Here is a 60,116-nt window from a genome sequence, read left to right on the forward strand (position 1 = left end):
CTTTAAATGCTCTCTGCTTTTGTGAAGCTCAGCTTGTGGCATATTTTTGGGGAGGTTACGGAAATATCATGGGGTTCCAGAGTCCTTGGTTTTGAATGAGAACAAGAAGCATCAAAAAATCAGGGCAGATATCAGGGATCTCCCAGATCTCATGTGTACATTTCATATTGTTACCCTCTGCCTGGAGAGCTGCTAGGAGTTGGTGCTTTGACTACAGAGACAATATTTTCGTATTATAATCTGCAACTCCAGCTGATAAAGGGAGGGCATTCCTTCCATATCAGCCTCAAAAAGCAGAGGGTGATGCAATCTCACTTCTGAAGACGCATTAAGAGATAAATGAATGAGATTTCTTGCTGGGCTCTGTGGTCTCCAGTGTTAACATCTCTGTATTCATACCCTGCAGGCTTGTTCTTCTACCATCCATCAAAAATTTCTCCTTTGTCCCTAATAATAACAAAGCCTGGACTTAATTCAGCCTACAAAACAGCAGCCACAATAGACACTCCCCTGCTTAACCTATTTATATCAACCTTCCATTGTGTTTCCAAACAAAGAATATGTATAAGGTAATGAAAGCTCTCTGAGCTGTAAGTGACTCTTTTTGTTTCTGTTTCTGTTTTAATCCAAGAGGTTGGACTAAGTGGGTGCTGTTGTCACTGGGCTCCAAAGGACGGTGATTCTGTGTTGCTATGGGGATGAGGTTATGTGACTCACACGCACAGCATGTTCTGTTGCTAAGGTAATTACACGCATCTTCACCTTCTCTATCAGGGTTGTCACCAATTTTAGCCATGGAGAAACTGAGCTTGGGGTTTCAGGGAACAAGAAAGAGAAGGAAAAAGAGCTTTGTGGAAAGTTTAGAAGTGAAACAGTCCACTTGCCTCTTGTCCCTGGGTGACTTCATGGTGACAACCAAAAAAATGGATGGCACAGTTACTCACTCACATCTTCAGGCAACTGGCTCCAGTGGAGCCAGTGACTGCCATTTCTTGGGGGCCCAAAGGTATGATGGATAAATGGTTTGCTCAGAGTCACTGGTGGGGAGAGTCCCAGAAGGCTTTGGTGTTTCAGAAGGTGACAGGACTTTTCACACTGTAGTCAAGGGAGGGTGAGGAGGTAACGAAGGAGTCATGAAGGAAATTTCTGAAATGATGGGCAAGTCTACATGCTGACTGGGCTTTAGTTACATGGATGCATGTGTTAGCCAAAATCCATCAGACCCCACACTCATCTGTGCATTGACATGAAATGTAAATTTATCTATTAAAAGTCAATTGTCACCTTGAACAGGAAGAAAACAGCCTTGAAGAACCACAGAACAGCTCTAGAATGTTTCTGAAAGTTTAACATTGGCTGAGCCATGTCTTATCTGCTTTCTCAAGTTAGGGTGTGGAGTTTGGGCTTCTGTTTCCTGGGCACTATTTTACTCAGCCTCTGAAGGCAAGAGTGTCATCCTCAATCTAGGACATCTGAGTGTCCCCAAAGTTTCTTGTCATTCTTCGTTGTCCTCCTCCAAGACTGAGATAAGGTATGCAGAGGAAATAGTGCAGGAATAGAAGTTCTAGTCCCCATCTGGTCACAAACCTACAGAATAAGCTAAACTCTCTTTCCCCAGGTACAAAAGTTAGAAGTTCTTGGGTCTACTCTGAGGGGACAAAGTGTATGGAGGTGTGATTTACAGAAGAGAGAAAGGTGCTCTCCAGAGGAGGAGACTGGAGCTGCCTTATGAGGTAAGAACTTGGTGGAATACAATATACTGGCAGCCAGTAGGCCCTGGGGCCTCCATAGCTTCTATTTTGGGGGAAATCAAGACATGAATCTGAATATTTCAGAACAGGATGATCAAGTCAAGTTCCAGCTGCGACTTCCAATCTGAAAGATTGGAACAAGTTGCCTCTTTGAGTTTCTCCTACATCTCAGGATCTGCTTAGGCTTAGTGCTTAGGCTCTCTGAGCCTCAGTTTATGCACTTGTAAAATGAGAATGACATTATAATAGCTATTCCGCTGACTGTTGAAATAATTTATTTGAATCATATATGTGATAGTACTTAGCATACAGTAAGTGCTAAGTAAATTCTGATTCTCCTTCTCATGTCTTTGACTTTACCTTTGTTGTTGTTATGCCCACAAAACCAGCTCTCTTTTCTCATTTTGTGGTACTTCCTTCACAGACTCACAGTTTATACTGGGGTTTCTCAGGAGTCTTATTGTTCCTTTTTTAATAAAATGAACCTTGGTATAGATTATAGACCTATCTAAAGAAGGTGAAAACCCACAGGGAGAGAAGGGAAGTGGAGATGCCAATTTAAATGGAAGACCTTCTTCAGTAAACAGCCATAATCCTTTTTCTGTTTGAAATGAAAATGAATTTGGATGAGCAGTGATGAGGTGATGGGTCAAGGAAGTTGGATTTTCAGAGGGAACAACTGTGTACCCTCAACTCCACAAGGGAAAAACAAAGGAAGGAGATTTAGGAGGCCTCAGGAACATTCTAGATCTCCCGGGTTGGAGAAGGCCACCTTTCTCCCCCCCCCCCCCCCCCCCCCCCCCCCCCCGCTCAGTGCAGGAGTAGTGGTACAGTTGCTTGAACCACACAACGCTGCCTCTACCTGTCTAACAGAGACTAAGGAAGAGGACAAGGGCCAGGGGCATTGTTCTGCCATCTTGGAGCCAGTACTGTCAAAGGTCAAAGGCGGGGTCTTATTCTGAATATAACTTTAAAGGTCTTCCCAGGACATAGTTCCTGATAAAATGCAAGTATTTCTCTATTTTTGCCCAGAGGAGACCCAGAAACAGAGCTTGGCTCAAACGACACACAGTATGTCTGGGAGTATGGTTCAGTGGTAGAACATGTGCTTAGCACAGACAAGGCCCTGGGTTTCATTGAAAGAGGGATCCGGGAGTGGGAGAGGGAGAAAGCATAAGCGTGTGAGCAAGCACAGTTAGACAAAAGAAAGCACATGAACTGGAAACGGAGCAATATTAATTGTATATCTAGAGAACACATGTAAAGCTAATGATTATTATGGTCCTTAATTCTCTTTTAATGAAGAAGTCTGTTCTCTATCTCTTTCCTCCCTGATCTCTGTTTTTATTTGTTGGAGAAACTGCTTAAATCCCCACAGCCTGGATTTTGCACAGGTCTCATTGTCGGATCATTTGATGTATTTTTCTGGTGCTCGTTGTATTTCCTGTAATTTAGGAATCTCATCCAGAGACTTAGTCAGACTTCAGTTGTTTTTCCAAGGTGGCTTGTAGGTAATGTCATAGATAGCCTTATAGATGGACAGAATGTCTAGTTTTCTTATTAGAAAGATGTCAGGAGTCATTGGTGATCTTTGCCTAATGGTTCACTAAGAATTGCAAATGATAAATATTCTATTTATATCAAGCCTCAATTTATTGGTTCCCCTTATTTGTTATTTGGTTACTTGGAAGTATCATTTATGTAAGAAGAGATAAGTATTTTTTCCCTTTTATATACTAGTTTTCAGAATAATATATACCTGATCTCCCAGTGACATTTTTTTTGTGTGTATGCTGTTAAGTATTATATTTCTTAAATTGAATGAGAGTGAGCAACTTTTTATTCATTTAAGGGAATTTGCTTTTCTTTTTAAGTGAACTGTCCATATCTAGGGTTCATTTTTCTACAAAGTATTCATCTTTTTCTTCTCCAATTTTAGGAGGTCTTTATGTATTAGGCATTATTATCCTTTGTCTATGACATATATCACAAATATTTTCCCAAATAAGGAAAATGGTCTTGTAATCTTACACTTGTAAATGTTTTGTTTTCCACTTTTATGTAGGCAAATTTATTAATCTCCTCCCCATTGTGTGTGAATTCTGAGTCATCATTAGGAAAGTTTTCCCCATTCCCAGTTGTGGAGGAATTTTTCCATGTTCTCTTCTAACATTTGTGTGGTTTCATTTTTAAAAATTTTACATTTAAATTCATTGGTTCATTTAAAATATAGTAGATGTATGGCATGGACAATGGATTTAATTTGATCTGTTTCCATGAGGCCAGCCAGTTTTCCCAGGATCCTATATTAGAAACTCCTTTATCTCACTAGTTTGAGATGCTATCTTTATTATATAGTTGCTTTGCATCTGCAGTTGGTTCTGTGTCTGTTTCTGGATTTCCCCCACCTCCTGCTTTGCTGTGATATGTGCCAACCAACAAGTCAGTGTCTTCTTTTAGTGATAGAGGCGTAGATATGTTCCAGTATATGCAAAGCTGCTCTTTCAAGAGTTATATGACTATTCTTATTTTTTCCAAATTATAATCAACTTATTTCATACTTGAGGGGTTAAAAAAAAAAGCTAATAGTATTTTTATTGAGCTCATGCTAAATTTATTGATTATCCTAGAGAGGAAAGATGCCTTCAAGATATTAAATCATCTATTCAAGAATATGGCGGGTCTCCCTTTTGGTCATTCAGATGTTTTTATCATTTCAGTCTGGCTGGGCACACAATCACGAGCCACCACACAGCTTGTAGATTCAAACAGCAACTCTTTATTCCCGAACTCACACCAGCCGTCTACAATCACGTTCTGGGGAAATCCACGTTCTCTGCCCAAATCCACATCCACTGGGCTTCTGTCTCCCCAAAAATACTGTCTGAATCCCGTGAGAACTCAAGGGGAACACAGGCAGCAGGATACGCTCTATTCCCAGCAGGAATAATCTTAAACCTGGAACGCCCTAAACCCAATTATCCTAAACCGGGAACACCCTAATCCCGGATCCGCCCTGGTCCTTGAGCAAGGTCACCTAACTGCAATGTCACTGCAAAATGTCCTATTTCCATGAGTCCTTCCACTAAGCAACATGGGGTATGCCGGCAAGGAAATTGTCATACCTACTTGGCTAATGGCTCCCAGCAATTTTCCTCCTATGAATTTTGAACATTTCTTTTCTGTTTAATTTTTAGAGTTAGGGATTGAACCCAGGCCTTATATATACCAGACAAACACTCTACCACTCAGCTGCACCCCCAGTCCCTTTTAGTTCTTATTTTGAGACCGGGTCTGGATAAGTTACCCAGGCTGGCCTCAACCTTGCAATCCTCTTGACTCAGCCTCCTGGGTAGTTGGGATTACTGGAATGTGCAGTTGTGCCTGTATCAGTTTTATTTTTAAAGTCATGAACAAACTGAGTGTGGTGGTACCCGTTTATAGTCCTAGATACTCCGAAGGCTGGGCATTAACTTATACCCACTGCAGAGTGCTACCATAATTTGGAGCAGAGCAATAGGCAAAACTTAATCCATGTTAAAAGAATCTCCTGACAAAGCTTAGCCAGCTTTCTTTCTTTCTTCTTCTTCTTCTTCTTTTTTTTTTTAAAAAGCATGATTCATTTTCTCCATCTTCCCAGTGGACTGTGGTTTCCAGGACAAATGCAGCTAGTTCCCCGGTTATTTATAAAGCTTTACTCACCCTCTGGGTGACCTTGTAAACAAATGACATCCCATTATCACTTTGAATAGAGCTCAGCTGTCCAAACCTGGGAATAATTTCCTCAAGCAAGAATTAAATTATGTCAGTTGTTTTCTCAGTTCTAGTAGGCGAACTTTTTCCCAGCATAAGAAAGTGTCTGCAAATACTGATACAAATTTTAAATCACCTGTTTTTTGGCATCCAGGTAAAACCTATTTGCCAGTCTTTAAAGGTACAATTATATTATAAACCTTTTTTATTGCCAATATTTCAGGTAGGTTCTGTTCAGTTTTGGATTCTTTTAAGCATACAAATAGAATCCTTGTAGAAGCCTTTGAAGAGTCTTTTGAAGGCATGGTCTTTCAGGTAAGGCAGTATAAAATCTGCCAGTGCATCTCTGCCAACACGCAGGTGCTTTAAAAATTGGATACATCAGGGCTTCAGGGAGTAAAATCACCCTATGTTCACAAAGTTTTGTCAGTCTGTATCACTGAAACTCTTTTCTTAATGATAGGTTTTTTGGGGGGCGGGGTACCTGGGATTGAACTCAGGGGGACTCAACGACTAAGCCACATCCCCAGCCCTATTTTTTATTTTATTTAAAGACAGGGTCTCATCGAGCTGCTTAGTACCTCCCCTTTGCTGAGGCTGGCTTTGAACTTTCGATCTTCCTGCCTCAGCCTCCTGACCCTCTGGGATTACAGGTGTGCACCACCATGCCTGGCTGAAACCCTATCCTTTGGCTCATTCCACATCCTGTGTAATGATGCTTGAATTTAGACAAGTTAAATGAGGTATCAAATCCCCAGTAAGCTGCTTCTCTAGCAGCTTGTCTAGAGGCTTACTCAGCTTTCTGGTTTCCTTTCTCTGGGTGTTAGTCTTGGTGCCCTGGGCAGAGTATAACAGAACAGGCAAAGCAACTGCCTCAAATAGGGCCAGTGTTTCCCTAGGATGTTTGATGTCCTTGTTTCCTGAAGTTAATAATCTTTCTTTCCAAATATTTCCATGTGCATGCACTATCATCAAAGGGTATTTGAAATCAGTGTAGATATTTGTTTCTCTTGTGACAGCTGTAAAGCCCCAGTGAGTGTGATCAGTTCAGCCCTTTGTGCAGAGGTGCTGGCTGGAGGGTAGGGGCGTCTATAACCATGTCTAGTGTCACTACAGCACACACAGCTCAGCAGCAGCTGCTCCATCCATGTATAGCTACCAGTCACCAACTCCAACAGTTGATCTGACAAGTTCAGTCTGTGGCAATTAGACTGCACAGAGAATTTCTATGCAGTAACTTTCCAGATCAGAGTCAGTTTTCATTATGAGGCTGGATTTAGGGCAGTGTTGGTTTGCAAGGCAATATTTGGATTGTCCAGCAAAATAGCCTGATATTTGTCCATTGGACCTGCCATTAGCCAATGATCTTTTTTTCTTAATGAAGTTTATGCTCGGTGAGGCACAAACACTAAATGACTATGCTGAAGTGACCTCTTCTGCCTTTTTAAGATATCACAAGTGGATGCGAATGCTTGAAGGCAGGATGGCCAACCTTTGGCTGTCTGTTCCAATTATTTAGAGAAATTAGCTATAGGCTGAGGGGTTTCTCTGAGAATCTGAAGGAGACTTATGTTCTGCTTTGCATGGACGAAAACTTGAAAGGCTTTTGAGGGTTAGGTAACTCCAAGGATGGTGCTGACAATTTTTCTTTAAAAGTGTTAAATGCTCATCGACATGTTCAGCTGTTCAAAATAAGGGTCCTGAATATAACCCTTTTAGGACTTCATAAAGAGGTTTGACTATGAGTCCAAACTTGGGAACCCTAATTCAGCAGAACCCTTGTCAAACTTAGAAACACTCACAGTTGTCCCCAGTTACAGGGGCTTGAATATTGGCAATGACTTCTTTCCAGTTGGACTGTTTTCCCTTTTGTTTTGTTTTTGGCACTAGAGATTGAACCCAGGGACACTTTTACCATTGAGCCCCATCCCCAGCCCTTTAAATTTCTTTCTTTCTTTTTTTTAATTTTGAAACAGGATCTCACTAAGTTGCTTAGGATCTCCCTAAGTTGCTTCGGTTGTCCTTGAACTTTCGATCCTCCTGCCTCAGCCTCTTTGTGTCCCAGATTCCAGACCCGTGCCACTGTACCTGGCTATGTTTTCCTGTTTTAATTGAAACCTGAGGGAATTGACTCTCTGCTTACAAATCTGAGCGTTATGGGGTGGCACTTTATATCTACAGTGTGCCAGGTGATGTAGTATCAAAGTGGTGTTAGACTGATTTTTTTATAATTGGGGCTTGAAATCAGCAAATCATTGACATGTTGAGGCAAGATCCCTTCTTCCAATTGCTGAACTCTCAAGTTGTTGGCTAAAATCTTACAAAAGATGGTGGGAGAATTTTTGAAACCCTGATGAAATACAGTCCAGCACTATTGGAAGGTAGTTTTCAACAATGGATCTCACCATCCAAAAGTAAATAGTAATTGGGCTTTTTCTGCCAGTGGGATACAAAAGAAAGCATATTTAAAGTCCAATACTGAAAACCATCCATGATCCATGGGGATGACAGTAAGTAAAGTATAAGGATTTAGCACAGCAGGATGAACATTCTGAAGGAGAAATGAAGGCTCTCAAGTCCTGAACAAATCTATGCTCATTTCTATGAATAAAAATATTATTTTTTCAGAGATGAAGTTATTTGAGCATCCAGTTTGTTAAGTCGCATCTCAAATGGAATTGGGTGCTTTGGTGTGTAAAGGAAACTATGTTGAATTTTCAGTCTCCAAGCTGACACTCCATAGTTAGATTAAGGGGTTTTTCTGCATTTCTCCTCTTACTCTTGTAATAGACATGGTCCTTTTGCTGAATTGAGTTACCTTAGTGTTAATAACAGGAAAGGTAATGCCTGTGTCCAAGAAAAATTTTGTAATTTGACTCCCCACTGTCAAAAATTTACCTGGGGCTCCTGTGGGGCAATCTTGATTGGCTCTCAGAGATTAAGGGGACTCTTTGGGCCTCCTTATTCCTCATTTGAATCACAGTCCTGTTTAATCATCTCTATGTGTTTTTCCTTCTCTTCCCCCATTCCCTTTCTTGAATTGTGGACAGTCATGTTTCCAATGTCCCTCTTCCCTGCAGTATGCACAGAGGTCCTCCTACAGGTTCACGTTTCCATGTTTACCTAATCTATCGCTCCTTCCTTTTCTTATGTCTCTTCCTATTGTGCCACAAAACTGTAGCCTGCTCATCCTTTTTCTGTTTCTCTTACATTATATATTTAAAAAGCAATATCCACCAATTGGGATGGATTCATTCCTATACCCTTCCCAGCTTTTGAAGTTTTTTTTTTTTTTTTTTTTTTTGTGTGTGTGTGTATATGTTTTTGTTTTTTTGGTACTCAGGTGCACTTGACCACTGAGCCACATCCCCAGCCCTATTTTGTATTTTATATGGAGACAGGGTCTCACTGAGTTGCTTAGTGTCTTGCTTTTGCTGAGGCTGGCTTTGAACTCACATTCTTCCTGCCTCAACCTCCCAAGCTTCTGGGATTACAGGTGTGCCCCACCGTGCCTGGTTTAAAGTGGTTTTTAAAAAATATTTATTTTTAGTTGTAGATGGACATAATACCTTTATTTATTTATTTATATGTGGTGCTGCTGAGGATTGAACCCAGTGCCTCACACTTGCAAGGCAAGCTCTCTACCACTGAACCCCCAATCCCAACCCCTGAAGTTGTTTTTTTTTTTTTTATGAATATTGAGGATATTTTGCCCTATAATGTCATGTTAACCATCCTCATATTCTCTGGGGATTCTGGATCAGTGTCCATGCACTTTCATTATGCTTGATAAATTTTAAGCATTCTGAAAGGTCCTCATTTGCCTTTTACTGGATTCTCTGTATTCTGTTCAAAATTCTCTGCTTAGGCACCCCCTTCTTTAATCCTGCCAAGATGAACCACTTATAAGGATCTAATTGACCCATCATTTCCACATGATTTGGGTTCCAATTAGTTGTCAATAATGGAACAGCAGGAGCAAGGGACTCTGTAGGATCTTCTTGATGGAGATGCCATTCCTTGTCTATTATTAGCATTTTATCATCTGTAGCAGAATATTCAAAAGAGCTTAGATGTCTGCCCAAGTAGAACAGTGTATAGCAAAATCAGGGACAAACAGGTCATTTTCTGTGGATCCTCTCTCTATAGTGAATGACAGCTTTTCCAGCTCAGGAAATCTGATATTGAGAATGGACCATAAGTCCAGTAATGTCCTCTTGGCGGACCACCCTGATCTACACCTCCAAGTAGACACTGCCTTAGGGAATATTGTCTTGCTCCCAGGAAGCTCCCTGGCCAAACTGAGTGCCTGGTTGGATCTTACAGAGAGAAACTGGTCTTGCCTTATTTGCTTATGATGGAGGAGGCCCAGCTCCAATGGCTCCTTTATCCTCCTTGATGGTACAATAGCGTCTACACTAGCTGGGGGTAGATTTGGAAAATCCAAAATATTAATTTTTTAATTTTCCCTCTCATCCCGAGTTTTTTTTTTTTTTTTTTTTGCTTTGTCCAGGAGGGGAATAAAGTTTCCCCCTCCATTCTGTGCTATCAACTTATTTCATCCTTTCTTAGACTTTTCATTATACAATAGCATGAAAACTTGTATGTAAGGGATTCCATCCCATTTATTTGATCTTTTATAAAATGACCCCAAATGTAAAATTGTATGATAATAAGTAATTGTTAAGAGACCATCTATCACTGGAGTCTAACATATGTGCAGGCCATGCTGTGTTACAATAGCACATTGACCCCTTCTTAGTCATGGAATAATATTCGTTAGTCATCTAGCCACCTAGTATATGTCTCAGAAGACCCTCAGATGATGTGAATATAAGAAGAGGGAAATCAAAACACAAACAATCTAGACCAAGCAAATGAGCATTCTCCAAACAGACAATATCTGGGAACTTTGTCTCTCTGAATCTTATCCCACACTGACTGGTTCCCTGAAAAGAAAGAAGAGAAAATTAATCTAACCAATGAGGTAAAATAGCTAAGCAAACTCCCAAATGGCTGAGATATTTTTACCCCATGCTACAAAATGACCCACACCAGGTTAAAAAAAAAAAAAAGCATTTTAGCCCCAAATAGTGGAGATATGAAGACATTCATTGCCCCACCACACATGATACATGACATTATAAGGAATATCTATTTTAGCCCCAAACAATCATATTTGTTTAAACTCTACAGGTAATGCTGTTATAGGGTTGGGCCCTTCTGGAAAACTAAGATAGTACAAAAGTCCCCCTATGAACCCTGGATCTTGAGATCAAGTCAGACAGATTTCAGACATGTTGCTTAGAGTAATAGACATGAAACCTCATGTCTGGAAAAAGGAAAGGGGACACTCTCAAGGGAGAGATTGGGTCCTCTCAGGAGAGGGACAGTTTTATTGGGGAATCCCAGTTCCATTTCCAGACAGTCATCAAGTTTATTACTTGAGTTTTGATAAGGGACAGCAGGATAACTTCAGGCTTTCAAGTCCCCACTGCCATGACAACTCTAGATCACTTTGGTCCATGTTGACTGGTTCTAGTTGGATTCTTAACCATAAAGTCTTGACAGATTTTATGGTTATGAGGAATTATCTTTAGCTCCCTGAAATCTAGGATCTAGCATCACAAAAGTATCCTTCTTCAGGCTAATCTGTGGTCCTTTTAATGACATTTCAGGCCTGCATTACTCCTACAAATAACAGGTAGTTTGCTGAGGAATGTGACATATCCTGTCCACTTAAGCTGGCAGGGACGCAGGTAAATTGCTTCTTGGAAAAGAAAGCATGTGGGAGGCAGCAAAATGGTCCCATTTTATAGAATTATTTCCTTAACCTCACATTCCCATAACTCACACCTGTCCCTTATCAATCCTAGTAACATTGTAAAACAAGAACTCCAACTTACTGGCACTGTTGTGTAATGCAGGAAATACCAAAGTTTTAAGATTTAATAATTTCAGAGGTATATATGGACAAGCATAAAAAAAGCGTTATTTTAAACTTCAAATTTCTTTTACCATCACTATGTGAATCTTGAATAATTTTCATAGAAAATGATAGGAAAACTGCACAAAGGTAGTAGCTAATAAGCTGGCCATAACAATATCTACATACAATATCCTTAATTTTATCTGTGGAAATAAACCAAGATCACCCAAAGTAGAACAGGCAAAGGCTACTTTTTTCAAAGCTTGCCATAGCAAGGGAATCATAGTGTTTTGGCAGACTCAAAGGCAGGAGGAAAGCTTCAAGTATGCTCTGATTTCAGGCACTGGCCCAGGGAAGCTGGAGGAGGCTAATTAGAAGCAGGCCATACAAACAATAGAAATCATCTTTAAATAAATGTTCAAAAACGGGTTAAAAAAATGATGGCTGGTTAGGGCTGCATATTTGGCTTTCTCTGGTTGGTTCCTCAAGGAAGTTGTTACTTATTGTTCAACTCCTGGTAGTTCAGGGCTGACGGTTGCAAAAATCATACATAAGAAGTTATAAAAGTTAGTTTCCTGGGTCATTAGAAGGGAGGGCAGCTGTGCTTTGTGGGCTGCTTACTGTAAATAAGAACTTCCCCGAGTTTTCTGGGCCAACTGCAGCTGTAGTCGGCCAGAGTAATTTTCACGCACACTCTGGCTAGTCCTTTCCTACCTCCAGTCTCTCCTACGTCCTAACTCAGGATCACCTTACGAGTTACAAGTTACGGCCATAGTTTTTACAGGAGGATCCCCTGAAACCTGACACTTTTTTCAAGCATTCCTTCACGGTGCTTATGGAGTTAGGCTGCCTCCGATTCCTCATCCATGCGATGGAGCTCAGGACACCCATTTTGGTGTTGTCACGAGGACTGAGGAGAGGTCGAATATTCTTTGGGTGCGTGGCCTGGCACTAGTCCCTGGCCGGGCTTTGGAGTTCGGTGGGCAGCCATCGCTCACTCCACAAGATGGCGCAGGGCCGAGGTCAGATCCACGAGGGAGCCACGAGAGGGACGACAGGCTAGAGGAGAACATGGGAGGGGGTGCGTTCACCTACAGCCTTAGGGTCCACGGGTGCCACGGAAGCATCTTCCAGTCAGGACACAGTGCCACGTCTGGCCCGTCCATGCCGCTCTGCACCGTGGCCGGAAGTGCATCACCGGGGTGTGGGGGGGCCCCCGGAAGCACCCAGCCGCGGAGCCTTCTGGGAGTTGTAGTCCAGTTCCCCCTCGTGGTTGGGGGCTCTTACATGATATTTGACGGGTCGGGCTCGGATGTGCGCATTTCCGGACCTTAAGTTGTATCTACTGCTCCGGGGACTGGGTGCTCCCATACCTCGCCAAGGTGCGCCTTCGGTCCGGGACTGTGTGGAGTACCAGGGTGGCCGGCACCCACTTGCTGCAGAGGCAGTTGGGCACCAGGCAGGGGTAGTGTGGGTCCCTTGCGACTCAGTCGGACATCAAAGTGTCGGGGTGCTGTCCGACTCGGCTAGGGGACGCCACAGGTAGTGGGTCCGGCAGTCACAGGCAAGTCTGTTTTCTCACTTACTCTGTCTCCTCCCGCAGCTCGCCTCCTCGGAGCCCACCGTCCCCTGGAGGTGCGTGCACGGACCACTTGGACTCCGGTGAGCTGCCTAAAGGTCACCCTTCTTTCCCTAGAGTGGATTTCCTTCCGACCCTTGCCCTGGAGCTTGTCTGCACACCCAGGTCTCTGAACTCCACTCCTGCCGGGTTCAGTGTCTGAGTCTCTAGGGGAGTGGGGACTCACGGAGGAAAGCCCCCTGTCCCAGTAGGGGATGTCCCCTTCCTCTCTAACCTTCTCTCACTCCTGCTGACCCCACGCTATAGCCAGAAGTAGGCAGAGAGAGATGAGGAAAATGAAGAAATTTTCGGGAAGTGGTTTTATTTCAGGGCTCTGGGTTCATTCAAAAAACATTTGCTGAGACCCTGGGTCCGATTGCAGGGGAGCAAAGAAGTGGGTTCCGTCCTTAGCTTGAGTCTTGTGGAGCTGTTGGTCACTTTAACCAATTATCCAGACTGGACGAATGGATACCCAGCGGTACCAGTTCCGACTTGAGAAGGGTGACCGCAGGTGGGACTTGAAAATAGGGTCTGCGCCGGTGAAACGGGACAAAAGGATATTCCAGGCTGAACAGCATTTGTAAGGATGAGAAGTACAGGACCCGGTGTCTTGCCCGACTTCGCGTGGCAGAGAAGGTTGGAGACTCGGGAGCTGGTGGAGGAGACTTGCGGGCTCGGTCGAGGGGTGTGGTCTTCCTAGGCTCCATCCTGGTGCCGGTGCATGCGTCTTGGCACCGGTGGATTTGGGTTTGGGTCACCATATACTTGCAACAAGTGTAGCTGATAAGGGCAGGATTGAGGCAGTGAGAACTGGATAGGCAGAAAAGTTTCAGATATATAAAGGTGGTGGAGATGGGACCCACTGTGATCAGGACAAGAGCACCTTGCCTCCTTTTGCAAAGTAGGTGGAGTAAGCAGGTGGGAGCCAGCTTAGCGGTTTAGCAGAGACCATTATTTTAAGTCACTTGGTGAAGAGAGGTGAGCAATGACCTGTTGGGATGTAATGCAGAGTTGAAGGAGAATCAATCTTTCTTTGATGCTTTTTTAGGACAAACAGGTTTGAGCTGGGGCGGGATGTGGAGGCGGGGAGAGGGGAAAGAAGAGGAACTATGTATGATTCTAGATTGAGCAAGTGTCTATTTGCTTTAGATATTCTAAGGAATTAAAATCTTATAAACACTATTGGAGCATTTTGGCATTCTTCCACTCACTCAAAGATGACCAGTCCTAAAATTTCAATGTATCCTTCTATGTTTTTGTTTACATCCTAGGTATGAATGTAGCCAGAAACAATACATAGGATTATTTTGTGTGTTGAACCCTTTTGCCTATATTGGTTGTCTTTTTCTTATTTGATTTTAGTATTTCTTCATGTGTTTTAGGCATAAATCCATTTTGGCTCATACACTTTGTAAAAATCTTGAATAGAATTTGATAAAACTTCTGACGTTTCTCGGTGTAGTTTTGAGTAAGTATAAATCCATTTCATTTAATGTTTAGTAGTTTATTCTGGTTTCCTGATTCTTCATCAGTTGATTTGAGTAATTTTCATTTTTCTAGACTATTGCCTGACTTAATTTTAATCTATGGTGCTAAATTTTTATGGTAATTTCTTATAATTAAAAAATTACTATTTATGAAATTGTTTCTTTTTTGTGGTTTTCTTCTTCTTTTGATCGGTTGTGTCTGAACTTTGTACATTTTATTAGTTTTTAATTTTTTTGATTCTTTTTAGTTACACATGACAGTAGAATGTATTCTGACATATTGTATATACATGGAGTATAACTTCCCATTCTTCTGGTTGTATGTGATGTGGAGTTACACTGGTCATGCATTCATATATGAATATAGGAGAGTAATGAATGAAAAAACATACACTTTTTTTGATACCAGGGATTGAACCAGGGGGTGCTTAACCACTGAACCACATCCTCAGCCCATAGTTTTAAATTAAAACCAATTATTTTATTAATTTTCATAAAATTTCCAAATAATTGGGGCTGGAGTTGTGGTTCAGTAGTACAGCACTCACCTAGCATATGCAAGACCCTGGGTTTAATCCTCAGCATCACATAAAAGTAAATAAAATAAAGGTATTGTGTCCAACTACAACTAAAAAAATTTTTTAAAAATTTTCCCAATAATTTAATTTATTACTTTTCTTTTTAACTTCTTATGGTCCTAAGATATACATTAAATAAAAAGACTGAGAGAAACCGGGTATGGTAATGCCCTTCTGTAATCCCAGCTAACTGAGAGACCAAGGAAGGAAGATCACAAGTTCAGAACAGCCTCAGCAACTTAGCAAAGACCCTCAACATTAAACAAACAAACAAGCAAACAAACAAACAAACAAAACCAGAAAAGAAAAAAGGCTGTGGATGTAGCTCAGAGATGTAGTGCTTGCCTAGCATGTACAAGGTCTTGGTTCTATCCCCAGCATTGCAAAAAATTAAATTAAATAAATAGACTGAAAATTAATGGCACTCAACTCAGGAGGCTTGCATAGAAAAAGAGTAAACCCCAAAAGAGTAAAAGAAAAAAGCATAAGCCGATTTTTTCCCTCTTCTTTCTGGTACCCCATAACATTAGGGATTGAATAGGACCTCGCTGTGCTAGGCAAGAGCTCTACCACTGAGCTACATCTCCAGACCTTTTTATTTATTTTCGAGATGGGGTGTCACTAAGTTGCCCAGGCAGGTCTCAAACTTGTGATCCTCCTGTTTCAACCTCTGGAGCAACTGGGATTACAGGAATGTACCACCACACCCAACAGAATTTTTCAAAGAAAGAATCAAAGAAATAATAGAGCTGGTACAAAAAAAAAAAAAAAAAGTTCATGCTTTCAACATATTACCTGAATCAAATCATGATGAAACATTTAAAAAAATATAAATTGAAGAACAATATAATTATAAAATAACTGGTTTATAACTCTTAAAAATGTCAGTGTTCTGAAAGAGATTGAGGAAATTGTTCTGGACTCTAGGAGAGGCATGAAAAAGAAAGCAGTGAAGTATATGAAATACAGAAAGGATATTACTGGGACAAGTATAATGTAAATAAAGGCTGTGGACTTGACCATGGTTTTGGATTCCTGATTTTCCTGATTTCTTATTACAATACTGTGGTGTGTGACAAAATATCCTTGATTTTGTGGAATTTCACATTTACTTACACCCTTCTCCATTTATAAAAAACCTAAATCAAAGAACAATATCATTATAAGGTAACTGGTTTGTAACTCTTAAAAATGTCAAGTGTTCTGAAAGATAGAGATTGTTAGATAGATAAAGGAAATTAGAGGAAATCGCTAATTGTTAGATAGAGATTTCCTCTACCTAACATCTAGATTTCCTCTACCTATTTCAGATAGAGATTTCCTCTATCTGAAAGATAGAGGAAAGAGGAAAAGAAGGATGAAGTAAATTGTTATGTGAATGAGTCCAAGATGGCGTCCATGTAGTGACCCCTTCATTATTCATTTCTTCTCAGGAGGCTGAGATATCTTAACTCAATGGCAGTCAACATCTGTTATCAGTAGTTATGTAAAACCACCTGGTTATCAAGACCCCAAGTGGCTGTGACTCAGAGATACCCAGGAGTAGCCTTACCCTATCCCCATGCCAGAGACCTGGAAGGGCTCAGTGTGAGGTGGCAGAGCCTCACTTATCTAATGTGTGCTCTGCCACCTCATGGTGGAATCTTCTTCCTCCATCAGCCCTGAAAAAAATTTATTCACCCACTATACAAATGTGGTAAGATGTTAATATTGGAACATCTAGATGAAGGGATTCAGGGATTCTTGATGTGATTCTCAAGATTTAAAGTGAAAACGTTGTGTCCAAATAAAAAATTTTTTTAAAGAGGTCAGTTCTTGGAAAGGATTTGCTAAAATTCATAAAATAATTAGCTTCTATTTAAAACTAATAATTTAGAGGAGTTGGGGGCTCAGTTGATCAAAGGAAGGCAAAAATAAACCATTTCTGGATATGAAAAAGACCATCTCAGAAACATTTTTTTCTAATTTTAAGAGATTAATTTTTTTCTTAAAGAGAGAGAGAGAGGGAGAGGGAGAGAGAGAGAGAGAGAGAGAGAGAGAGAGAGAGAGAATTTTAATATTTATTTATTTTTTTTAGTTTTCGGTGGACACAACATCTTTGTATGTGGTGCTGAGGATGGAACCCGGGCCGCACGCATGCCAGGCGAGTGCGCTACCGCTTGAGCCACATCTCCAGCCCTTAAGAGATTACTTTTAATTATTTAATACTATAAATTCAAAAGTAAGTGGGACAATAGTCTAGAAAAATGTAAATTACTAAAATTGACAAACACCTCAAATGAACTACATATGCATATTACAGAGATTTTAAGTAGAATTTGATAAAATTTAAAAAAATGCGGACCTGGTGTTTCTTTCAATGGGTATATTTAAAAAAATTTTTTTTGTAGTTGTAGATGGACAGAATGCGTTTTTTTAAAAAAAATTTTATGTGGTGCTAGAATGGAAACCAGTGCCTCACACATGCTAGCAAGCACTCTACCACTGAGCCACAGCCTCAGCCCCATAATGGGTATATTTTTGACAATGGATCCATTTCACTTGATGTTTAACAATTTAAATAGTTTTTTGCATTTTTTTTCTAATTTTATAGATCTCTGCATCAGATCTATGTAATATTGAGTTTCTTTTGATATTTGTTGAGGCTTGTTTTTTTAGCTTGTTAGTTTTTATAAATATTCCACATACATTCCACATGTGTCTAACAGAATGTGTATTCTCTAATATTGAGTACATTTTTCTGTCTATATGCAATAGATTGGGTTTCTAAATTGTTATCAATGTCTTCTGTATGCTATTTTTCCTATTTTTTTTTTCATTCTAGATCTTATTTTCCAAAACTGGGTGTTAAGATCCTTTGCTGTGGGCTGGGGTTGTGGCTCAGCAGTAGAGCACTTGCCTAGCATGTGTGAGGCGCTGGGTTCGATCCTTAGCACCACATAAAAATAAACAAATAAAGTAAAGGTATTGTGCTCAACTATAACTAAAAAAAATCCTTTGCTGTGATGGTTTGTCAGTTTCCCTGGTCTTTTTTTTTGTTGTTTTATGTGACCTTTGCCATGCACTTCCATTATATATATATCTCTCGCTGCTTACAGCTGTAAGATGGAGTTAGCATCTGTTCATTACTCTCTCTCTCTACAGGGTATTGTTTTTTTCTCACTCTTTGCACATCTCGTCTTTTTCTCTTGAAGGCTTGCTTAGATGTTGGGTGGGACAGAAGAGACTGGACATAGGCCAGTTCTGTTGGGCTGTCGTTGCATGTGGAGCTGGGAAGTCAGGACGATGATTGAGCCCCATCCAGTTAGCATTGGAGTAGGTGGTAGGTTTGTTGTTGCTATAGTTACCTGCATTGGACCACTTATCTCATAATTCTGTAGCATCACTTTGTGCTTCAAGCGGAGTCATCCCCTCTTGACTGGATCCTGCTATTGATGGCTGTTGTTTACTTCTCAGAGCCTCCCAACCTGGTGGGGAAGGGCAGAGGTGCTCTTTGTTACCCCAGTTTTAGGTGGGTCCTGGAGTCTCAGGGATCCTCCTCCTCTTCTAGTGGTAGGAGACCCCTAAGCTTGAGCCCAGAACACATTTCTGCCTCTCTGCCATAGCAAAATGCCGTAGGCTTTACCATGCTCTGGGATCATAAGGGTTTATGGCCCTCCCCTAGCAGCTTCCAGCTTCTGTTCCCCAGAAAATTCTGGATGGCTTCCTGAAGTTCTTTCCTGGGCAGCCATGCCTTACCCCCAGACCCTCACTCTCAAGGGGTGTGTCTGGTCTTTCTCTCAACCCTAAGCTTTCTTGTGAGCACCCAGTAGAGGCGAGGCAAGTGTTAGTTGTCTATTACTGTGGAACACATTTCCACCGATGGAGTGATCAATACCTGTCTGCGAGCCCACAGTTCTGCAGGTGGGAAGTTCAGGTGCGTCTGGCTGGGCTCTACACCCAGTGCCACAAGGCCAAAAGCAAGGTGTTGGTGGGCTATTATCTAGAGGCTCTGGGGAAGAATCTGCCTCCCAGTACATTCAGGTGGTTGGCAGGGTTGGGTTTTAGGACTCAGGTCCCCAGTTCCTTGCTGGAAGACAGCAGGGCCCTCTTTTAGCTCCTTCGAGCCACCTGCCTTCTCTCTTATGTGGCCCCTCCATTTGCAAAACCAGAAAAGGAGCTCAGACTCCTCTGTGTGCCCAGTCTTTCTGGCATCTCCTTCTGCCTGCAGCTGGGATGGAAAGGGCCCTGCTGATGTTCTCACAGGAGCCTCATTGTGTCGTTTTCTTTCCTTTAGTGTCTTGGCCAAGGCTTAGGGCCAGACTCTGTAACTGAGGTGGCTCCCTCCTTCCTGCACCGACCAGCTTTCTTCTCCTCCAGAGAGGTTCAGAGGCCGAAGCTGATCCTCCCCCTGAAGGTGAGTGCTCGTCCAGCAAGCAGAGCTCTGGCAACCGAGTGCCCTTGCATCCTAGGGACAAAATAATTCTCAGGAAAGAAGATGACTGGAGAGCAGGAATCCTCTTTCAAAAGCAAGATCCCAGGGCTGGGGTTGTAGCTGGTAGAGCACTTGCCTGGCATGTGTGAGGCCCTGGGTTCAATTCTGAGCACCACGTATAAATAAATGAATAAAATAAAGGTCCATCAACATAAAAAATTTTTTAAAAAAGCAAGGTCCCTATTCTGAGGCATCTCTGTGTAGCTCAGGGCTGCAGGTGGAGGGTGTCAGTGGAAGGCAGCATCTATCTGTGTCTGAAACAACCCTGATCCTTGGGGACAGAGTCATTGGGATGACACCCTCACATCAAAGGGCCTTCAAGGATTTAGTGGAGTGAACAGGGGGATCTCCTGACACTTGGAGGAAGACCTCCAGTCACAGCCATCTTTAAACTCCCATGAGGTGACCTTCACTTCTTCCTTTTGTGTAGTGAGACTTCAGTTCTGCCCATGTTACTGTCACCTCCATGTATGTCCCCCTCTTAAGCTGTGGTCATGGCATATTGGTTGTTTTTTTTTTGTGGGTACTGGGGATTGAACTCAGGGGCACTCAACCACTGAGCCACATCCCCAGCCCTATTTTGTCTCTTATTTAAAAATAGGGTATTGCTGAGTTGCTTAGTGCCATGCTTTTACTGAGGCTGGCTTTGACCTTGTGATCCTCCTGCCTCAGCCTCCCTAGCCGCTGGGATTACAGGAGTGTGCCACCTCACTTGGCTATTAACCAGAGAATATTTTTGTTTTTCCTTCTCATGTTAAAGACGAGAGGAAGTGGGTGGGAGAGATGTTCAGAGCCCATGCGCTCTCTAGTAGTTGAGCCAGCCCTGGTGACCAGGGCTCCTGTGGCCATGCAGGGGCTGCTTCCATATTCCCGCTACTCATTGATAAAACTTTCCCCTTCATCCCTTCTTGTATGTTCCTTTCCTCCTGGGGAAGGGCTGTGGTAGGCTCATGGGAAGAAAATGCAGTAATATGATGAATGTATGATATGAAATATTTAAATATTAAACAATGAGCATGTGCTTATTGTTTAAAAAATTAGAAAATGCCACTGCTTAAGAAAAAGAAAATCTCACCATGCAAAGATAGGGGCTGGGGTTGTGGCTCAGTGGTACAGTGCTCACCTAGCATGCATGAGGCACTGGGTTCGATCCTCAGCGCCACATAAAAATAAAATAAAGATATTGTGTCCACCTAAAACTAAAAAATAAATATTCAAAAAAAGATAACCATAGTGAGCATTTTCATCAGACTTTTTCTTTTATGTTTAATGTGTTGAAGTTGATATATACAAACAGGAAACAGGACAGGCTACTGGTTTTGACCCACATCAGTTGGGTCTGCCTTTCTGTATCAGTTTTCTAGGGTAGTGATAAGAAAGTACCATAAACTGGGTTGATAAACCAACAGAAACATGTTGTGTCACGGTTGTGGAGGTTGAAGTTCAAGATCAGGGTGTTGGCAGGAGGCCAGCTGGTGGTACTTTTTGGGGTGCTCTCAGAGTTCTGTGCACTGCCCTGAAGCTCCTGCCTCAGTGTTTCCCACCCCTCTGGGTGGCTGTCCTCACTCTGGCTTCTGTGCTATAAATCTCAAGCCCACTCAGTTTCCCTGGGTCCTCTTGGTGCCCAGGAGACCCTGACATTCCTATTTTAGCAAATGTTGGGAGTGCAGGTGACCCCCTTCCACCACCCACTAACTACTCACCAGGTTGCTGCCAGTGGCCGTGGCCGGCTTCTGGCTTCTGAATCCTTCACCTCTGAAGCTGGTTTCTGATCTCGGGTTTACCCAGGCCCCAGGCTTGCACAAGAGCCCTCTAGTGACCCACAGTGTGCCTTTCTCTCAGGCACCGTCAGGGACTCCTTGCCTGCTTCTCTTGGAGCTCCCATTCTGAGCTTGGGAGGGGTGGACACTTCTTTTGTTATGTCCCTCTCCTAAAGGTAGGAATTTGTTAGGGTATATCTAGCAGCTCCCCAGAATTTGGGGTGTTTAGGATTTAGCTAAAATTCCAAAGCATCTGGGAAAATTCCACCCACCTCCTGTTACCCTCTGTGGATCACACTCATAGATCCTGCTTTTTTCACCTTACTAGTATTGCTGGAAGATCTTTCCATGTTAAATTCATTTTCTATAATATTTTAAATTGATTCATAACATGGCATGCTTTAACTGTATCATAATTATTAACCAATCTCTATTTTCAAGATGGTAGATAGTCTCTAATTTTTGAAAAATACTTTCAGGATTATTTATAGAGTTACCATAATTCTGCAGGGTTTTAGTGTTTCTCCTGAATTCCTGGATCAACTCAGGAACTGAGCCCCCAGGTGAGCTTGCTGACTCTGGAGAGACACTTCTAAGACCAAGGCCAAGTTTGCTCAGGGGAGTGATGGGGGAAGTCAGGCCAGTGCTTCCAACAAAGGTGCATTTGTTCCCCAGCCTTTATGCTCCTGATTTCTGGGAAACAAGGAGACAAGCGGGAGGATGCAGGGGCCAGTAAAATTCACCCCAAGTGAATTGTAGGTGTCAGAGCCGGACCAGGGCAAACAAACCAAATTTAGCAGGGATTGAGTGGTGCAGTTCATAAGCTCCCTTTAATGAACTCTGCCTCCAGAAGCCCATTTTTATATTTTCCTGTGGATTTCCTCAACTCTGAGGGCAGAACTGATGATAGAAGCTTTGGATTAGAAGATTAATAGCCTACAGATATTTAGAAAATAACACCAGGGGGCTGGAAGTGTGCAGAGGCCTCCTTAGCATGGGGGGTGGTGGTGTTTCTGGGTTTGATCCCCAGTACTGCAAAACAAAACACAATCTTTTAAAAAACATCATATCTGAAATGCCTATTTGTCGTAGAAAAGCTTAGAAAAGTCACCTAAGTACAAAGAAACAAATGTTAAAGTGATCATTATCTAGCCAAATGTTGTAGTAAATGCCCATAATCCCCCAGAATCAGGAGGCTGGGAGCCGGGAGAATCACAAATTCACCACCAGCCTCTGCAATTTAGCAGGGCCCTAAGCAACTTAGCAAGACCTTGTCTCATAATTAAAAGGGCTCAGTGGTTAAGCACCCCTGGGTTCAATCCCTAGTACAAAAACAAACAAAAAAAATCATCTATTCCCCAAAGCTAATGACTACTACCATTTTATCTTTTATCTAAGGTCATTTCAGAGATTGAATCCTGTGTGTGATTTCTGGTTCAAATAGTTTTCAACCTCATTTTTCAGTTATCAGCATGTTACTGATAGTTTTTTTTTTTTGTGATTTTGTTTTTATTAGGTATATAATAAATGTAGTATATTTAGCAAGTCTTCTATATTTGGATGTTATTTTCTTCGGAGTTTTACCAAATTGTAATCTCAGCAGCTAAATCTTTGCCTAAACTCCTGAGTGGTCCTTCAGAAAAATTTCTGTTAAGAGAATTTCTGGGGAGTAGAGGGTTATAGTAAATTGCACATCAATTACTGAGACACAAATGTATATATATATTCATTGAAAAACTAAGCCTTGCCGGGTGTGGTGGTGCATACCTGTAATCCCAATGACTCTGAAGGCTGAGGCAGGAGCATTGCTAGTTTGAGGCTAGCCTGAGTGATTTAAGCAAGACCCTGTCTCAGAATAAATAATAAAAAGAGTTGGGGTATAGCTCAGTGGTAGAGCAATCCCTGGTTCAATCCCCAGTACTGCAAAATAAAGCAAAACTAAGCTTTACAAGATTGGTTCCTTTTCTAAGGCAAGGGTTTTGCTGTGAGTATGGGGCTGCTTCACAGAAGCCTGGGGTGAACACACAGGTAAGTGGAGGCCCCGAGGCCAACCTGGCTCCTCATGTCATCTTCTCCCCACCCCAATGTCTGCCCCACAGGTGTCTGCTTGCCTAGGACTTCAGGGAAGGATCATGTCCCAGGTGAGTGTGGCATTTCTTGGGACTGGGCTTCATTTCACCAGGGATTTCAGGATCTTGAAGAACGCACCCAATCAAAAAATAACGCAGCAGAAGCCAGGATCTGTAAGAATAGGAAGCGAATGACCGCTCAAGGCCCTGGGGAGAGCAGGGGAGATACACTGCAGAGGTTGCCAGAGTTACATGGCGTCCTGTCAATGTACATAGACATTTCTGTAACATTAAAAAGGCTGACTTCGTTCAATACAGGATTCGTGTTGTCTGTTTGGGATAAGCATGTCATCTTCTCAGGGGAAATAAAGTTTAGGCATTTATTTTGATGTATCTGATGGATCTGCATATGTGAGATGTATCAGAAAGTTTCCTAAGTCACAACCTTGAAATGAACATGACGGCAGAGCTGTGTGTGTGCTGAGGCAGACATTTGCGATCACAGCTGTTCAGGGAATCTGAACACGTGGGTCCACAGAAGCAGCCTCATTCAGCTCATGCTGACCTGGACAGACACCCCATTAGCTAGAGGAATGGGCGCAGAAATCATCTGTTCTTCAAATTATTTTCCATAATAACTTTTGACAGATGGAGAGGGAATGGCTCAAAGTTCCAGTCTTGGACAGAGACGTGACAGAGACGTGGAAGGAGGACAATATGAGATCTAGCTTTTATTCCTTGAGTCTGAGGAGGAGGCCTCCTCTCTCTCCTCGGGACTCAGTCCTCATCATCTGTCCTTGGCCTCCTCTGAGTCCTTTTCCTCTTGGTTGTTAGGGTCTCCTGACGATAGTGATATTGTTTAGCAGTTTGTCAGCGTCCTCAGACGTGTATCTTCTTCAAAGGCCTCTAGGAGTTCATGAATGTGAAAAGTACCAGTCAGAGTCCTTGAAGTTGCAGGAGCTGGAGCCCACCTAGAACACACCTGAATCCACAGGCAGCCCCTGAGCTGCAGAGGGTCTGTAGCAGGGGCCCACAAACCACTGCTTCAGGAACCCACATACTGTCAGGAGGTTTTCTTGTTCCTTGGCCTTGCTTCTTTGATTTTCTGCTCCCATACTGACTTCATCCATGCAGCCAGACACTGTGGCCACAGTGTCCCCACCTCCTGTAGACAAGCTGCCACAGAGAAGGGCTAAGTCTCCTGCATGGGGTGGGGAGGATAAGGCGAGCCCCTGAGAAAGACAAAGTCCCAAGAACAAAGGATGCAGCCATCCACTCCAGGGAGTAAAGCCTTCCCAGGGTCTTGGTTTCTGTGTCTGTGCCGAAGCTTGGGGCTGTTTGAAGCCAGAAGCATTGAGAACAGGGAAGTAGGGCTGCAGATCTTCCTAGGAGAGAGCCAACTCCAGCTGTATGGGAAGCCTGGGGGGTGGCGTGGGCTGTGTGTCTTGGAAGCTAATGTTTGTGGGAAACCAAGTCTCACTGGGAGTGTCTCCTGTTGAGAGAATCTATAGTGAAGGTGGTAACAATAAAATCTATAAAACTTATCCTATGTATGAGTGGCCCACCTCTCATCCCAGATACTTGGGAGGCTGAGGCGGGAAGATCCCCTGAGCCCAGGAATTTGGGGCCATCCTGGGCAACATAGTCAGACCCCATCTCAAAATTTTAAAAAAGTTATAAAACTGTCAGTTGAGCACATATGTTCCATTCTACTATTTTCATATAATTTCATGAATAAATGTATGAGAGAGATACTTCATGTAGCCCCTCTTCCCATCTTACAGATGAGCAGACTGAGGCCGGAAATAGTTAAACAAGTTGCCTGAAGTCTGGTGTCTTTTAGGTGGTGGGGATGGAGTCTGAATGCAGACAGACTGTAGAACTGGGCCCTCAGTAGTTTCATCTACGGGTACCATGTGTCCAGCAAAGGAATTCAATAGTATCCACTAGTCCAGACCATACTGTCCTGCCTGGTGGCCACTAGCCATGAGGGACTACTGAGCAACTGCATTTTTAACTTACATTTAAATTTTAAAAATAGACAAGAGGAAAATATTTTTCTGTTAAACACAGCAGCATCAATTTGACAGTATTGTATTTTATCTTAACCATTTAATGGTGGCTTAATTGGGACGTGCTATAGGTGTAAAATACACACTAGACTTTTGAAGATGTGTGTGAAAAACAATGAAAAATGTCTCAGTGACTTTTAAATGATTGTGTAATACATGATTATATCTTGGACATATTGAGTTAAATAACAGTTTCACCCATTTCTTGTTACTTTTTAGGCAAATGACTACTAGAAAATTTTCAACTTGTGATATTTCTGTCAGGCAGTACAGGTTTAGTGTGTGATAAGTGAGTATTATTTCTAAGGTCACCGGCTTCAGCAGTTCACCCTTGGTTGTAAGTTTTCTAGAGATCAGGGCATTGTCACAAGACCATGGTGGCTTTCTGTGTGGTCTGGGCTCCACTCTCCTTTCTGGGTCACTCTCCCCTCATCTCTTTCTGCTCCTGCTTGGCCCACTATGGGGGATACCTCAGGCCCCCCCATTTGCCTACATAAGCCTGCACATCCTTCATCTCTGCACAGGAGCAGCACATGTTCAGGGGGCTCCTCAGCTCTCTCTTGCCAACATCCTCCCACTTGCCATCATGAGGAAAGCCTCAAACTCACTCTTCTTCATAGGTGTTATCAGTGTAAAGTCCCATTCGTCATGTGACAATATCAGAATCCCCTGAGCAATATAATTGTGCCATTTCATCTTTTTGACATCTAAATCTTTTTAAAAAATATTTAGTTTTTAGTTGTAGTTGGACATAATACCTTTATTTTGTTTATTTGTTTTTATGTGGTGCTGAGAATTGAACCCAGGGCCTCTCACATGCTAGGCAAGCACTTTACCGCTGAGCCACAACCATAGCCCCTATTGACATTCTAAATCTTAGATTTCTTTTAGCCAAGACTGGACACCTAACTTGATTTTTCCTGGATGCCCAGGGCCGGAGCATAAGACTGAACACCTGCAATTAAAAAAAAAAATTTAGTTTTATTTATATGCTGTGTTGAGAACTGAATCCAGTGCCTCACTCATGCTAGGCAAGTGCTCTACCACTGAGCTACAACCCCAGCCCCAAGCACCTGCATTTTTAACTTACATTTAAAATTTAAATGAATTCTCTGTCACTTGTTAAATTCCCACAGAGCTCTTGGTCTGTTTCTGCAGTTACTCTTTGTCGGATTTGTCTATCCTGTCCCAAATACAGGGACAGGATAGTTCCTGAAACTTCCTGTGGTCTTTTGTGTACTGGAGGAGGGCTCCTTTAGTATTCTGTTTTTTAAAAATAGGTTTGCTGTTTTTAAGCATTTTTTGCAGGGAGGGAAGCTAAAGCAGTGGTTGAGCAGAGATATTTTTTAATCTTGAAAAATTAAGAAAAAAATGTAAGGTTAATATATGAAGAGACCCAGGCTGAGGGTATGGCTCAGTGGTAGAGCACTTACCTCCTATATGATGGGTGAGGCCCTAGGGTTCAATCCCCAGCACTTAAAACAAAACAAACAAACAAACAAACAAAAAAACCAAGAGACGTTATTCCTGTTACTCACAATGAATAAATGTTAAGTAAATGTTAACATTTTGTCATGTTGCTTTCAGATCTTTTGACAACATGAATAATACCACGGAAGACCTCCGCAATAAGTATTTTGTGTGTTTTGACTCAGTAGCATTCTAAGAGGTAGAATACTCCCAGGGTTCCCATTTTGCAAATTAAGAAATTAAGGCTCAGAGAGGGAATGTAATTTGCATAAGGTCACAAAGCTGGCATGTGCCAGGGCTGGGATTCAAACCCTAGCATGCTGCCTCAGGAGCTGTACACTTAGCCCACACTAGTCCCCTCAATGGACATACACCATGTTTTCTTTTCCTTTCCACATTCTCCTTCTTTCCCAGAGACACATCTGCGAATTTGATATTTTCCTGCCCATGTTTTTAATATTTTAATTGCATTTGTACATATCTATAAGCCATCTGTAGAAATGGTAAAGATCGGGTCCATTCATCCCAGCCCCTATAGACAGGGTGACTGTCTTTATCTTTTTGTTGTCATAAACAATGACGCCACTGTCATCTTTTTGTTCAGTCTGCTCTGGGCAACGAGTGTCCTGTTTGCTGGTGGATTTGCACAGAAGCAGAGATGGCCCAGTGCCACTCCACGCTCCCACCTGCTTCTTTTTTCTCTGCATCCTGGTCTTTCAATGTGAAACGCCTTGAAACCTTTGTGACACGTTTAAGCAAGCGTTCACTGATGAGATGGCTGTGCATAGAGGTTTTGGTGTTGTTTTTTTTTTTTAACTTAAAAAAATTGTTTAGTTTAGTTGGACACAATACCTTTATCTTATTTATTTATTTATTTTTTACATGGTGCTGAGAATCGAACCAAGGACCTCGCACGTGCTAGGTGAGCACCCTGCCACTGAGCACAACCCCAGCTGTTGGTGTTTATGTTTCAATTTTCATTTTTTCTGATTAGTTCCTATGAGCCCATTTCAGTTTACTTTCTTCTCGCTCCTGTGAATGGCTGTCCCATCCTCCAGGTTGCTGTCCATGGAGTGCTCTGTTTGTTTCTTATTGCTGTCCAGGAGTTCACAGCAGGGTCAGTTACGCTCTTGAAAATTTATCTGGGCTTTTTGCTTTTAATTTTCATGAAAGTGGCATCTGTATGAATGAAAATATAGGTAAAATTGCCCACCTTTTCCTTTTCAAAATTTGTTCTTTTTATTTTTGGGGACTGGGGACTGAAGTCAGAGGCACTTGACCACTGAGCCACATCCCAGCCCTATTTTGTATTTTATTTAGAGACAGGGTCTCACTGAGTTGCTGAGCACCTCTCTTTTGCTGAGGGTGGCTTTGAACTCTTGATTCTCCTGCCTCAGCCTCCTTAGCACTGGGATTACAGGTGTGTACCATTGCACCTGATCAAATTTGTTCCTTTTCTTTTTATTTATTTATTGGTACCAGGGATTGAACTCAGGGGCACTCAATTATTGAGACATATCCCCAGCCCTATTTTTGTATTTTATTTAGAGATATGGTCTCACTGAGTTGCTAAGTACCTTGCCATTGCTGAGGCTAGCTTTAAACTTGTGATCCTCCTGTCTCAGCCTCCTGAGTCATGTGGATTACAGGTGTGCACCACCATACCCAGCTTAAATTTGTTCTTTTTAGATATACATGACAACAGAGTGTATTTTGACATCTTATACATACATGGAGTATGACTTCCCATTCTTGTAGTTGTCCACGATGTGGAGTTACACTGGTCGTGTTTTCTAGGAGGCTTAGCACACCTTTCACCTTGTACTACCCTTTGTGGGGGAGAGAAAAGATCATTTTAAAAATCCTCACTACAGACCTTTTCCTTTTTGATCTTTGCCTTTTGTGACTTAAACCCTTATTTCCATTCCACAAATCTATCCTCTTACCCTTTCTTCTAATTAGTAAAAATTAAAAATTTTAAATTCAGGTTTTTATTCATGGTGATGGGGGGGGGTGGTGAGTCCCATTCAGCATCTGTGGGTCCTTCTTCTGTTTCCTCTTGCTGCAGCTTTAATTTTTACCTCTCATTATATATATTGATGATTAGAATTGTGCTCTCATTTATTTCCTCATTCTTCTTCCCAGTGCCTCTTTATTTTGTTCCAATTTTTTTTTTTTTGTGGTTCCTCTCCTTAAATAGGAGTCTCCATTGCCTCAAGGTGGGGGAGACCTTAATTTGTCCTGCGAATAGCTTGTGCAGCACACACACACTCTCTGTCATCAACTCTTTGTGGTCCCTGCCAGACTTTCCTGTGACCCCTTTGCTGGTGCCAGTCCTCTCGACAGGAATATCCTTCAGATACCAGAGCCCCTTTGACTTTCATGACTACTCAGATGTGATTTCTTGTGCAGCTGAATCTGATATCAGTTCATCAAATTTCATTGCTGGCTCAGAAATAATGAAAGCATATTTTTCATTGTAATCTTCTCTGCTGCTGTCTTTGTGGTTCATCTCATCCCAGCACACTCTGGGCACCTTTAGATCACGGCAGTGCTGTGTTCCACCTCTCAGCGCCAAACTCCAGTGGAACACCATAGCTTATCAGGACCACTGGAGGAGGGAATGGAGACCCTTTTTTGGGGGGGTGATACTGGGGTTGACTCAGGGGCACCCAACCATTGAGCCACACCCCCAGCCCTATTTTGCATTTTATTTAGAGACAGGGTCTCACCGAGTTGCTTAGCACTTCGTTTTTGCTGAGGCTGGTTTTGAATTTGCGATCCTCCTGCCTCAGCCTCCTGAGCCTTTGGGATTACAGGCATGTGCCACCACGCCCAGCCCATAGTGAGAACTTTTTAAATGATCTTTTCTCTCCCCCACAAAGGGTAGTTCAAGGTGAGGGGTGTGCTAAGCCTCCTAGATAAGGTAACCTGGGGAAACTTGGCCTGTGACCAAGTGAGATCAACCTCCCTCGCCTTTGCAGCCTATACTCAGTGCTGACCACTCCATGTTAACCGGGCACATGCTGTTCCAGGGGTCACTGTCGTTTGGGGATGTGGCTGTGGGCTTCACACGGAAGGAGTGGCAGTGGTTGGACCCTGCGCAGAGGATCCTGTACCGGGAGGTGATGCTGGAGACCTACAGCCACCTGGTCTCTGTGGGTGAGGAAGGCTTTCCCTGGTCTTCACATTATGTCTGAGCACCTTTCCTTTCCCAGTTATGTGAAACAGTAAACCCCCTGAGTGCTTGGCCTTGGGCTTTGGTAGAGTGTCTTGACCTTACTGTGTGTCCAGTCAGCCTGCTGTATCTGCAGAGTCAAGCAACCATGGATGTTGAAGGGGTACAGACTTTTCCGCTTGTCATTATTCCCTAAATAATACAACAGCTACTTATGTGGCATTAGGTATTATAAGTCACCTAGCAATGATTCAAAGTACATAGGATGTAAGTTATATGTAAATGCTATGCCATTTTATATAAGGGACTGGAAAATCAGGGATTTGGGTATCTCAAGGGGATGTCCTGAGCCAATTTCTTGCAGCTAGACACCAAGGGATGACTGTGATTTGAAGTCACCTCCCAAGTGGAATGTCTATTCTTTGGCTGAGAAGTCAGTGTTTAGTGGGTGGCCCGAACCGTTTGCTTGCTGAGTAGCTCCACGTAACTCAGCACAGATCCTGTAACTATGTCTCTTAAGCAGGGTGTCAAGTCAACAAACCAGCTGTGATCTCCAGGCTGGAGCAGGGGACAGAGCCATGGGCGGGGAAGGAGGAGATGCGCAGGTGGAAATCTCCAGGTGAGGAGACAGCCTGCAGGGGGACCCTGGGAGTTGGGCTCCAGGCGGTTACAAAGCAGAGCCTTTGTTTTCTTTTCCCAGGTAAATGTTCTTACAAGTCTTGGGTCATTGCAAGCAGTGGACATTTGACCTGAGACCTCAAGATGCCCAAATGATCCCTGCTACCTGCACCCCACTGCATGACTCCTTTGCTTTCCCTAGATTTTAAAGAGACACCACCTCTGTTTTTGTGCATCCTTTTATTCTGCCATGAAAACTCGCTTGCTCAGTCTTTCTCTGGAATCTTCAGTCTTGTGCTTTCCCCTGAGGTTATAAAATAAACTTTCTCATGTGTTTAGGGATTCAGGTAGGCTCTGTATTAAAATAACTATTGTCGTGTGCCACGCTTCTGTGAATCTTTCTGTGAAATGCTTCAAAACTTATTTGCTGCATCTGTATTTGTTCCCACCCTGTCCTTAATACCTGCAAGCAGGTGAAAGCCGTTCCTGTGCTTCAGGGTAAACTGATGACTCTGTCACCACCGTCTCCCTCAGTGTTCACCTGTATGAGGCATATGTTCATGTTTATTACCTGTTTCTGCAATAGAAAATTAAGTGACAGGGCTATTCAGAGCTATTGTTCTAATGCCTTACACTTCTTTGGGGGAAGTGGGGCTTTTCCTACTCTGCTTCTAGCTCATAACTTGGTACCAAGGAGTTTCTGAGTCTTAGTTTGCTGGTTTTCTGTTTTTGATCCTTTAAGTCCTGCCCCCACCACATGATCTCCTTCCATCTTTTCTATTTCTTCTCACACCATTCTCAAACATCATAAGCTTGCACTGTCTAATTACTAGTTGGCTTTTCTGATTCCATTTCTGGTTTGAGTTGACCTTAGAAGTTAATGCCACTCTTTGTTAATGTGCCTAGTTACTCTGGTACCCTTTTTGAGATGATGCTTACATTCCTCTTCCTTCAAAACTGTGTGACATGGCCCCATTCTACCTAAGAAATTATAATTGCAGCTTTTCCTGGACACCTCAGTCTTATCCTTTGGGGACAAGAGCCTTTATTTGTCCTTATTTCTATAGGAAGCTGGTGGTGGATAGTTGTGGAATCCCTCATTCTTTTAGGAAAGGAATTTTGTCAAAGATTTGTTCAGAGAAGTTGTTATTAATCTGGAATCCACACGGGAATCCTCTTGGAAGCTTTAAAAACACCCCTGGTTGTGCCCTACCCTGGAAACTTCTCATGGGGACATCAGCAATCCATGATCTTTACCTCTTAGGGATTCAGCAGCTGGGCTCTGAAACTTCACGACCTCCGAACAGAAGAGTGACATCTTTGCAGTGCACATTGGTGCCGGGGTGAAGCGGCAGGTAGAGTCTGTGGTTTAAACAGGTAAAAGAAAAAACAAGCTTGTAAGGGTTTAAACACAGGATGAAGAACCTGACACTGAAGATTCTTAAAGCCCTTCTTTAAACACCTCCTCTCTCCATTCCCCAGGTACCCTAGTGTGCCTTTCATCTTGCCTTATATTTCCTAGTACCCTTATCTCCTTGGGCCCCCCTCACCTGGGGGAAGCTAAAGCCTGGGGGCATTGGCTTGTCATAGCGCATCATGACTAAATCTCAGCTCCTCATTTGGTGATGTCCTCAGGACATGCTGGAAACACTCTCCCACAAGGCCAGTTTCTAACCATGGAAATGGGTGGACGCTACAGATCCTGTTTCCCTGTGGCACCCGTCAGTCAGCACCTCAAGCCTGCAGTGTTTCTCTCTTGCTCACTCTTGTGTCTGCATCCTCTTGCCAATCTGCCAAGTCAGACTCATTCAGAGCAAAGTATTGTGGCCATTTCATACCTATTTTACAGTATCTCGCTTTTTCTTTTCAAAAGCCAAGGGACTAGAAAGTGTTTATAGATTTATTTTTTTTAGTCTAGGCAACTAGGCTTAAAACCACAAAATTTGACCTGAGACCTCGAAATGCCCAAATGATCCCAGACGTTGCTGCAATAACTATGATACCTGGACAGATGAGAAGTTTTTTGTTTTGCCTTTCCTAGAACTTTGGCAAGTTGACGCCCAAGCAGACAGACGACAGGAACACCAAAACAGACGTTTGGGGCAAGTTGCCGTCCCAGATGGGAAAAAGTTAATCACCAAAGGGCTCCATGAATGTATTGAACTTGGAAAAAAACACTCCCCGAACTCACCCCTGGTCCCCTCAAGACAGCAGCCCCACACGTGTGACTCATGTGGAAAGAGACTTCAGCAAAGCGTGGAGTTCAGTCCCAGTGCGTACCTGGCACGGAGGAGGTTTGAGTGCGATGGTCAAGGGAACTTGTTTCTCTACTCCAAGCTGGAGACTCCGCACCCTGCGGAGAGTCCGTGGGCTTGCACCCAGTGTCGAAAAGCCTTAAGCCGGGACGCAGCCGTGGGTGCAGATCAGGGGACCCACGGTGAGAAGCCCCATGAATGCACCAGGTGCGGGAAAGCCTTCTCCCGCAGGGCGCAGCTCATCGTCCATCACCGGGTGCACCGAGGGGAGAGATCCCACAGGGACAGTGGCTCAGGGAGTGGTTTCAAGGAGAGGGCTGTCTTTTGCAAGGGGGAACAGCACACCAAAGAGAAACCGAGAGGAGATCGCCGTCGTCGTGGCCCAAGGGTGTCCCGGAAAGGAGGTCTCTTCGCGCCCCATATGGCGCATTCTGAGGAGAGGCCATACAAATGCTCGGATTGTGAGAAAACCTTCTCGCACAAGTCCCGCCTGGTGGAGCACCACCGCTCCCACACCGGGGAGAAGCCCTACGGCTGCAGCGAGTGCGGCAAGACCTTCTCCCGCAAGTCCTGCCTCATCATCCACCATCGCATCCACACCGGGGAGAAGCCCTACGGCTGCGGCGAGTGTGGCAAGGCCTTCTTCCAGAAGTCGCACCTCATCCTGCATCTGAGGACACACACCGGGGAGAAGCCCTACAGTTGCAGCGACTGCGGCAAGGCCTTCTCGCAGAACTCCTGCCTCATCATCCACAAGCGCACGCACCTGGGCAAGAAGCCCTACCAGTGCCCGGAGTGCGGCAAGAGCTTCTCCCAGAAGGCCAACCTCCTCCGCCACCACAGGATCCACACCAGGGAGAAACTGCACGGGTGATAGGGTGACAGGGTGACACGAGAGCAGCCCCTCTGGGGAGGGGCTGTGTGGGTGTGGAGCAGCTCTGGAGCTGCAGGGACCCAGGCAACTCAGGTCTGCGGCTCTGCTGAGTCAGGAGGGACACAGAGGAAGGGCTGAGAGGCCTTAGAGTGAGATATATATATCTGCATATATATATATATCTGCATATATATATATATATATCTGCATATATATATATATATATATATATATATATATATATATATATATATATATATATATATATTATAGGATAAGCATAATGATAATGGGCATCTATGTTAACTAGGGATATTAAGCATTATAATATGGAAACAAGTTAAATCACTAAAACAGCAAATCTCAAAAGTGTCCGAACAATTCTAGAGCTTCATGGGGTTATGTGCCTGAGTGTGCTACCTACAGAGTATTTATTTTTGAGTTACATTGGTAGAAACAATTTTGAATTTATAGACACATAATATAAAGAGTATATATCCAAGACTTACTATATTAAGCTACACCATCTGTCTTTGTAATATGTATTATAACTGACATATGAATTTATTCACCAGAAGTTCATATATAGTAACCACCTACCATTTGTCCTGTTGTTCAAAGTATGATAGAACTCCTGAATCTGAAAGCTAACAATTTCAGGACATTTTCTGCTTTCTCTCAACCAACTAGTCAAAAGTTATAAATTAAATGTGTAAGGTTAGGGCTTCTTTTCTGGCATTTTTTGGACTGCCTAACATAAAAACCCTTCCGCTGTAGACACCTAGAAATGATGGACAATATAAAATTAATATTCTCTGCTGAGAGCCATAGCCAAGTAGGAATGACGCATGGCATTTTTGGTTGAAAGGTGACCCTGCTCAGGGATTAGGGTGGCTCCAGGTTTAGGGTGGATCCTGCTGGATTAGGGTGGCTCCAGGTTTAGGGTGGATCCTGCTGGGAATAGGGCGTATCCTGCTGCCTCAGGCACCCACTCCTTGATTTCCCCTTGAGTTCTTGCGGGGTTCTGAGAGAATTTGTACGCAGAGCCCGGTAGAGGGAGTGTATTTTTCCCAGAACGTGCATGTAGAGTGCCGGTGAGAGTTCGGGAATAAAGAGTTGCTGTTTGAATCTACAAGGCTTTGGTGGTGGCTCGGTTATTTTGTGCCCAGACAGACTGCGGCAATTCTCTTAAATGCATAATCCAGCTCTCAAGAAACTAAGTTTTCCAGATGCCAGCTATGTGGAAGGATCTGAAAACCGGAAATAAAGTTTCTGAGTTGATACCATAGCTACTACTGTGGGTCTGGTTTTTGTATGTCCAGAACTTGTATGTCAAAGTCTATAGGAAGATGAGGCTTGCCGGTGGGGGTATACAGGGCAGAGCCTGCATGGAGATAATTCAAATGCAGGAATTTCAGAAGTCTGAACAGCTGGAAAAGGTAGGACCCAGAATTCTTGTTGAGCCATGAACACCAAACTGCATCTCATCTGAGCTAGTTTTGAATTTGTTCTGTTCATGCCTTAGTTGAAACAGAACAATTAACATGGAAGATTGGCTGTGGTCTTTGAAGGAGCTTATAGAAGAAGGCACCCTTGACTCTAGATTCCAAGCTGTGGTCTTGTGCACGGGCAGTAAGTGCAGGGTGTCGCTGTACTTTCCTCTCAGTTGTGCTGCGAACCTAACACTGCTTTAAAAATAAACTCTTAAAAGAAAAAAAAAATTAACTATCCCAATATCCCTTGGGAGAGATTGTTTCCCTTGAGCTGTAGGACTTGGGGAAGGACCCTGGGGCTGTGGGACAGGAGTTCCACAGGGGTCAGGTCCCAGGGAGGCATAAGACAAAGCTGGGGATGGTAGGGAACAGACCCTCTTCCCCAGACTTCTGAAGTCATTGAGCTTAAAGCTCCCTCTTGCTAGCTGATACCAGTTTCCCCTGTCAATTTGCAGATGTACTTTCTTCAGCCAGTCGGTAGGAGGTGCAATTGACCTAAGTCCCTTCTGCTTCTAAGTTTTCTGATTCCAAGTGGGCCCTTGGGGGATAATTAGGCTAAAGGTAGTCCTTAGTAATATCTTAAGGAAAAGGAATCTGGCATCTTGGTCTTGGTGGTGCAATTAGGACTATCAGGTTTTCTGAATGTAATTATTTATACCAAGTTACGAAAATGTTACTTTCAAAGCTCCTTGGCATTGGTACACGGGGTCCTCATACGAACACTAACAATCCTAGAAAAAGACTCCAGAGAAGGTGTAAGCTAGATTCTCTTGACCTTGGTAGGATTCAGGAGCCTAATATATGAGACCCCTAAACAACACAGATTTGCTATGGTTTATTCCTCTATCAACTGTTAAGAACCACCAAGTTCAGGGATCTTACAACATAAGAATAGGGCCTGAAAAATCTGACCTTAAAAATTTCAGTCTAATTGTGGGTAGTTGGGTAGGTGGGAACTGAGGTAGATGCTAAAATTAATTTTAAAGCGACAATAATAATAACTGAGAGGAAGAAAGGAAAGGTACCCAGAGCTTCACAGGAAAAATGGTACTTGGGATGATTCTTGCATTATACAGAGATTTTCACAGGAGAAAAGAGTACATATGCCAGGGACATAAGACAGCAGAACAGAGGCATAAAAGTGTGTGGAGGCTGGCCTCGTCTTGTAAATAACTGGAATCAGCTGAAGTTTATTTTATACACTAAGGTACACAGATCTCCAGTGTCTTGATAGAAGTCTGCACATGGACATACCTGTAAGATTAGCACCCCCCCAAAAGCTACAGAATATTTTCAGTGCCAGGCAGTCTTTCCCCCACCCCCGCCAACCCAAGTCACCACTCTGGGACACTGAACACCAAACACCATGGATTAGTTTGTCATTGCCCTTTGGATGGAACCACGTCGAATGTACTCTTTTTTTTAAAAAAATACATTTATTTATTTACTTTTATGTGATGCTGAGGATCAAATGCAGCGTCTCACATGTGCTAGGCGAGCGCTCTACCATGGAGCCACACCCCCAGCCCTGTACTCTTTTTTTTTAACCTTTATCTTATTATGGTTTTTAAAAAATATTTATTTTTTTGTACACAATACATTTATTGTTTATTTACTTTTATGTGGTGCTGAGGATCGAACCCATGGCCTCGCATGTGCTAGGCAAGCACTCTACTGCTGAGCCACAACCCCAGTCCCCTGTCTTGCTTCTTAAATATCATATTGCAGCTGTTTTTGTTTTGCTGGTAGCAGTTCATTTTTTTTCATTATTGTATAGTATTCAGTTGTTTGAATATGCCACAAGTAGTTTATAACTAGTGAACATTTCTAGTTTTTTCTTTTTTAAATATTTATTTTTTTAGTTGTAGTTGGACACAACACCTTTATTTATTTTTATGTGGTGCTGAGGATCGAACCCAGGGCCTCGCATGTGCTAGATGAGCGCTCTACCACTGAGCCACAACCCCAGCCCTCTAGTTTTTTCTTCTATTATCAAGAATCCTTCTGTGAACTTCATATATATCAGTACCTGTTTCTCTTCCAAAGATACTGTGTAGCCAGAGTTTCGAGCAGTTGTTTTCAACCAGGAGTGACTTTGCCCCTCAGGGTCCTTTGATAGTGTCCAATGACTTTTTTTGGGGGGGGGGTGCATACCAGGGATTGAACTCAGGGGCATTTGACCACTGAGCCACGTCCCCAGCCCTACTTTGTATTTTATTTAGAGACAGAGTGTCACTGAGTTGCTTAGTGCTTCGCTTTTGCTGAGGCTGGCTTTGAACTCTCAATCCTCCTGCCTCAGCCTCCCGAGCCGCTGGGATTACAGCCGCTGGGATTACAGCCGCTGGGATTACAGCCGCTGCACCCAGCTCTAATTTTTGATTGTCACATCTGAAGAGGAGGGGGAAGCTCCTGACAGTTAATGGGTAGAGACCAGGGTGCTGCTGTGCATCTTGCACTGTCAGGAGATCTCTCCACAAGGAGGAATTCACCAGCTCTCAAACTGTCAACCAGAGTGGAGTCTGGTTTTAGAGGTCTTTAGGTGCTAGACACAGGTTCATGTCCAGTAGGCATTGGGGAGCCATAGATGGCTCTGGAAGGGTGAGATTTCCATCAGGGGGCCACATTTCAGGACCAACACCACCTGGCCTCCAGCTTTAGGTGAACTCAGTTTGGTGGGTCATCCCTGGGGTCCTCTGACTGACCACCCGCTGCAGGGCACCTTGCATGTCCCGGTTGCGCAGCGTGTAGATGGCCGGATACAGCAGTGGGGTGAGGTTGATGTAGATGAGCGAGACCAGCTTGTCCTCCTCCAGGGACCGGCTGCTCAGGGGTCGGGCATACATGGCCGTGGCACAGCCGTAGTGGAGCACAGCCACCGTGAGGTGGGACGCTACGGTGTTGAAGGCCTTGCGGCGGCCTGCGGCTCCCCCAACCCCCAGGATGACCACCAGCACTCTGGTGTAGGACAGCAGGATCAGGACTAGGGGCAGCACCAGCAGCAGCAGGCAGGCCACCAGCAGCACATGCTCTTGCAGGTCCCGGTTCCCACAGGCCAGCACCAGCACCGCGGGGAGGTCACAGAAGACATGGTTGACCAGGCCGCCATGGCAGAAGGGCAGCTGGAATATGGCTGTGGTGAGGCCTAGGGCAAGGACCGAGCCACCAACACAGCAGGAGGCCAGGAGACCCCAGCAGAGTCCTGTGGTCATGAGCTGAGGGTAGTAGAGGGGGCGGCAGATGGCCAAGTAGCGGTCCAGGGCCATGGCTGCCAGCAGCAGGCACTCAGAACCGCCCAGGGCCACAAAAAGGCCCATCTGGGCAGCACAGGTTGAGGGGGCCACAGCCTGGCCCCCGGGTGGCAGGAGGAAGCCAGCCAGCATGCGCGGGGTCAGCACCAGCGTGTAGGCCACTTCCACAGCGGACAGCGCACCCAGAAAGAAGTACATAGGTGTGTGCAGGGCGGGCTCCACCAGGGCCAGGACCAGGATGAGCAGGTTCCCTGCCAGGGTGGCCAGGTAGAGCGGCAGCAGGAGAGCAAAGAGCAGCACCCGAAGGCCCTGGGGCCACCCGGAGAAGCCCAGGATTACAAACTCCTGCGGGGCAGTCCAGCCGGACTCAGGCCAGTGGCTTGTGTTGGGGCCTAGGGGAGGACAGGCATGCAGGCCAGTGTCACAGTGATGCCTGCCTCCCAGGAAATAGGTGACACTTGCCTCTCCTGGGCCCCAGAAACCCATGCCAGCCCTCTGAGATCTATCTCTTGCTCTCCGTACCCCTCTCCATCCTCCCCAGAACTTGAGCTCCCTCCCGTCCTCTTAAGTCCTCCAGGAATTCAGATGTCCACCCTTCCTGCTGTCCTCCTGGGCCCACTGTGCCTCCCGGCTTCCTGGGACCTTCTTCAGATCTATCTTCCTACCCTCCTAGCTCTCCCCAGCCTTCAAAAGCCTACCTAAGGACTCAGGCATCCTCTTTCAAGCCTGTAGCATTGAGGATGAGGGGATGGTACCCAGGGTGGGGAAATGGTTGAGGAGTTCAGGCTTCTTCTAGACAGCCTCCATGTTGAGTGGGCATGCGGGGAGTGACTGAGGCGGGCGGTCCTATAGATAAAATCCATGAGGGTTAAGGGGCTTGAGCAGAGCTAGAAAGTCTGTCACAAAGACCCATCTCACTCTCTGTACACCTGCAGCTCCTAGTGGGGTGCTGCCTCCCAGATGGACCACGTGATCCTCCTCCTCATCTGCTCTGAGTTGGTTGGTTCTATTTATGCCATTTCATCAGCAGGATTCAGGACATGCCCGTGGGAATCCTGGACCTATTATTTCTAACTACAGGTGGAAAAAACTGCAAAGGAAGATGGTCTACACTCTCCTTGGTGAACTGGCCACCTTAAGATGAACAGGAAACTTCATGAATAATGGCATCTGGTCCCATGGCTTGAGCCACGTGATTCCTAAATCTGTCTCAAGACTCAGTCCCTCCTCCTAGCTGCAGATCCTTATAGTCGACAGTCTCCCAAGCATTTCCACCAACGTTTCCAATTGCATCTGTCCCAAACTCAATTCCTGATCTCCAACCCAAACCTCCCTTCCTTCTGAAAATAGAGCTGGCCCAGCACCAAGATCAGAAATCAGGAAGCCGTTCTGGATTCATTCTCTCACCCTCAAGTGCAACCAGATGCCATGTTCTGCCACACATTCCTCACACCCCAGCTGTCCTTCTCTCTCCTGATTGATCCCATCCAATCTAATGGGTCCATCTACCTTCAATCAGCCTCCTTTCCCATACCACCAACTATACTGACCTTTTCTCAAGAACAGATAGTAGTTTTTTTCTTTCTTTATTTTTGGTACTGGGGATTGAACTCAGGGGCACTCGACCATGAAGCCACATCCCCAGCCCTATTTTGTCTTTTATTTAAAGACAGGGTCTCACTAAATCGCTTACTGCCTCGCTTTTGCTGAGGCTGACTTTGAACTTATGATCCTCCTGTCTCAGCCTCCCTAGCTGCTGGGATGACAGGCGTGTGCCCCTGCCCCTGGCCAGATATTATTTATTTAACTATCCCCTCTTTACTATCATGATTAATCCATGCTCCTTAGCACAGCATCTGTGGTCCTTCACAATGTCCCTTCCAGCTTCATCTTATGTCCATTCAGCACCATGACTTTAGCTGGAGTGGGGGACTCACTTCCTGTATGCACTGTATCTTTGTATGGGCTGTTATCACTTCCGGGAACGCCCCAAAGTCCCCACATTATCTACCTGGGAAACTTCTATTCATTCTCCACAGCTGCACTCAGATGTCATGTCCTGGGTGAAGATTCCTGTCCTCCAAGTGGGCATGGTGTCAACCTCTGATTCCACAGTTGTTATGGAAACTCCTCTAAATTCAGTTTCCTAGAATCAAGATTTGATTTATTTGCTGAATTACTCCAAGAAAAAAAATTACTCCATTCTTATTTCTCCCCAATTTATGCTTTTGTGCCTCCTCTCAATTCTCCTAGTTACTGTCCCTGACCTGAGTTTTTGGCTCTGGAACCTCAGAGAGCCTCTAGCCTCACCCTTTACCTCTACCAGTTGCTCCAAATTCTGCTGGACCCTCAGCTAAAATGCATTGACCATCAATATTACCATCAACCTCAGATGGAGGGTGTGCAATCAATCATCTTCATGGTCAGTACCTCTGCAAGCTACTAGAATCATGTCCAGCTCTCCACCCAGCCATCCAAGTTCAAGTGTCAACTAAGAGGCATATTCTCCTCCTCTCCTTTTCCTTCCTATTCCCCAATCCTTTAAAGCAGCCTTCCTTTGAAAGCTAACCCAAGCCCACCAACCCCAAGAAGCCTTGCCTGGCCAGGTCAACCCCTTGCTTCCTTCAAGGCACGTACCTGCCCACCATGGTGGATGTCCATCAACGCCCATGAAACTTCCAGGTCAGCCGGTCTGCTATTGCATCATCACCAGAGCAGTTCATTGATCTTTAACCAGCAGTTTCTCTCTGCCCAGGAGGCTGGTAGTGCACTGGGGGCATTTTTTGTAGAATTTAGATCAACAGCACCGAGGACCATGAGATCCAGCCCATTTCCTCACCTGTAAAATGAGAGTCTGAGTAGAGGATTACATTTCTTCCAGTTCTCCTATTTTGTGGTACTATCAACAGCTGAGCTTTTGATTATGCTCTTATTCCCAAAGTAAACCATTTTTTTTAAAAAAAGATTTTAGAACCCTCAAAACATTTAAAATAGAACCACCATATGATCTAAGAATTTCACTCTCGGTATATATCTGACAGAAATGAAATCAATATGGCGAAGAGACATCTGTACTCTCATGTGTTTTTGTGGTAGGGATTGAACCCAGGGGCCCTTTCCCACTGAGCCACATACCTAGCCTTTTTTTTTTTTTTTAAATTTTGACACAGGGTTTTTGCTAAGTTGTTTAGGGCCTTGCTAAGTTGCTAAGGCTGGCTTTGAACTTATGATTAATCCTCCTGCCTCAGTCTCCCAAGTTGTGGCAATGACAGACATGTACCACCAAGTCTGATTTTTTCCATATTTATTGGTACATTATAATTATACACAATGGTAGGATTTGTTGATATATATTCATAAATGCACATGATATAATTTTTTTCTTTTCTGTTTTTGTGGTGCTAGAGATTGAATCCAGGGCCTTGTGCATGCAAGGCAAGCACTCTACCAACTGAGCTCTATCCCCAGCTCAATACATGATATAATATCACTGAACTGCCATGTCCATCGCAGCACTATTCACCAGAGCAGAGCAATGGAAACAATTGTAGTGTCCATCAACTAATAAATAAATAAGAAAAACATGGTGGCTGGGACTGTAGCTCAGTGGTAGAGAGATTGCCTTGCACATGTGAGGCACTGGGTTCAATCCTCAGCACAACATAAAAATAAATAAATAAAGATATTGTGTCCATCTACAACTAAAACTATATATATATATATATATATATATATATATATATATATATGAAAAGAAAAGAAAACATGGTACATATACACAACAGAATATTATTCAGCTGTTAAAAAAAGAATGAAATCCTGTCATTTGTGACAACATGGATAGAACTGGAGATCTCCATGTTAAGTGAAGTAAGCCAGGCACAGAAACAAATACTGCATGATCTCACTCATGAGGAATCTAAAAGAGTTGATCACACGGAAGCTGAGTGGATGGTGGTTACAAGGCTGGGGAGAGTAAGGGGACACAGGGAGTGGAAAGGTTGATCCATGAACACTTACAGTTAGATGAGAGGAGGAACTTCCCCATACATTGCACAGTAGGGTGAATGTAGATAGCAAAAATGTACAATTATGTACAATCAAGATGTACATGTTTCAATAAGCCAGAAGAAGGGATTTTAAAATAAATGAGGAATATGTGAGGAGATAGATACATTTAACCTCATATAAACATAATACAATGTATACACCTATTAAAACATCATATGGCATCCCACAAATACAACTTTTAGGTTTTTATGTACCAGTTAAAAATAAATTTAATTTAAAAAGATATTTTGATGTTTCAAGAGCTCATAAAGAAGTTCGAAGACATTGGTTTAATTTAGTAAGGGATATGTTAAGTCATGCATAACCTGGTCAATATTCTTGACAGATCTTAGAAGGCCTTAGACCAATTCACATACCAAAAAGGCTCTTTCCAGCTCTCCCAGTGAGTTTGTGTATCTATTTGCACATCTGTGTGTCCATGTACAAAGTGCCCTGGGATGTGGTCTGCTTCACCTCGTTCTGAGGGAGCCTCAGGTAACAGGTAAGTCTGGGGACAGGACCCAGGACCCTAGTCCTGTCTGGCCTCTATCACGGTGTGTGACGTGGCCCGAGTCACATGTTTCTCTCTATTTTCCCATTCCTCATCCGTGTCCCCTTCATGAGGGACCCTGGCTCCATGGCCCCTGAGAGCACTCCAAGTCCTGGTTTGCCCTCTGCTGAGGACAGGGTCCCATCTTTTGTTTTTTTTGGAGTCAGCACAACACAATGGACAGACAGGAGCTCTGGGTCCACAAACATCTGGGTTTTACTCTCAGATCTTTCACTCACCAGCTGCCAGAGCTGAGAGAGAATTTTGAGTTTTTCTCAAACCTCAGCAGCATCCTCAGCTCCACAGGCTTGTCTCCACGATGGCCTTAAATGACGTGTAGAAAGCACTGATTAAAAAAAAACAAAAACAACCCTAAAATATCAAGATGGGTCTAGTCGCTCCCCTTTGCTTTCTGCTCCTCATGTACCTGTTGCATTCTGCCTTAGTCCCCGGTCTCTGGATGGAAGACTTATTGGGAGAGATGAGGTAACTAGTGGGAGACAGAAGGACCTGGATGGCTCAGAGTGGCAGACACTTGCAAAACCCCAGCTCACTTTTTCCGGCTGCTTTGAGGCCCAGACTTAGGTTTCTTTTAGTGTCCAGCCCTGGTCCCTGGTCCCTGGTCCCTGTCCCCTCCCTGCAGCCCTTCCTCCTTAGCTCTCTGTTCTCACCCTACACTGATTTGTTCTTTCTTCTTCTTTGTTTTTTTTTTAAGTTGTAGATGGATACAATTCCTTTATTTATTTATTTTTTTACATGATGCTGAGGATCAAACCCAGTGCCTTGCACATGCTAAGCGAAGTGCTCTACCACTGAGCCCCATACCCCAGGCCCTCTCCACAGTTTTCTGCCTCAGTCTGAACATGCAACAATCTGAATATGCCATGGTCACCCAATTCTCCCTGATCTTGCACCGGATGTTCTTTTCCCACCTGGAAGTGGACTCACTCTTTAAGGTGCAAATCAAACATCGGGGCCTCAAAAAGGATAAAGCAGGAGAGTCAACCATAGAAGGCTTTTGTAGAAAAAATGGGAAGAGACTGACTCTATCACACCTTTATCCCTCGTCCCCCAGGCTTTCCTGGACCCTGACAATGCCTCTCAACTCACCCTTCATTGACAGTGTCCCCATGTTCCCTTTAAACACTGACGGGAGTTGAGATATTAGGAAGAAAACAACTACAGCTGACATTACTGTTACTGCTGTTTGTTGAGTCCTTACCATGCACAAGGGATGGTCTGAGCATTCCACATGCACATTATTAAATACATAGTTATATATTCTATAAAGTTGCAAGACAACTGTGTACCAGGCATTTATAGATGAGGAAGCTGAGACTTAGATTGACTTTTTAAAAAATATTTTTTAGTTGTAGTTGGACATAATACATTTATTTATTTTTATGTGGTGCTGAGGATCAAAATCCTGTGCCTCAAACTTGCTAGGCGAGTGCTCTACCACTGAGCTACAACCCCACCTCTTTAGGTGGACTTCTTAAAGGGGGGTTCATATAGCTTCTCACCAGCTGACCTGGGATTTGTCCCCAGGTCTGACTGATTTCAAAGTCTGTGCTCTCCTGTAAGGGGAAGTCTGCTCTACCCTCTGCCTTATTTGTCTATATCTCCCCACCTGCAAAAAAGAGAAAATGAAAAGAGAATGAAAGAAAGAGAAAGAAGTACTCAGAAGAGACAAAGAGGTGCACAATCAGGTAGAGGCACCACCAGAGGCTGTGTGAAGCAGAGGTGCCCACCACTGACGGGTGGGGACAGGAAAAGGGAGAGGGACGTGCATCCTTTGATCAAGATCAAGTGGCTCAGCAGGCTCTGGGCTAATAAAGCAGGGATGAAAGGGAGAAGAAGAGAGAGACTGAGAGGGAAAGACTGAGAGGAAGAGATTCAGACCTATCTTGGACTTTGTAGCATATTTGTATTTTGCAAGTATTTGCAGCGACTCCAAAGGGAGGAAGAGTTCAAGTCTGGTTTGAGACGATGACTTGGATTCTGATTAGAAATCCAAGTTCCTACCACCAAAGTAGGACCCGCCCCGCCATAGTTTTCTGGTCTAACCTTTTATTGTGTTCTACTTCAGTCTCCACTTCCAAGCTAACACAACCATCTACCATGATCTTCCATTTCTCCCTGAACCCACCCATACTTCTTCAACATAAGAATGTCCTTTTCCCACCTGGAAAGGGTCTCATTCTTCAAGGTTCAAATCAAACATCAACTCCTCTCTAAACAAAAAGGTCAAAGGTAGAAGAGTCGATCGTAGAAGGCTTTTGTAGAAAATGGGAACAGACAGACTCTACCGCCTCTTTATCCCTTGTCTCCCTTAATCTTCCAACTTCTATTCCCAGTAAGGATAGAATACTTCCTCTCAGTAAAAAAGAAAGAATGAAAGAAAAAAAGTTCCTTAATAGGTTTCCCAGGGCCTACTTAAGGGTCTGGGTTGATCGGAAGCCCAAGGGCCTCATTAGTAATCCCCTCCCAGCAGTGTAGCTGCTGAAGGGGTATGATGGTCTCAGAAGGCTAGAGCTACAGGGACGAGAGAGACAGAGGACTTGGGAAAGCTGAAGCATCCTGGGAGAGTCTGAAACTTCTGGGCCAAGGAGACAGGAAGCCACCTCCTTGCAGTGATAATAAGACTATCTATAGCAAAAGCTGAGATGAACTTGAACCCAGGGGAATGAGGAGCCCCAAACACATTGATAACAGCTCCCTGGAGAAAGGAGAGGAAATTTTTCTGTTCTGTCTGCATTTTCCTAAATTTTGTAAACTTGAAGAGTGGTCAAGAGACTGAAAAATCTCAGAATGGACTAACTGGGAGTAATATCAGCAAGATGGCAGGCTTGGAGGACCCAAACCATTTTATCCCTACAAAAACAGAGGTTTAACCACTATCCATGGACTAAAATAACTCCAGAACTCTGGAGTCCAGATAAAAGCTGTGGTGACCTAATATAGTGCAAAACACAAAAATAATCACATAGAAAAGGATAAGAAGGGCAGTTTTATTTTTACTATATCACCCCAGTCCCAAGACTGACATAGCTCAGGACTGAATTCCTTAACCACAAGTTCCTTTCGGGGGGAAAAGGAGAGGAGAAAGACCCCAGCAGTCCTCACTGATACCACAATTTTTCAAAGCCTGCACTGCCATGGACCCACCCCCCCCATGACCTTCACTGACTTGGACTCCAGCTTCTGGAGTCACCCAGAACCCATGCTATCATGACTACCTGGAGCTAGAGCTACTGTGTCCCCTACACAGGCACCCCTTACACCACTGGACACAGCGCCATCAGGACTCCCCATACACTCAGCCAGCACCTTTGAGTTCACTTGTCAGTGAAAGTCTTTACCTACTGAAGCCAGACCAGAAAGTCTGAATATCATGACTGCTTTTTCAAATGCACAGACATCAATGCAAGGCTACAAGGAACAAAAATGAAAAAAAAATTAAGAAAATATGACATCACTAAAGGAAAATAAATTTCTAGTAATGGACCCCCCCACCCCCAAACAGGAAATTTCTGCATTATCTGAGAAGAAATTCTAAATAATTTTAAAGAACCTCAGAGAGTTATACGAGAAAACAGATGGATAACTTAATGTCAGGAAAATAACATGTAAACGAAACAAGAAATTTAACAAAGAGATAGGAATAAAAAAAAGAATCCAGTAGAAATTCTGGGGCTGAAGAATACAATGACTGAAATAGAAAGATGAAGTAGAGAGCTTCAACAGCAGGTTTAATCAAGCAGAAGGATCAATGAGCACAAAGATGGATCATTTGAAATTTTCCAATTATGGGAGAAAATAGGAAAAAAAGGAATAAAAAGAAGAAAGTTTACAGAATTTATGGGATACCAGCAAGCAACCTAATAAAACCATTATGTAAATACTAGAAGGAGATGAAAAGTAGGAGCTTAAAAATAAAAAAGTAATGATTAAAAAGATCTTAAGGGGCTGGGATTGTGACTCAGTGGTGGAGCGCTGGCCTAGCATGGGCGGGACCTGAGTTCGATTCTCAGCACCACATAAAAATAAAGGCATTGTGTTGTGTCCATCTACAAAAAAAAAAAAAAAAAAAGATTCCTTTCTCTCTCTCTCTTTAAAAAAAAAAAAAGATCTCAAATCTGGGAAATAGGAAATAGGTAGGAATCCATACTCAAGAAGCTCAAAGCACTCTGTAGAGGTTGAACATGAAGTTTTCACGTAAACACATCAATTACAATGTCAAAAGTCAAAGAATTTCGACAGCAGCATGAAAAAAGTAACTCATCCCATATGAAGGAACCCCCTTGAGGATATCAGCAGATTTTTCAGCAGAAAAATTGCAGGCCATGAGAGGATGGAATAATATATTCAAAGAAGTGAATGAAAAAACTGTCAATCAAGAACACTATACATGGAAAAACTATCCTTTAAAAACAAAGAAGAGAATATCTTTCTCAAAGACTCTCTTAAAAATGAGTTTATCACTGGGCTGGGCTTGTGGCTCAGCAGTAGAGCACCTGCCTAGCATGTGTAAGGCCCTGGGTTTGAGCCTCAGCATCATATAAAAATAAATAAAGGTATTGTGTCCAATTACAACTAAAAAATATAAATATTAAAAAAGAGTTTATCACCACTAGATATGCTTTAGGAAAAAATGCTTAAGGGACTTTTTTTTTGAACAGAGAAAACTATTTATATCAGTCACTATATGAGGGATACAGCTTTTATCCTTCATCTTAGGGGAATTCTTAAACTTTAAATAAAACACATACTTAGTAGCAGGCTGGGGCTGTAGCTCAGATAGAGCACTTGCCTAGCATGTGTGAGACACTAAGTTTGATCCTCAGCACCACATAATAATAAACAAATAAAATAAAGGCATGCTGTCCATTTACAACTACAAAAAACATTTAAAAAACAACCATACTCAGTAGCAATGGCATATGAAAGCAAAAATATCACTGGTAAAAATAAATATACAGAAAAATACAATAATGTAACATTGCAATGGTTCTGTGTAAATGATTTTTAACCCTAAAAGTCCAAAGAAAAAATATAAATAACTATACCCACAAAAAATTTTGTTAATGGGAGATTGGCAGATGGCAGACTAGAGAGTTTCAGCATTCCCCACCTGCTCCAGGAGACTGAGTAAAATGAACAGGTGTCTGGCTGCATGATGAGATAGGAAGTCCCTAGGAAAGAGATGGAGTACAAGAAAGGTGTGGTGGCCATGCCTGTAATCCCAGAAATGCAGAAGTCCAAGGCAGGAGGATCCAGGTTTGAGGATAGCCAGGTCAACTTAGCAAGGCCCTATCTCAAAATAAAAAAAATAAAAAGGATATGGAGGTAGCTCAGCGGTAGAGGTCCCCTGGATTCAATCCCTAGTACTTCAACAACAACAAAGAGCTGGAGTGCAACTCAAAAAAGTCAGCAACCTTGTGAAACCCAGAAGCATTGGTTTTCAGAATAAAAGTGATGGAACACCCCAGCACTGAGGGGGCAGTGACTCAACAGGGAACGGGAAGCACCCCTTCAGCAGGCTGGAGGATAAAAGTCCCAGCATTCTCTACGCATGCAGATTCCAGAACCAGACAAATTTGCATTCTGAGCATGTTGGAGACCTGGCTTCTGCATAGACAGCTGTGCAGAAGAGGTTCTCTGCATTTCCCATCAGATTCAGACAGTGCCAGAATGGGGTGCTATCCTGGGAAAGGGCCCTGTTGTTGAGTTTACTCTGGGGGAGGTCAGACACCTCTGCATTTTTTTGTGCCTCTGGGACCCAACAGACACTTTCTTCACTGGCTTAGTAGGTACCCACTCCAAGGGTCAGTTTGAACCCAAGAAAGTGACTGTGATGCAGATCCACTGGGATCTCTATGTAACAGGAAATACAATATGCCTGATGGAGGGCACTTTCATTTAAAAATGGTGGTTTGTACTTGGTGACAGGGAGTGAGACCAGCTGTGTATGAATTCACAGCAGGGGAGAGTGCTGGATCTGGAGTGGCAGAATGCTAAGTGCCCAAGGTTCCCCACCCCAATCCCGTCTCCTCAGTTATGGCCTCCATGCTCTGAGGCATTTCAGAAATCTGCCATGGCTTGACACCTGCCAACCTTTGAGTGAACTGAGGGTCTTGGGACCAAGGGTACACGGTTTGGATCTGTTAGTGAACTCGGCAGGCTAGTGGGCAGTGGGCAGCTCCTGCTGTGTCAGTATCCCTGTCTGAGGAAAAGCTACTGCCATAACAATTTTGCTTTGTCACTTGGTGAACAAGGAGGGGCAGAGATTATCCTACAGATGGCCCTTATTAGTTTGGCATGAACTATTTCAAGCCCTAAAAGAAAATAAATGAAAATCTGGATTACCATATGCAGGAAAGCTGTCCTTTAAAAATTTTTTTTTTTATAATTGTAGATGGACAGAATGCCTTCTATTTTATTTGTTAATTTTTATATGGTGCTGAGGATCGAACCCAGTGCCTCACACATGCTAGGCAAGCACTTTGCCACAGAGCTACGCCCCCAGCCCAGGCTGTCCTTTTTTTTTTTTTTTTGAATTTTAATATTTATTTTTTAGTTTTCGGCGGACACAACATCTTTGTTTGTATGTGGTGCTGAGGATCGAACCCGGGCTGCACACATGCCAGGCGAGCGCGCTACCGCTTGAGCCACATCCCCAGCCCATGTCCTTTTTGATTAAAGAATAAATATGTACCTTCCAAGGTAGGTGTAAATTAAATAAATTCATGGCCATTAAGCCAGCTTTATAGAAGATACTTAAAGGAATTCTATACACAGAAAAGCAAAGTAATAGGATACAAAATCAACATATAAATAGCTTTTCAGTATACTAATAAAGAACTCACTGAGAAATAAATTGGGAAAATAATTCCATTAAAAATAGTATCAAAAATGAAATAATATACCTGGGAACAAACCTAACCAAAGAGGCAAAGACCTCTACAATGAATTACAGAACACTGAAGAATGAAATTAAAGATGACACTCGAAGACATAAAGACCTCCCATATTCATGGATCAGCAGAATATTGTCAAAATGGCCATATTACTGAAAGTGACCTACAGATTCAATGCAACCTCCATCAAAATACCAATGACACTTTTAAAAGACCTATTTTAAAAAGAGCCCTAACATTCATGGGGAATCACAAAAGTTACAGAATATCCATAGAAATCCTGAGCAAAAAGAGTAATGCTGGAGGTATTTGAAATTGGTTTCAAAATAAACAAAATCCAGTCTCAAAATAAACTTCAAAGCTGAATTAACAACAATAACAACAACAAAGCTAGATGGTAATGGAATAAAACAGATACATAGCTCAATGGCTTAGAATAGAGGACAAAAATAAGCCCACATAGTTACAGCCATCTAATTCTTGATAAAGGTGTCAAAAACATAGGTTGGATAAAAGACAGCCTTTTAAACAAAGGGTGCTGGAGAAATTGGTTATCCATATGTAGAAGATTGAAACTATATCCCTCTCTCTCTTAGCCTGTACAAAAATTAATTTAAAGTGGATCAAAGATCAAAGCATAAGACCCGAAAGTTTGAAACTGCTAGAAGAAAATGGGAAATACTTCAAGGTATAGGTATAAGCAATGACTTTTGGAATAGGTCTCAAATAGCTCAGAAAATAGCAACAATTGACAAATGAGATTGCAGTGAATCAAAAAACTCTATAGAGCAAAGAAAAAAATTAACAGAGTGAAGAGACAGTCTACAGAATGAGAGAAAAATCAGTCAGTTACTCCTCCAACAGAGGATTTATATTCAGGATGCATAAAGGACTCAGAAAATGTAACACCAAAACCAAAATGAAACAACCCCATCAAAAAATAGGCAAACGGACTGAATAGACACTTCACAAAAGTAGTACAAATGGCCAATAATTAAATGAAAAAATGTTCAATAGCTGTATACATATGGAAAATGCAAATCAACACTACATTAAGATTCCATCTCACCCCAGTCAGAATGATTATCACAAAGAATACAAAAGTCAATAAACGCTGATGAGGATGTAGGGGGAAAGGAATTCTTGTACATTGGTGGAAATGTAAATTAGTACAGCTACTATGGAAATCAGTGTGGTTTCCTCAAAAACACTAAAAACCAACTACCATATGATCTAACTGTACCATTCCTCAGTGTATGCCCAAAGGAATTAAAGTCATCATACTATAGAGATACCTGTATGCTAATTTTTATTTATTTATTTATTTATTTTAGTACAAATAATATATTTTATTTCATCCCTGAAAATAAAAACAAGAAACAAAAATGTCCACATCTCATTTACCAATTATTCTAAACTTCACCTGGCCATGGTATATAATTAATTTCTCCACATAAAGGTACAGAAAAGACAGTTTGGAAATCATCTTTCCTGAAACAATATTTTCTCACACTTATTTAAACAAAATATCATAATTATTGCTACTATTTGTGGTAACATATTATAATCATGAATACAATATCTAAAACTAAATTCAATCTAGAAGCTAGCTGTACTTCAGCAGGTATTATAGGGAATAATTACTATGATATCATATAGCAATTAGATTTGCTACAAGGGAAATTTAAATAAAGGTGTATTTCTTTCTATACTAAAATTACCCAAGATTGGTATTTCTTTTGCTGTATTCAGTATCTGAAAGGATAGCTAATCTTTATAATTTAAATATATCTTAACTGGGCTTAATTGTTTTAAGTGGTCATTATATTAAATGAAAACCTAATCAAAAAGTTTTCATAAAGCATGATACTCATATAAAATCAAGTAATATTAACATTTTCTAAGCAATGTTATGCAGCCCAAACACCTTCATTATATACATCTGGTTAAAATCCTTAAGAGTATCCTCCTCCCTACCAACATAATAAAAGCAAACTCACCCAAACGTGGAAATAATGTGCATTCAGGTCACATAAATACTCAAGGGGTTAAATGCTGGATTTTTTTGTTTGTTTGTTTGTTTAGACAGGGTCTCATTATGTTGCCCAGCCTGGCTTTGTACTCTTGATCCTTCAGCCTCAGCCTCCCAAGCATCTGGGACTGCAGTCATGGGACACTGCACCCAGCTAAGGGGTTGAACTTTTAAAGCAACACTCATGCAGGTGAAAAATCATGAATACTTTAGTTACTTTTAATTTCATCATAAAATATCTCTTATTCTTTAGAATATATGTAAGAAAATTTTAAGTATGAGATTAAAGAATACTATTTTAAAGTTGTTATTAAATTGTCCCCAATGTTAAGAATAGCTTATGGACAGTGGCTGCTACCCATTTCAAGATTATACTCTCACAAATGTAATTTTTAAAAAATATAATAATTAACCTTCAGTTATTTTGAAGGATAGTGAAAATGAAGACATTCTTTGGGTCATGATTTTAAAACATTTTCAACATTGTATTTCCGTTTTCTGCTCTTAATAATCTTAATAACAAAATATGGTCCTAGAAGTAAAGCATGTTTTTTAATAGGCTTAGTCAAACAGTTACATCTACTGAAAACAAGTGACAGAACGATTCAATAACATTATTCTCCACTTGTCTGAAAAAACAAGTTATATCCGTAAATAAATATTTTATAGAAATGAATATGTCTTTAGTGTTTTTGTTTCAGCTCAAACACAAAAGATTTATACAAGATCACCTACCTGCTTATTACTACATTAATCATGTTATCAAATTCCCTTTAAGGATATATTACAGTTTTGAAGAGACTTGCCTGATTGCAAACCAATAACATTTTAAATTTTTATATACAGAATTAAGAGTTCCATGAATCCAGCACACTCCTTGAAAATACATGGAGCTTTTTAAAAGTATTATTTCGTCCTAGCCAGCAATTAAAAAGCTTTTCCTGCAATGGGATATAATCCACGGTGGATGTAGCAGCACAGGGTGATCTTCAACTGCTATCTAATGCTGCCTGATGCATTTATCCTTTGATTTGTGGTTACTGGCACCATTGGTTGTGTGGGTGGCAGAGCCATTCACAACAATATAGTCGACTTTGTTTTCCAACTTCACTAAGGGTTGCAAAATATCATCCAAAAGGAGGCAATTGTGCTTCTCAGATCCGCATATCCTGCCATAGAAGCACCATTCTCAACATCCACTGTGTAGAGAATCAGATGTGACTGCGTAACTATTACTGTCCTTGATGGAGTCTGCCTGCAAATGGGATATTCTGTCAAGGTATAGATAGGTAACAGCGGACATGCTTGAAAACGAGGTGTCTGCTATCCTTGGGAGGGCCTACTTGCAAATGAGAGGCTCCTTCAAGGTTTAGATAAGGTAACAGCGGACATGCTTGAAAACGAGGTGTCTGCTGTCCTTGGGAGGACTTGCCTGCAAACGGGATGTTCTGCTAAGTGGGCTAGGAGGGCGCTGAGAAAAATTTTATTATCTGTTCTTAACAAAGAGCAGAGCTCAACATACTCCGGGCTGAGAATAGATTAGCCATGAGAAGCGGGTCACTTCTGATTTGAAAGTAAAACTTCTGTATGCTATGTTTAATTAGCTGAAAGACCTGATTTATTGATGTTGGAAGGCTGCCTTCTTTGTTCACAATACTATAAAAAGATTGCTTGTACACAATAAAGGACTTTTTTTCTGCTGCTGCTTCGCTTGCTCTGCTTCTTCTTTCTTTTCCCATGCTGACCTGCAAGTGAATTACTGCAACACACTGTGATTTTATTTTCCTCTGCTAGAGCTTTAACAAATCTTTTGCTTAAATCTAGTATTTGTTCACATAACTTGACGCTGCTTTGATGTCTTGGTTGTTGAAAAGTATAACACAGTAACATCAATCCCCAAGTGAGTCCAAATGCAAGCAACAGTAAACTCAATTTCTGGGCCATATTTTTCCTTGAAATTGTAAAAAAAAAACAACATTTCTGATGAAGCAAACAGACTTGATTGAAAAGCAGTAACTGGAGACAAGCCTCCAAACAATCAAAACTTTTGAAAGGAAAAAAAAAAAAAAACCTCTTCTAATAGGGTATAATCTTCATCTTCAGCAAAGTTGCCTTCATTCTTATATTAACTCTGTAAAATAGTAACCCAGGAGATGAGTTTTGAAGAGTGAATTTAAAAAGGGCATCTGACTTCCTCTCTCTCTTGCAAAGTGGAACAGAACTGAGCTGTCAAAAGCAGAACAAGAGCAGTGCCGCTGGGCTCCCCATCTCTGCAGCTTGGGACTGAGCCCGCCGGCTCCGCTCTAGAGCCATGCCGGAGGGGTCGCAGCGGTGACATCTCGGGGGCAGGGTCGCGGCAAAAGCTATCTATTAATTTTTTTAAAAATTAGGTATACATGACAGCAAAATGCACTTTGATTCATTGTACACAATTACAACACAACTTTTCACTTCTCTGGTTGTACACCATAGTTTCACAACCTATGTGCAGTCACCCATGTACCTAGGGTAGTGATGTCCATCTCATTCCACCATCTCCTGCTCTCATTTGCCCAAAGTTCCTCCATTTTTCCCAAATCAGCATGCTAATTTTATCAGTGCACTATTAATAGCTGCATTATGGAATCAGCCTAGATGCCTGTCAGCTGATTCATGGATAGAGAAAAATGTGGTATATTCACACAATGGGATATTATCCAGTCATAGAGAACAAAATCATGTCATTTGAAGAAAAATGGATGGAACTAGAGATCAGCAGGTTAAGTGAAATAAAGCAGACTCAGAAAAGTCTTATATATTTTCTCTCATATGAGGAATCTAGGGGCGAAAATATGACATAAAAGTATAAGGGAAACTATTAAAGAAAAAGAAGGGGGAAAGGAGAAGGTCTAGTAGAGGTGGCCGAGGGGAATAATGGTCAGGCGGAAATGTGCATGTACAGATGTGCCCCAATGAGACCCATCATTCTGTAAAATAAAGACACTAGTAAAATTTTTGTTAATGGATACACCATACAAATTAAATAAACTGACTTTGGAACAAGTCACAAAAGTGTGGAGGGTGAGTAAAAATACAGAGTTTTTATGTGTAATTGAAATTAAGTTTTTATCAATTTAAAGGAGATGGTTTAACTATTTTATGCAAGTCTCATGATAGCCACAAAGACAAAATGTAGAGTAGATAAACCAAAATAATGAAAATAATGAGAAAACAATGAAAGTAAGTGATTACAAAAATCAGAGTAAATGATTACAAAAATCAAACAATGAGAGTAAATGATTCCAAAAATCAAATCATTATAAAAATCAAATAATCTTTAAATATGAATATATTAAATTCCCCAGATCAGAAAGCATAGAATGGCTGAATTGATTTAAAACAACAACCAAGTGATCAGATTTCCACAATATATTTAAATTTAAAGGTTCACATAAGGTGAAAGTAAAGGAATAGAAAATACATTTCATGCATATGGTAACCAAAAGAAAAGATGGATGAGTTAAGAAGTAATAGCCTGAACAGAAAAACAAATCAGGAAATTGAATCAGTAATCAAAAGTCTCCCGACAAAGGGTCTGGGATTGTGGCTCAGTGCTTGCCTAGCGCTGGGTTCGCATCTCAGCACCGCATATAAATAAATAAAAATAAAGGTCCATTGACAACTAAAATATATATATATATATATATATATATATATATATATATATATATATAAAACAAACCTCTCAACAAAGGAAAGTCCATGAATAAATGGATTCTGTAAATTCTACCAAACATTCAAAAATAAATACTTATCTCTTAAACATTTCTAAAAAAAATAGAAGAATATTTTCAAACTCTTTCTGAGGCTAGACTCACCCTGACATTAAAGATAAAGACAGCACAAGGAAGGAAAGCTACAGCCAATATTTCTCATGAATCTAGTTGCAAAGATCCTCAATAAAATGCTGGTAAATCAAATTCCACACGACACTGAAAGGATCACACACCGTGACTCAGAGATTTATCCCTGGGATATGAGGTTGTGTCAACATATGAATGTCAATCAACATGAAAGACCACATGATTAAAAATTAAAGATCAGGATGACATGATCACCCCCAGTAGATACAGGAAAAGAATTAACAAAACAATATCCATTCATAAAGTAGGTATAAACTTACTTCATACTATGATTTAGACATGAGTTATCTCTCAAAAGCTCATAGGTGAGACAATGCAAGAGAGTTTCGAGGTGAAATGACTAGGTTCTGAGTGCCTTAACTTCACCAGTATATTTATCCGGGATTAACTGGGTGGTAACTATAGGCAGGTAGAGTGTGGTTGGAGGAGATGGGTCAATGGGGACATGCCTTTGGGATATATATTTTGTCCCTTGTGAGAGAGAGGGCACTTACAGCAGCAAAAAAACAAAACAAAACAAAACAAAACAAAAAAACTGAATAAAACACCTCAATCCAATTAATTCCACAGTTAACATCATACTCAAAATCTTTTCTTCTAAGATCTAATACAAAGCAAGAATGCCCACTCTCCACCACTTCTATTCAAAATAGCACTGGAATTCTAGTCAGAGCAATCAAACAAGGGATGAAGAGACATCCAAATTAGAAAGAAAAAATAAAATTATCTGTTTGCAGCTGACATCATCATACTTGAAGCCCTAAAGGAAATATCTAGGAGGGCCATTGCTAAGTAAGAATGACGCATGGCATGACCCAGGTCATTTGCAGTGACATTGCATGTAAGGTGACCTTGCTCAAGGACCAGGGCGGATCCGGGTTTAGGGCAGATGGGGGGGGGGTTTAGGGCGTTCCCGGTTTAGGACAATCCGGGTTTAGGGCGGTTCCAGGTTTAAGGTGTACCCTGCTGGGAATAGGGCATATCCTGCTGCCTCAGGCGCGCCTGCTCCTTGAGTTCCCATTGAGTTCTCACGGGATTGAGAGAGTATTTGGGATTTTGCCCAGAATGTGGATTTCCCCCCAGAACGTGTGTAGAGTGCCGGTGTGAGTTTGGGAATAAAGAATTGCTGTTTGAATCTACAAGGCTGTGAGTGGCTCGTGATTTTGTGCCCAGCCAGACTGTGGCAAAAGCCCTAAACTCTCAACAATCACAATAATAAAATTATTAAAACTAATAAATAGTAAATTTGCAGGATGCAAAGTCAACATACATTCGTCTATGACATTTCTGTACACCAAATTACTAGCAAAGGAAATGAAAGGAAAAAAATCTCATTTATAATAACCACAAAATGAAAAAAATTATTCAGAAACAAACTTTACTGAAAAGTTGAGTGATCTGTACACTGGAAAGTATAAAATAGGTAATTAAAGAAGAAGGTAATTAAAGACGACACAAACAAATGGAAAGAAATCCTTATCCACAAATTGGAAGAACATGTATCATTAAAAGGTCCATACAAACCAAAGTCATCTACAGATTCAAATGCAATCCTATCAAAACCCCAATTGGGTGCCAGGATCCAATTTCATATATACCTTATACATGTCAACTAAAGACAATTTTAGACAATATTTTCAGTGTGCCTGCTTTTTTTTTTTTTTGCAGAAATAGGAAAAACATTTCTAAAATTCATATAGAAGCATGAAAGACTCAGAATAGACAAGATAATTTTGAGCAAAACAGAGTGTGAGACATTATCATCCCTTATTTCAAAATGTATTTTACATCTACAGTAATCAAAACCATATTGTACTAGCATTAAAACAGACAAGTAGAGCAATGGAATGAAATAGAGAGATCAGAAATAAATCTGCATTCAAGGTCAATTAGTCTTTGATAACGGTGTCAAGAACATGCATAGTCTCTCTTCAATAAATGGTGCTAGGAAAATATTCACATGAATAAGAATGAACTTGGACCCTCTTCTACATCATGTAAAAAATATTCAACTCAAAGTGGATTAAACATTTATATGTAAGATCTGAAACCAAAACACTACTAGATGAAAACAGATATAGACATTGGTATTGGCAATGACTTTTTTAAAAATTCCCAAAACATAGGCAACAAAAGCAAAAAATAGGCAAGTGGGATTAAACTAGAAATTTCTGTAGAGCAAAGGAACCTAAGAGTTTTTACCCAATACATGGAATGGAAGGAAATATTGGCCAACCATATATTAGATAAGAGATTGATACAAAAAATATAGCTCAACAGCAAAAAAATCCACTTAAACCACGGGCAAAGGACCTCAATAGACATTTTTCCTAAGAAGACATAGAAATGGCTAATGACTACATGAAAAAGTGTTTCACTTTACTAATCATCAGGGAAATGTAAATCTAAATCATAATGAGACATTACCTCACACCTGTTATGATGGCCATTATAAAAAAGATAAATGTTGGCAAGGATGCGGAGAAAGGGGAATCTTGCATACTGTCTTTGAGAATATAAATTGGTACAGCTATTATGGAAAATAGTATGGAAGGTCCTCAAAAAATTAAAAAATAGAACTACCATATGATCCAGTAAACTCCTTTCTGGGTACAGATTGAATATTCCTTATCCAAAATGCTTGGGATTAGAAGTGTTTCAGATTTTTCTCAGATTTTTGGTTATTTGCATAGATGTAATGCGATATGTTGGTGATGGTTCCAAAATTTAAACATGAAATTCATTTACATTTCATATATACCTTATACATGTCGACTAAAGGCAATTTTAGACAATATTTTCGGTGTGCCTGCCTGTTGACTGCAACTATGAAGTCATGGGTGGGAATTTCCACTGTGCCATCACGTCATTGCTCAAAAAGTTTTTGGATTTGGAGCATTTCAGATTTCAGCTTTTTAAATTAGGGAGCTCAACCTATATTATTAAAAATAAAAAAAAATTGGAATCAGGATCTCAAAGAGGTAGTGTCTGCACTCCTATGTTTATTGCAACATTATCAATAATAATCAAGATATGAAAACAAACTAAACGTTGATGGATGAATAGATGTTATATACACATATTTATGCACATATGTATGCATAAGCCTGTGCACAAGCATACAATGGATGAAACTGGAGGTCTGTAACTGAAACTGTAAGTTATACTGCGTAAAAGTAAGCCAGACACAGAAAAATGAATACAGCAGGATCTCACTTACGGGTGGAGTCTAAACTAGTCAATCCCATAGAAAACGAGAACTGTGGGTGCCAGGATCCAAGGGAAGGGAATGGAATTTGTTGGTCAAAGAATACAAATTTTCAGATCTGCAAGATGAAGGAGGACTGAAAGCTTAACTATAAGATGCTATAATACACAATACTGTATTTACTGTATTGGATCCTTGAAATCTGCCAAGAGGGATAAACAATAAAAAAGAATAAAGAAGGGCTGGGGTTGTGACTCAGTGGTAGAGTGCTCGCCTCGCATGTGTGAAGCACTGGGTTTGATCCTCAGCACCACATAAAAAAATAAATTAATTAAATAAGGGTATCATGTCCATCTACAACTAAAAAAAGTTTAAGAAAAAGAATAAAGAAAATGGTAACTTTGTGAGGTGCTGAATATACTAATTAACTTCACTGTATCAAAAGGAGTATGTGTACAGTCATGTGTTGCTTAATGAAAGGGACATTGCTGATAAATATGTCCCAGGGTGGACACTGTAGAGGGTACTTACATAGACTAAGAAGGCTCCAACGTCACTAGGTGATGTCTACTTATGGGACCACCAGTGTATCTGTGATCTGAGGTTGACCAAAACCTTGAGGCATGTGACTACTACTACATCAATTTGTACACCTGAAATATATACCATCTTGTCAAGTATACCTCCATGAAGCCATTTTAAAAAAAGAATGTCTAGATTTGTTTAGTTAAGAAGAGTGGACATCATCCTCGTTATTGTTATTATCCCTGGAAAATACTCAAAAGAAAGAAAACAACAAAAACCCCAAAGAGTCTTTCTATGTTCAA

General features: G+C 42.0%; 3 protein-coding genes and 1 pseudogene across 5 annotated transcripts; 2 read left to right on the forward strand and 2 right to left on the reverse strand.

The window, feature by feature from the left end:
* Positions 1 to 12,716: 12,716 nt before the first annotated feature.
* On the forward strand, positions 12,717 to 32,861 carry LOC114078693 (zinc finger protein 28 homolog). Of its 3 annotated transcripts, none has more exons than XM_071605696.1 (8): positions 12,717 to 12,815; positions 13,037 to 13,095; positions 19,393 to 19,512; positions 23,450 to 23,491; positions 29,997 to 30,123; positions 30,660 to 30,758; positions 32,022 to 32,112; positions 32,799 to 32,861. In XM_071605696.1, exons 1-7 carry the CDS (start codon positions 12,746 to 12,748, stop codon positions 32,102 to 32,104), a joined length of 600 nt encoding a protein of 199 aa, XP_071461797.1. In that variant the 5' UTR covers positions 12,717 to 12,745; the 3' UTR covers positions 32,105 to 32,112; positions 32,799 to 32,861. The 3 variants fall into 3 exon arrangements, with proteins under 3 accessions (XP_071461797.1, XP_071461796.1, XP_071461798.1); XM_071605695.1 differs by having other exon boundaries at positions 32,022 to 32,134; positions 32,799 to 32,854; XM_071605697.1 differs by having other exon boundaries at positions 30,663 to 30,758; positions 32,022 to 32,134; positions 32,799 to 32,854.
* LOC139702892 (zinc finger protein 182-like) lies at positions 32,434 to 33,886 on the forward strand. The gene is made up of 2 exons (XM_071605445.1): positions 32,434 to 32,575; positions 32,799 to 33,886. Exons 1-2 carry the CDS (start codon positions 32,434 to 32,436, stop codon positions 33,884 to 33,886), a joined length of 1,230 nt encoding a protein of 409 aa, XP_071461546.1.
* A 4,147-nt stretch (positions 33,887 to 38,033) lies between these two features.
* Positions 38,034 to 39,113, reverse strand: LOC114078692 (olfactory receptor 10AC1-like). The gene has a single exon (XM_027919746.2). It carries the CDS (start codon positions 39,111 to 39,113, stop codon positions 38,034 to 38,036), a length of 1,080 nt encoding a protein of 359 aa, XP_027775547.2.
* A 14,062-nt stretch (positions 39,114 to 53,175) lies between these two features.
* Positions 53,176 to 58,851, reverse strand: LOC114078690 (coiled-coil domain-containing protein 126 pseudogene; annotated as a pseudogene).
* Between the last annotated feature and the right edge of the window lie 1,265 nt (positions 58,852 to 60,116).

Source organism: Marmota flaviventris, chromosome 19, assembly GCF_047511675.1.
Source record: "Marmota flaviventris isolate mMarFla1 chromosome 19, mMarFla1.hap1, whole genome shotgun sequence".
In the NCBI taxonomy this organism is placed as follows: domain Eukaryota; kingdom Metazoa; phylum Chordata; class Mammalia; order Rodentia; family Sciuridae; genus Marmota; species Marmota flaviventris.

Coding starts and splice junctions, on each gene's coding strand:
- LOC114078693 (XM_071605696.1), top strand. CDS start 12,746: ATGTGCGCATTTCCGGACCTTAAGTTGTATCTACTGCTCCGGGGACTG. Junction 19,513..23,449: donor AGCTGATCCTCCCCCTGAAG/GTGAGTGCTCGT, acceptor TCTGCCCCACAG/GTGTCTGCTTGCCTAGGACT. Junction 23,492..29,996: donor AGGGAAGGATCATGTCCCAG/GTGAGTGTGGCA, acceptor ATGCTGTTCCAG/GGGTCACTGTCGTTTGGGGA.
- LOC139702892 (XM_071605445.1), top strand. CDS start 32,434: ATGGAAATGGGTGGACGCTACAGATCCTGTTTCCCTGTGGCACCCGTC. Junction 32,576..32,798: donor TCAGACTCATTCAGAGCAAA/GTATTGTGGCCA, acceptor TGCCTTTCCTAG/AACTTTGGCAAGTTGACGCC.
- LOC114078692 (XM_027919746.2), bottom strand. CDS start 39,113: ATGGGTTTCTGGGGCCCAGGAGAGGCAAGTGTCACCTATTTCCTGGGA.